The sequence below is a fragment of the Mus caroli genome, unplaced genomic scaffold (genome assembly GCF_978045245.1).
Source record: "Mus caroli unplaced genomic scaffold, Mus_caroli_1 scaffold_5, whole genome shotgun sequence".
NCBI classification, from domain to species: domain Eukaryota; kingdom Metazoa; phylum Chordata; class Mammalia; order Rodentia; family Muridae; genus Mus; species Mus caroli.
The window spans coordinates 18,641,180-18,713,268 of NW_028227260.1; the positions used below are offsets into that span (position 1 = coordinate 18,641,180).

The window sequence follows — 72,089 nt, forward strand, 5'->3', positions numbered from 1 at the left end:
TACCAAGAGAAACTATAGTTATTCATCCTTGGTTCCTCATATCCCTGAAGTAGCAGGGATAAAAGGAAGTAACTAGCCTGGCTAAAGTCAATGATGCACAGGGACTGGATTGGTTGGCCATAATTTGGGAAGAAAAGAATTTGTATGTAATATTGGAAATTCCTTAAGGAAAGTGTTTTGTAATTGAAATCAGTGTAAAAGTACAAGTCAATACAAGCATGACTACTAATGCCTCAGATATTTACAAATGATATTTTAGGTCAGCCTACTATTTAAGAACTATGACCAGGCATTGTGCTTGATGAAGGCAAAGAGCATAGATAGTAGAAGATGGTAATGAACATTATCTGCAAGGTTTTGAGTAGTTAAAGAGAAACACTTAAATCATGAGTATTATCATATGATATGATATAACAAATATACATATAAGTATATGATGTAAATATCTTTGTTTTCTTTCTTCTCTTATTCTTTTACTATGGAAAATAAGATGTGTTAACTTTATATGAGTTTTTATAACAAAATAAAATAAGATAAAGCAAAAATCATCACATCGAAGTTGGACAAGGCAAACCAACAGAAGGAAAAGAATCCCAAGAGAAGGCGAAAAAAATCAGAGATCTACTCATTTTCACAGTCATGGGTCCTATAAAAACACTAAATAGTAAGCTATAATATATATGCAGAGGACCTGGTGCAGACCTGCATGGGCCCTGTGCTTGCTGGATCAGTCTTTGTGAGTTGCTATGAACCTTGCTCCATTGATTCAGAAGGCCTTGCTCTGCTCCATTCCCTCTGGTTCTTATACTCTTTCCACCTCCTATTCTGCGGGGTTCTCTGAGCTCTGAGGGGAAGGGCTTGATAGTGTGTTGTTTTCCTAATTTCTTCCTCAGTCCATTTATCATTTATATAAAGGAGAGCTACTGATTTCTTTGAGTTAATTTTATATCCAGCCACTTTGCTGAAGTTATGTATCAGCTGTAGGAGTCCTCTAGTAGAATCTGGGGGGGAGGGTGTCACCTATGTATACTATTATATCATCTGCAAATAGAGATGCCTTTACTTCTCCCTTTCCTATTTGTAACCCCTTGATCACCTCCAGCTGTCTTATTACTCTAGCTAAGACTTCAAATACTATATTGAATAGACGGAGAGAGAAAGAGAGAGAGAGAGAGAGAGAGAGAGAGAGAGAGAGAGAGAGAGAGAGAGAGAGAGAGAGAGAGAGAGAATAGCCTTGTCTTGTTCCTGATTTTTGTGGACAATTTTTGAGTTTCCTCTACTTAAGTTGTTGCCTATGGTCTTGCTGTAAACTGCCTTTATTTTGTTGAGGTGCATTCCTTGTATTCCTGATCTCTCCAGGACTTTTATCATGAAGGGGTGTTGGATTTTGTCAAAGGCCTTTTCTGCATCTAATGAGAGGATCATGTGAGTTTTGTCATTCCACTTGTTTATACAGCAGATTACATTTATTGACTTACATATGTTAAACTATTACTGTATCTCTGAAATGAAGCATACTTGGTCGTGGTGGATGATCATCCCAATGTGTTCTAGGATTCAGTTTGCAAGTATTTTATCAAGTATTTTCACATATATATTTATAAGGAAAATTTGTCTGAAATTCTCATTCTTTGTTGGGTCTTTATATGGTTTGGATATCAGGGTAATGGAAGTCTCATAAAATGAAGTTGGGAATGTTTCTGTTTCTCTTTTGTGAAATAATACAAGGAGTGTTAACTTTAACAGTTCTTTCAAACCATGGTAGAATTCTGTGCTAAAGTCAACTATCTAGCCATGGGCTTTTTTTGTTTGGAAGAATTATAATGACTGCATCTGTTTCACTAGATGGGGATATAGGTCTGGGCATTGTTTATCTGATCTTGATTTAACTTTGGTAAGTGGTACTTACTCAGAAAATTAGCCATTTCATTTAGATTTTCAAATTTGGTACAGCACAAGTTTTAAAGCATACCCAAATGATTCTCTGGACTTCCTCAATGTCTGATGTTATAACCCCCTTTCATTTCTTGTTTGGTTAATTCAAATATTTTCTGTCTGCCTTTTTGTTAATTTGGATAAGGGTTTGTCACCAACTCTTTGTTGTATTGACTCTTGGTATTGTTCTCTTTGTTTCTATCTTATTGACTTAAGCACTGAATGTGATTACATTTTGCCATGTATCCTTTGAGTGAGGTTTCTTCTTTTTGTTCTCAAGCTTTCACACAGTGCTGTTAAGTTGCTAGTGTGAGATCTTTCCAGTGCTATGAACTTGTCTCTTAGAACTGCTTCTTTGTGTCCCATACGTTTGAGTATGTTGTATATTCATTTTCTTTCAATTCTAGAAAGTCTTCAATTTCTTTATTCCTGACTTGACCTATCTTTCCTTTGGTAGAGAGTTGTTACATTTCCATGAGTTTGTAAGCTTTCTGTTGTTTATTTTGTTGCTCAGGTAGGATGCAGAGAGCTATTTCTTCTATCTGTTGAGTCTTGCTTTGTATCTGAATATGTGGTAAATCTTAAAGAAAGTTTAACAAGGTCCTGAAAAAAAGATACATACATTCATATGTATTTTGATGAAATGTTCTGTAAATTTCTGAGAGTTCCATTTTATTTTCCTGTTAGCACTAGGACTTTTCTGTTTAGTTTTGTCTGGATGACCTATCTATTGATGAGAGTGGGGTATTGAATTTCCCCACTATTAAATTAGTGTGTAAGAGTCAATATGTGATTTAAGCTGTAGTAGTGTTTCTTTTACAAACTTGAGTGGGTGCTTTGTGTTTGGGGTATAGATGTGAAGAACTGAGATGTAATCTTGATGGGTTTTTCCTTTGATAAGTCTGTACTGCCTTTTACCATCTCTTCTGATCAGTTTTGGATTGAAATCTATTCTCTTAGATATTAAAATTGCTATACCAGCTCGCTTCTTAGGTCCATTTTCTTAGAATATCTTTTTCCAATCCTTTACCCTGAGGTAATGTCTATCCTTGGTGTTTATGTGTGTTTCTTGGATGCAGCAGGAGAAATGATCCTGTTTTCACATCCACTCTGTTAGTCTGTGTCTTTTTATTGGGGAATTGAGAGCTATCAATGACCAATGATTGTTAGTTCTAGTTATTTTGTTGATTTTGGTGGTGGTGGTGGTGGTGGTGATGCAGCTGCTGCTGCTGGTGTGTGTGTGTGTGTGTGTGTGTGTGTGTGTTTCCCCTCTTTTATTTTATTCTGTGTTTTCTTCTCTGTAGTTAACTGCTTCAGGTTAGAATTTTTCTTCTAGCACCCTCTGTTGGGATGGTTTGTAGACAAATATTGTTTAAATTTGGCTTTATTAGAAATATCTTATTTTCTCCATCTATGGTGACTGAAAATCTTAATTTGTATAGTAGTCTGAGCTGGCATCTCCGGTTTCTTAGGGTCTGCAGCACATCTGTCCAAGCCCTTCTGGCATTTAGTATCTCCACTGAGAATTTGAGTGTTATTCTTTTTTAAAATTTACATCCCAAATGGTGCCCTTCTCTTGCCCCCCCCCAGAGTCCCTCCCCTCAAGTATAATTTTAACAGGTCTGTCTTTATGTTACTTGTTCTTTTCCCCCTGCAGCTTTTAATGTTCTTTCTTTGCCCTTTTATGTTTAATGTTTTGATTCTTTTGGGCCAAGGTAACATTCTTTGCTGGTCCAGTCTAATTGGTATTTGGTAAGCTTCTTTTACCTTAATAGGCATCTCCTTCTTTAGGTTAGGGAAATCCTTCTCCTATGATTTTGTTGAAAATATTTTCTGGGCCTTTGATCTGGGCTTCTTCTCCTTCATTTATTCCTATTATTCTTAGATTTGGTCTTTTTCATAGTGTCCCAGGTTTCCTGGATGTTTCATACCAGGAGTCTTTAGATTTAACATTTTCTTTGACAGATTTATCCATTTCTTCTATTGTAACTTCAATTCCTGACATTCTCTTTTTCCTTTTCTTCCATTTTGTTAGTGGAATCTGCCTCTGTAGCTCCTGTTTGAATTCCTGAACCTGATCTGATATTGGGTGAGATAAAAGGACAGAAGCCCTGAGGGCAAGCAGAAAGAATGTAAATAGGCAACCTCAGGAAATAGGAGGTTGGGGGGACCCCCAGAATGCACCAGAGACCTGGGAGGTGAAAGACTCCCAGGACTCATAGGGAGGAACCTTTGATGAGGTGCCCGACAGTGGGGAGAGGGAACTTGTGGAGCCCACCTCCAGCAGGAAGACAGGACATTTGTGGGGTTGCCATCCCACAGTCACACCTCTGACCTATAATTTTTTCTGTCTGAAAGAATTACAGGGATGGAAATGGAGAGAAGCCTAGGGAGAAGAATGTCCAGCAACAGGCCCAAAGTGGGATCCAGCTCAGGGGGAGGTCCCAGGGCCTGACACTATTACTGAGGTTATGGAATGCTCACAAAAAGGGATCTATCATAACTGCCCTCTGAAAGACCCAACAAGCAGCTGAAAGAGTCAGATGCAGTTATTTGCATACAACCAATGGACAGAAGCTGTTGACCCCTGTTGTTGATTTAGGGAAGGCTGAAAGAAGCTGAGGAGAAGGACAATTCTGTAGGAGGACTAGCAGTCTCAATTAATCTGGGCCCCCAAGATCTTTCAAACACTGGACCACCAAACAGACAGCATACACCAACTGATATGAGGCCCCCAACACACATACAGTAGAGGACTTCCAGGTCTGTGTTTATTCAGAGATGATGCACCTAACCCTCAAGAGACTGGAGGCCCAAGAGAGTTTAGAGGTCAGGTGGGGTGGGGGTGGGGCATCCACATGGAGATGGAGTGGGGTGGGGAGGAGGTATGGGATGTAGAGCAGTAGGAGGGTAGATGGGAGGGGCGGAGAATGGAATATGGAGTGTAAAAAATGAATTCCAAATAAAATTTAAAAAATAAAACAAAATTTTCATTTTCAAAATTCTCTTAGTTTGGGTTTTCATTATTGATTCTCTTTCTGTTTTCAAGTCTTAGATTTAATTTCTTTCAATTGTTTGTTTATGTTTTCCTTGATTTCTTTAAGGGATTTATTCATTTCCTCTTTAAGGACCTCTACTAGCTTTCATTTACGTTTAGATATTCAGGGAATGCTGTGGTAGGGTTGTTGGGCTTTAGTGAAGACATACTGTCCTGGCTGTTGTTGATTGCTTTTTTATTTTGGCTTATAGGTATCTGGGATTGTAATAATTATAGGTCTAGTTGCTGATATCTGTTTTTGTCTTTGTTGAATGGGTATTTTGTTCCTTGGCTTCTGTTTCCTCTCTTGGTTTTAGTAGTGTCTTGGCTATATGTTGCCTGGTAGGAAATCAGGTCTGTGGACCTAGCAGGTGCAGCCACTGGAGGTTAGGTAAAATATGTTTCTGAGTATTTGGAGTTGACACTTAGAAAAGAGGATACAGCAGGGCTCTGAGGGAGTTCACAGGATGTAGAAAGCAAAGTGCTCTACCAGAATCTGCTTATTTATTCTCCTTCGAATGGGGGTAAATATTACAGAGAGGTCACTCGAGAAAGTCTGCTATATCTCTTGAGAAGAGACTATGGTACTGGATCTGCAGCCAGCCTACATGCTTCTCTGGAAGCTCTTGCTTTTGGGTTAGCAGGAGGTACTAGGTAGGGTTGGGGGCTGGAGAAAAGCATGGAGTAGGATCAGGGAGGTTAGGAGTGAAAAATCTGTATGATCTGCAGGTGATGTGATCAGTGGGTAAAGGGGAGGCTGAACCAGTTGTTCTGTTGCAGAGCTGGGGATTAGACTGGGGGATTAGATCTGAAGGAAAAGGAGAGGGGAAGATGCATGGTCAGCCTACCTGCTTCCCTGACAGAAGTGGCCTGTGGGTTAGCAGAGGATGCCTTATGGTGTTAGGAGCTGTGGTAAAGCAAAAAGTGGAGGGAGCGAGGTAAAGAAGTGAAGGTATATGGGATCCACAGGAGATGTGGGCAGGGGGTGGAAGTAAGGCTTCTTCTGGTGCAGAGTCAGGGATGAGACCAGGGATGGCATTTGGAGGAGTGGAGGGACTGGTAACAGTTTTCAGTTAGCACACCTGATTCCCTGGCCTGCTCATCATCTGGTGTGTTCCCAGGGAATGCCCACTGCTTCTGTTGGGGGATGAGATAATGGAGTAAGTTAGGGGAAGGAAGGCTGGGGGAGAAGATATTTCTTATCTGTTGGTGAGGATGTGATCAGAGAGCAAATGGAGTCCACAGCAGGTATTCTGCTGCGGATCTGGGGATGGAGGGGGTGTGGGCTGGGATCTGGAGGAGCAGAAGGAGAGCTGAAGATGTGCAGTCAGCCTACATGCTTCCATAGCAGGCATAGCCTTTGAGTTTTTCAAAACTATTTTACATCATGGTGTTTAATATTTAGAAGATTAAATATTAAGGAACAAATGAAACTACTCTTGGGAAGGGATTACTATATTTAGATTTTTATATGTTTTTATGTTACTAATTAGGCACTTTTTTCTACAACTTGAAGTACTCCATTTATCACTTATTTTTAAATACTTTTTTTAAAAAATTGAGATATAATTACATCATTTCCTCCTTTCCTTTCCTCATTCCAAACTTTCCCATGTACACTGCTCTCTTTGAAACTCATGGGCTCTTTTTCTTTAATTGTTGTTGGTGTGAGTGTGTGTGTGTGTGTGTGTGTGTGTGTGTGTGTGTGTGTGTGCTCATACACACATAGGACTATGTATTTCTAAATACGTAAATACAACTTGCTCAGACCATGTAATGTAATTTTTATGTATATGCTTACAGGATTGACCATTGGTATTGGAAAAACAATGGGTGTATTCTTCCATATGAAAAATTATTTCTCCCTTTTTCTCTATTATTCCTAGATTTTTTTTTTTTTTGCTCTGAGGCTATTGTAAATGGGGCTGTGTTCATTCTCTTTTCCTCTGTATGTTTGTTGTTGATGTATAGAAAAGTTACTGACTGTGCAAGTTGATACTGTATCCTGGCATGCTGCTGCATTTGTTTATTGTTTCTGGAAGTTTTCTAGCATAAATTTTTGGGAAATCTAATATATAGTATCATATCATCACATATAGAGATACTTTGACTTTCTCTTTTCCTATTTGTATACCTTTAATTTCCCCCTCTTGTCTATTGCTACAGATGGTGTTTTGAGCACATTAAAATAAAATTAATCAGAATAAAGAACACTTTAGTACAGTGAACAGTAAACCAAAAATGTATTGCTGTCTCAAACATATATGTGCCAACTCTGATGCAAAGAAATTCAGAAAATATGCCTTAGTGGATTAAAAGTCACAGGTTAACATCAATCCATCAACAGTCCATGATTTCAGTAGCCTACTTTCTCCAACAGACAAATCATCTGGACAAAAATATTAAACAGAGAAACATCAGAATTAAATGATATCATACATTATCAGAAACCAAAGAACACATATTCTACTCAGCAGTACATGGAAGCTTTTCTAAAAACAGATCATATAAAACGTATCTTTACAAGCATGCATGGGCTAGACCTAGGTCCCCTGCACACATGTAGCTAATATGGAGTTAAATCTTCTTGTGGGTCCTCTAACAACTGGAGGGGCCTCTCTGTTGCCTGCCTGTGGATCCTGTTCCCTTAACTGGGCTGTCTTGTCTGGCCTTCATAGACTAGGATGTGCCTGGTCCTGCAATGACTTGATGTCTCAGGGTGGGTTGGAATTGGTGGGGGTCCCCTCCTTCTGAGAGGAGAAGGGGAGGGGGCGTGGGAGGAGCTTTGGGAGGGGGACTGTGATCAGGATATAAAGTGAATAAATAAATTGATGGAAAAAAGCATATCACATCCAACTTCCTTGCACTCTGAAAAGATTCATTTTTTTTCTTTCTGCAGAATTTGCCTGTCCAAGAAGCATAATTTTGGCACAGGACTTGAAAGCATGGTCCCAGATATCTAGACTGGTAGACTGCCTGGGTTCAAACTGTTTGACATGTATCTACTCTGTGGCCTTATGAAAGTGCTGAACTCACCTGCTTCTAAGTTTTCTTGTTTGTCAAATAAAATGGGTATTATTTAGCTAAAAAAGGATCTTTACAAAAAAATCAGAAAGATTAATATAACTCCATATAAATATATATATACATATACATATATATATATATGTATCCATAATGCAATAGAACTTAAAATTGAGAGCACACAAACTTTAGTGAATACACAAACTAGTGGAATACAACTCATTACTGAATGATGATTAGATCAAAGAAGAAATCAAGAAAGAAATAGAAATATTCCTGGAACTAAATGAAAACACACACACACTATCACCACCAAGAACAACAACAGCAGCAATAACAACAAAACCTCTGTAACAAATTGAAAGCAATCTTATGAGGGAAATTTATAGCTCTAAGTGCCTACATTAAAAACTCAGAAGGATATGGCAGTCTCTAGATGGTCCATAAAAATATTTTAAAAAAAAAACTCAGAAGGAGGGGATTAGAGATGGCAAAGTGGTTAAGAGCATCAACTGCTCCTCCAGAGGTCCTGAGTTTAATTCCCAGCAACTACATGGTGGCTCATAATCATCTGTAATAGGATCTGATGCCCTCTTCTGGCTTGCAGGAATACATCAGGAAAATGTTGTAATAAATCTTTTTTCTTTTAAATGTCAGAAAGAGGATCTGGAGAAATGGCTCAACAGTTAATAGCACTGACTGCTCTTCCAGAGGTTCTGAGTTCAATTTCCAGAAAGCACATGGTGGCTCACAATTGTCTAAAAGGGGATTTGTTGCCCTCTTCTGGCATGCAGGTGTACATGCAGCAGAGCATAAGAAATAATAAAAATCAGAGCAAAACCCAACAAGATAGAAACAACAAAGAAAACAATAAAAAGAATCAATGAATGAGATGAAAAACAAGATTGACAGACCCTTGGCCCCACTAACCAAAAGAAAGAAAGGACCCAAATTAAAAGAATCACAATAAACAAGAAAATATTACAGCAGACCTCCAAGAAATTCAGAATGTTATAGAAGGATATTTTTTAAACTTATACTTCATTAAATTGGAAACCCTAAAGGAAATGGGCAAATTTCTAAGTTAAGGCAAACCACCCAAACTAAAAAAGTCAGCAACCTAAGCAGACCCATAACATAAGAGGAAATTAAACTAGAACTAAAAAGCCTTCCAGCTATAAAAGGTTATGGGCCTTGATGGATTCACAGGAGAATTGTACCAGAAGATCTACAGTCAAGCTTTAAGTTAAAAAGTTAAAAAAAAAAGTAGGAGCAGTCCAAAACTCCTTGTTTGCTGGGAATGACTTTCCTTCTTGCTCTTCACAGGACTGCTTCTAAGTGTATGCTAGGGTTTTCCATTTCTTGGCTAATAAATTTTAAAACAACAAAGAAGGGAGGATTTATTACAGTTTGTTTATTGTGTATTTTGGCTTGTGGTTTCAGAGTTTTTACTGCACAGCTAACTAGCGCTGTTGCTTTTAAGCCTGAGGCATGGCAAAGCACCAAGTTGGAAAGGTGTGGGAGGAGCCAGGTGTTCATCTCATAGTGGCCATAATGGCCAGGAAGCACAAAGACACAGGAAAAGCACCAGGAACAGGACACAAAACTTCAAAAGCACACTGGAGCTACTTCGTGGTAGGCCCAATCTTCTAAAGTCTTCAGCAAACTCCAAAATAGTGCCACTGACTAGGGACTGTCCCTTCAACACATACACTTCTAAGGGACATTTCACATTCAAACTGTAACACCGAATTCAATATTCTTGTTCCATAGAATTTTTCACTTCATTGATTTGATTACACCATACCTCATGCCTTCTTCCTCCATTATTCCACATCTTTCTTTTACTGTAGCTTTTTTCCCCACCCACCTCTCCCACATCATTCCTTAAGTCTTAGGAGAAGGTAGTGTATACAGATGTTCCATTAAGAGACAGCACCCCACAGTCACATATTTCATTTTCTGAGCAGTCAGATACCAGGTTAATTGGGAATCCCTTCCATGCTACTCGTTTCTTTTTCTTCTTGCTCTCAGCATACTTTGTCCTCAATTTTTGACCATTGATGATGTATATGAATGTAGATTGGGAGGTGAATGTGAAGACTTTTCATTTTCCTGTACCTGGATGTGTACATCTTTACCCATATTTGGAAGTTTTTCTGATGTCATTTCTTTCTTCCATTTCACACATGAGCACATTTTACTTTTTCTTTATCAAATCCACTCCATCACTATCCAACTCCAATTTCTCCTGGGTATCCTCTCCTTATATCCTCCCTCATCTTCAAGTATTTTTACAAATTACATATGTATTTATTTATAAAACCTACTGAACTCGATCAGTGTTCCTTGTGCCCCAGCTCTGACCAAAACAGACTTTAACTACCCTAGGAGATACTGACTGCCTGTCACTCCTCAGCCAGGAGTGAAACCTTGTGAACCCTCCCCTATCCATGGTGGAATATTGACTAGACTGATCTTCTGCACTTATTATATAGCAGCTACACACACTGATAGTTCATAAGTGCATGGAGCACATCCACTTTTCATGTCCAGAAAACACTGTTTTGCAGTTTTTCTCCCTGACTTCTGGCTCTTAAAATCTTTCCCCCAACTCTTCTGCAAATTTTCTTGAGCCTTGTGGGAAGTGGGTATGATAAAGTTGTCCCATTGAGGGGTGGGCACTCTACAGTCATTTATTCTCTGCGTGTTGATAATTTGTGGTTCTCTCTGTTAACCTCTGTACACTGTAAAAAGAAGCTTCTCTGGGGACTTGGAGAGATGGCTTAGAGGATAAGAGCACTGGCTGCTTTTCTAGAGGTTCTGAGTTCAATCCTCAGCACCTACACCTACATAGTGTCTCATGACCATCTAGAAGGAGATCTGCTGCCCTCTTCTGGCATGCAGGTGTATCTGGAGCAAAGCACTCATACATTAAATAAATATAAATAAATAGGGTTTTTTAAAGTTTCTCTGATGAGGACTATGAGCTGGACCAATCTCTGTGTACAAGGATAACTGTATAGATGGCAGTTAGATACTTTAACAATCTAGTAAGGATACTAGTACTTTCTCTTCTAAAATCTATAACTTCTCTAGCCAAAAGTTCTTGACCAAGTTTTCAGTATTAGGTATGAATTCCCTCCTACTGATCATGCCTTAAATCTAATGAAACAGCTTCTAACTACCCCTCAACATGTTAATGCCACTATTGCACAAATGTTCATATCTTGTCAGGTCAGTCATATTTTATTTCAAAGGGTTCAGAGCTGAGTAAGGATATTAATACCTCTTCTTTCTTGGCACCCTGCAGTACTATGAAAGCTGGCCACCAGGGAAGTGGCCAATTCAGTACCATCTTGATCTCTTCAAGTCCTGTGACCAAATGTGTGCTGTCTTAATAATGTCTTACTCCTCAAGTTCTGGTTGGTAAGCAAATGGAATAAGCTTATCGTTTGGGGAGAAGCCCTGAGCAAAAACTCAAAGGGAGGTATGTTACACCTCAAACTGGGCTTTTTCTTTTTCTTTTTTTCTGAGAGCGCTTTCTCTCAGTTGACCTTTTTGTTTTTCAAATCTCATTTAAATATCCAATACAGGGGGCTGGAGAGATGGCTCAGCTTTTTTAAAATCTCCAATGCAAATATATGCACTTGGGATGATTGCCTTGTATATCTTGTAAGTTTAATTCATTCCTTTGCATTAATTTTTCTCTTCCTGAAACTCCACTGATGAGTCTTTAAACTAAGCATGGCAGCATATGCTTGTAATCCCTGCACTTGGGAGTCAAAAGCAGAAGGCCAAGAATTTAAGAGCAGCCTCAGCTACCCAGCAAATCTGAAGCCATTCTGAAGTACACGAGACCCTTTTTTAAATTAGCCAAAAATAATTTTAAAACCTGTTCTCTAGATCAGAGATTCTGTTCTTCACTTAATCAGGTCTGATACAATTAGATATTTTTCATCTAATTTTCCCTTTAGAATTTTTCTCTTTTTAAGACTTTGATATCTGTTGTTGCTCATCTTGCTATTGTCTTACTGATTTCACTGAATTATTACCCTGTATTTCCCTACAGCTCACTGAGCTTGGGGTAACTATTCTCCAAAACCTCTAGTTCTTTACATGTGGCCACTAAGTTATTGCTGTTTTGGTGGCTTTGAACTTTGTTGGAGAAATAATAGTAAGTTGGTTTTGCGCTTTTTAAGACTTGTTTTTATTTTTATGTATATGGATGGTTTTGTCTGTATGTATATCTGTGCATCACACTCATGTAGTTGTACCTGCAGCAGCTCGAAGAGGCCATCAGATCCTCTGGAATTGGACTTACAGGTAGCTGTTAGTTGCCATGTAACTTCCAGGAACCGCATGGCAGTCTTCTTCAAGAGCAGCAAGTTCTCTTAACCTCGGATCCATCTCTCCAGTCCCACAACTTGAGGCTTATATTTCCTATGTTCCCATGCTGCAATGTGTGTTTCTGTTAACATGGATACCTCTTAAGGCTTTCTGCGAGGAGCATCTTAATGAGTAGCATTCGGGCCTCAGTGTCACTCAGTGGGGAAGAAAGCATATTACAGTAACAACAGAAGTAAGCAAACAAACTACTGAAAAGACTAAAAGGCAAGTTGGACAAAACAACCACACCCCTAATAAGGATAAAAAAGAAAGAGCAAGGATAATGTAGGGTAAACTAGGAAGTTGATGTGTAATAAGAGTAACAGTATTATTGGGGTTTCTTGTACCTAGTACAGGGATTTTTGTTAGTCTGTGGTTCTTGTGGGGACTCTTGTCAGTATAACTTTAGGTAAACTTTAATAGTATGATTCCTTACAGATTTATCAGACAACTTCACTATTGTTTGTACCTCAACCACTCTTCTCTTTCTCTATTGACTTCTCTCTCTCCTCCCCAGTTAACCCGACTCCCTAGTATTCCATTTCCCACTTACTATTATCTTGCTATTCCTATCTCAAGCAAACCCCTCCCTGTCTATGTTCTCTTTATGGTTTCCTGGCTTCTGTGGTTACTCCATGTTTTATACTCACATCTGAGGATCTGGAGTATAAACAAGATTGAAATAATGGCAACATCAAGGGACGTGTTAGTGTGAAAGAGGGAAAGTTTCACAGGACAAAGAACTAGAGGCAATTAAGAACCACTACTAAGGATAACTGCTAGCCTCTCCCAGGGATGATCCCCTTTATTGGTTGTCCAATACAAAGTGGTCAGCCCTAAAACCATTTACAAACAGCAAGACAGACTGAACAGGTTGCATATATATTTTTTTATATACTTGTGCATGTGTGTGTGTGTGTGTGAGAGAGAGAGAGAGAGAGAGAGAGAGAGAGAGAGAGAGAATAATAAACAAAAAATGATATCAACTTGAGGGTGGGACAACGACATAGAAGGGGGTTGGGGGAGGGTAGCTAGAAAAGGCTAGAGAGAGGAAAGGAGAAATGATAAAATTCTATTCCATTTTAAAAACATGAAAATATTTTTAAAGTATTAGCAACAAAGTCATAAAGGGAAAATGCAGGAAGTAAAGGAGAAAAAAAAATAGAGACAAGAGGGAAAATGTATGGGATGGAGGGGGCTTCTCCTGAATCTGTTGCCTGTCTGTGGATCCTGTTCCCCTAACAGGACTGCATTGTCTGGCCTCAGTGGGAGAGGATGTGCCTAGTCCTGCAGTGACTTGATATGTCAGGGTGGGTGGGAGAAGGAGAGGAAAATGGGGGAAGGGCTGTGTGAGGGGGCTACTGAGAGGAGGAGCGGGGCTGTGATCAGGATGTAATGCAAATAAATAAATGAAAAACACAAATTGAGGGAAAATTAATGATAACAACTATCACATATATGTGTGTTATGTAATTTAAATCAATCACTAGTCCCTCCTTGCTGAGATGTAGGATGAAAATCCGTCACTTCCCACCCTAAGCCTTTTCGTTTTAAAATTACTAGCAGTAGGTGCAGGGCAGTGAACTATTTTCTTTCTCAGTTGCAGAGTTGAAACCGGAGGGCTGCATTTAGGCTGAGCCACATTTCACCTTGCTGGCAGCTCTGTGATCTAAGAATGACTGCAGCTAGAATGAATCTGTGTCCATGATTTCTCTAACAGAGAGTGCTAGAGCCACCCTTGAGCCACTTGCTTTTACAGGCCAAGCCTGTGGTACCATGTTGAGAATCACTGTCAGTGTGCTCCAGGCAATGTAAATTCCCAAGTACTAGCAGTTTCCATGAAAGTCTCCTGAAGATGAGAGACTACAGAAGCCAACAAACCAAAGCAATCTGTGCTGGGGCAGGGGACACAGTATATGAGGCAAGCTGTCTAAGGGATCTCTTCCCACACCATGCTTGCCTTGCATCTTAGCATCTACCTCATATCCTCACAAAGTTGCACCCTTTCCTCTTCCAAGAGCTTCTCTCAGATGTTCCAAAATGGAAGAAATGTCAGTTTTTGTCCTTGTGTATGTGACCTTGCATTTAAGTTACAAGTGACTCAGTTTAGTCTCGGCCACTGAAGAGTTGTTGGGACTTAAAGGTTCATAACTGAAAGCACCTCTGACCCCTAGGTTTCATGATAAGACCCCCAGCTCTTTGTGGTTCTGTGCCACTGTACCAGTGAGCAAGCTGTTAAGTCCAGCAAACTCCTTTAGTGTTTGATTTCATTGTAGGTCCAAAGTGTTCCATTTCTTTCTATTTTTGCAGAATGCCAGGACTGTGGAGCTCCCTGGGCCTCATTTATTTACAACCTCACTGAAGAGCATTTTGCCTTCTTGCCTAGGGTGTCAACAAATGTTAATGCAGGGTTTTTTCCTCCCCTCATACCCTGCCCCTTTTTTTGAGACAAGGTCTCTCTATATAAGGTCCAGGCTGTCCTAGAACTTGCAGAAATCTACCTCTCTGCCTCCTGAGTGCCAGAATTTAAAGCATGAACAACCTCACCCAGCCCTTAGGGTTGTTTCTTTTTACAAACCCGACATCCAATATTTCTGGATTTCACAAGGCCTCTATTGTTGCACCCCAGGAGCTTTCCACACCACCCCCTCACCCTGAAGACACACCCCTTGCTTTAATATAGCAGAAATGTAGAAAATGCTAGAAGTCTCCAACCCACCACTTTCCTCCACTGAGGGTGTTTTTTGAAATCACACTGTAATTTTTTTAGGCTAAATTAACATATGGAGCTGTACTATATAAAAATTACCCACATTCTTTTATCGTCACTTGTTCTAAAATAGCTAATTCATGCTCACAAATACTTATTCCCATTTCTTTCCAAGAATTTCATATGTAACCATCGCATTTATGCCTTTGATATATTTTACGTTAGGTTTTGGATGTTATGTGGAGTGGAGATTTAGCTTCATCCTTTTGCACAAGGATTCCCACTAGTCACAACACCATTTGGTCAAAACACCATTCTTTACTCTTGCTTGGCACCTTTTCAGAAGCTGCCTTTAAATACGAGAGTTTATTTCTAGGCTGCTGGTTAATATCTCACTAATCAATATGTCTATCCCACACCATTGTTCATTGTACTTCTGTAGTACATTTTTCAAATCCGGAAAAAGAATATTCTGCAAATGTCTTGGCCATGCTAGTTCCATTGCTTTCCTACGATTTTCAGATCACTGTGGAACTTCAGAAGGCAACTCAAACTTGGAGACAGGTTACACTGGATATTATAGAGACTGACATCATCTGTAGAATACTAAACCGTTGAACCTATAACATGCCTACCACCAGTTATCATTTGGTTCCAAAGTCCATGACTTCTGTTTGTAATGTTTGTGCTGCTTCAATAGTTTTAAAGTTCCAAAGTGCTATGAAAGACAGTGTCTTTAATGCACTTGCTCGGGATGTATTAACTGAGCATGGTATAAATCTGGAATGGGACATAGGGCCACAAGCCTCTTCCGGTCAGAAAAGCACCTGGGTAACTAGGGCGCAGGGTCGGCTGACACTCGCCAGCTACCCACAACACCCACCACAGGATCTTAAGACTTCTGGTGAGGGGAACACAGCTTCTGTTCCAATCCAATTGCACGCGGGACCTGAGACTGCATTAGTTAGGGAAGCAGAAACCGGCCTGAGTAGGGCCACAGGCCTCATCGGGCCGAATCAGCACCGGGATAGCTAGAGCTCAGGGTCGGCTGACACCCGCCAGCTACCCACGACCCCCGCCACAGGATTTTGAGACTGCTAGTGAGTGGAACACAGCTTCTGCTCCAGTCCAATCACATGGGACCTGAGACTGCTTTGGTTGGGGAAGCAGAAATCCGGCCTACATAGGGCCACAAGCCTCTTCCGGTCAGAAAAGCACATGGGTAGCTAGGGCGCAGGGTCGGCTGACACTTGCCAGCTACCCACAACACCCGCCACAGGATCTTAAGACTTCTGGTGAGTAGAACACAGCTTCTGCTCCAATCTTTAAACAGTGACAACGACAACAACTAACCCCAGAGATTACCAGATGGCGAAAGGTAAACGTAATAATCTTACTAACAGAAACCAAGACCACTCACCATCATCAGAACCCAGCACTCCCACTTCGCCCAGTCCAGGGAACCCAAACACACCGGAAAAGCTAGACACGAATCTAAAAGCATATCTCCTGATGATGGTAGAGGACTTCAAGAAGGACTTGAAGAAATACAAAGGAACACTGGTAAACAGGTAGAAGACAGTAAAGAGGAAGCACAAAAATCCCTTAAAGAATTGCAGAAGAACACTGCTAAAGAGTTACAAATCCTTAAAGAAAAACAGGATAACATAATCAAACAGGTAGAAGTCCTTAATGAAAAACAGGAAAAAATATCCAAACAGATGATGGAAATGAACAAAACCATACTAGACCTAAAAAGGGAGGTAGACACAATAAAGAAAACCCAAAATGAGGCAACACTGGAGATAGAAACCCTAGGAAAGAAATCTGGAACCATAGATACCAGCATCAGCAACAGAATACAAGAGATGGAAGAGAGAATCTCAGGTGCAGAAGATTCCATAGAGAACATCGGCACAACAATCAAGGAAAATGTAAAATGCAAAAAGATCCTAACTCAAAACATCCAAGAAATACAGGACACAATGAAAAGACCAAACCTACGGATAATAGGAGTGGATGAGAATGAAGATTTTCAACTCAAAGGACCAGCAAACATCTTCAACAAAATTATAGAAGAAAACTTCCCAAATCTAAAGAAAGAGATGCCCATAAACATACAAGAAGCCTACAGAAGTCCAAATAGACTGGACCAGAAAAGAAATACCTCCCGACACATTATAATCAGAACAACAAATGCTCTAAATAAAGATAGAATACTAAAAGCAGTAAGAGAAAAAGGCCAAGTAACATATAAAGGCAAGCCTATCAGAATTACACCAGATTTTTCACCAGAGACTATGAAAGCCAGAAGATCCTGGACGGATGTTATACAGACACTAAAAGAACACAAATTCCAGCCCAGGCTACTATACCCAGCCAAACTCTCAATTAACATAGATGGAGAAACCAAAGTATTCCACGACAAAACCAAATTCACACATTATCTCTCCACGAATCCAGCCCTTCAAAGGATAATAACAGAAAAAAACCAATACAAGGACAGGAACCACGCCCTAGAAACAACAAGAAGGTAATCCCTCAACAAACCTAAAAGAAGACAGCCACAAGAACAAAATGCCAACTTTAACAACAAAAATAACAGGAAACAACAATTACTTTTCCTTAATATCTCTTAATATCAATGGACTCAACTCCCCGATAAAAAGACATAGACTAACAAACTGGCTACACAAACAAGACCCAACATTTTGCTGCTTACAGGAAACTCATCTCAGAGAAAAGGATAGACACTACCTCAGAATGAAAGGCTGGAAAACAATTTTCCAAGCAAATGGCATGAAGAAACAAGCTGGAGTAGCCATTCTAATATCTGATAAGATGGACTTCCAACCCAAAGTCATTAAAAAAGACAGGGAGGGACACTTCATACTCATCAAAGGTAAAATCCTCCAAGAGGAACTACCAATCCTGAATATCTACGCTCCAAATACAAAGGCAGCCACATTCATTAAAGAAACTTTAGTAAATCTCAAAGCACACATTGCACCTCATACAATAATAGTGGGAGACTTCAACACACCACTTTCACCAATGGACAGATCATGGAAACAGAAACTAAACAGGGACACAGAGAAACTAAGAGAAATTATGAATCAAATGGATCTGGCAGATATCTACAGAACATTCTATCCTAAAACAAAAGGATATACCTTCTTCTCAGCACCTCATGGTACCTTCTCCAAAATTGACCACATAATTGGTCACAAAACAGGCCTCAACAGATACAAAAATATTGAAATTGTCCCATGCATCCTATCAGATCACCATGGACTAAGGCTGATCTTCAATAACAAAATAAATAATAGAAAGCCAACCTTCACGTGGAAACTGAACAACACTCTTCTCAATGATACCTTGGTCAAGGAAGGAATAAAGAAAGAAATTAAGGACTTTTTAGAGTTCAATGAAAATGAAGCCACAACATGCCCAAACTTATGGGACGCAATGAAAGCATTTCTAAGAGGAAAACTCATAGCTCTGAGTGCCTCCAAAAGGAAACTAGAGAGAGCACACATTAGCAGCTTGACAACGTACCTAAAAGCACTAGAACAAAAGGAAGCAAATTCACCCAAGAGGAGTAGACAGCAGGAAATAATCAAACTCAGGGGCGAAATCAACCAAGTGGAAACAAGAAAAACTATTCAAAGAATCAACCAATCAAGGAGCTGGTTCTTTGAGAAAATCAACAAGATAGATAAACCCTTAGCCAGACTCACTAGAGGGCACAGGGAAAGCATCCTAATTAACAAAATCAGAAATCAAAAAGGAGACATAACAACAGATCCTGAAGACATCCAAAACACCATCAGATCCTTCTACCAAAGGCTATACTCAGCAAAACTGGAGAACCTGGATGAAATGGAGAAGTTCCTAGACAGATACCAGGTACCAAAATTGAATCAAGATCAGGTTAATGATCTAAACAGCCCTATATTCCCCAAAGAAATAGAAGCAGTCTCCCAACTAAAAAAAGCCCAGGACCAGATGGGTTTAGTGCAGAGTTCTATCAGACCTTCAAAGAAGATCTAATCCCAGTTCTTCACAAACTATTCCACAAAATAGAAACAGAAGGTACTCTACCCAACTCATTCTATGAAGCCACAATTACTCTGATACCTAAACCGCAAAAAGACCCAACAAAGATAGAAAACTTCAGACCAATATCCCTTATGAATATTGATGCAAAAATCCTCAATAAAGTTCTTGCTAACCGAATCCAAGAACACATCAAAACAATCATCCATCCTGACCAAGTAGGTTTCATGCCAGGGATGCAGGGATGGTTAAATATATGGAAATCCATCAACGTAATCCAGTATATAAACAAACTCAAAGACAAAAACCACATGGTCATCTCCTTAGATGCGGAAAAAGCATTTGACAAGATCCAACACCCATTCATGATAAAAGTCTTGGAAAGATCAGGAATTCAAGGCCCATACCTAAACATGATAAAAGCAATCTACAGCAAACCAGTAGCCAACATCAAAGTAAATGGTGAGAAGCTTGAAGCAATCCCTCTAAAATCAGGGACTAGACAAGGCTGTCCACTTTCTCCATACCTATTCAACATTGTACTTGAAGTCCTAGCCAGAGCAATTCGACAACAAAAGGAGATCAAAGGGATACAAATTGGAAAAGATGAAGTCAAAATATCACTTTTTGCAGATGATATGATAGTATATATAAGTGACCCTAAAAATTCCACCAGAGAACTCCTAAGCCTGATAAACAGCTTTGGTGAAGTAGCTGGATATAAAATTAAATCAAACAAGTTAATGGCCTTTCTCTACACAAAGAATAAACAGGCTGAGAAAGAAATTAGGGAAACAACACCCTTCTCAATAGTCATAAATAATATGAAATATCTTGGCGTGATTCTAACTAAGGAAGTGAAACATCTGTATGATAAAAACTTCAAGTCTCTGAAGGAAGAAATTAAAGAAGATTTCAGAAGATGGTAAGATCTCCCATGCTCATGGATTGGCAGGATCAGCATTGTAAAAATGGCTATATTGCCAAAAGCAATCTACAGATTCAATGCAATCCCCATCAAAATTCCAAATCAATTCTTCAACGAATTAGAAAGTGCAATCTGTAAATTCATCTGGAATAACAAAAAACCTAGGATAGCAAAAACTCTTCTCAAGGATAAAAGAACCTCTGGTGGAATCACCATGCTGGACCTAAAGCTCTACTACAGAGCAATTGTGATAAAAACTGCATGGTACTGGTATAGTGACAGACAAATAGACCAATGGAATAGAATTGAAGACCCAGAAATGAACCCACACACCTATGGTCACTTGATCTTCGACAAGGGAGCTAAAAACATCCAGTGGAAGAAAGACAGCATTTTCAACAAATGGTGCTGGCACAACTGGTTGTTAACATGTAGAAGAATGCGAATCGATCCATTCCTATCTCCTTGTACTAAGGTCAAGTCTAAGTGGATCAAGGAACTTCACATAAAACCAGAGACACTGAAACTTATAGAGGAGAAAGTGGGGAAAAGCCTTGAAGATATGGGCACAGGGGAAAAATTCCTGAATAGAACAGTAATGGCTTGTGCTGTAAAATCGAGAATTGACAAGTGGGACCTCATGAAACTGCAAAGCTTCTGCAAGGCTAAAGACACCATCAATAAGACAAAAAAACCACCAACAGATTGGGAAAGGATCTTCACCTATCCTAAATCAGATAAGGGACTAATATCCAATATATATAAAGAACTCAAGAAGGTGGACTCCAGAAAGTCAAATAACCCCATTAAAAAATGGGGCTCAGAACTGAACAAAGAATTCTCACCTGAGGAATATCGAATGGCAGAGAAGCACCTGAAAAAATGTTCAACATCCTTAATCATCAGGGAAATGCAAATCAAAACAACCCTGAGATTCAACCTCACACCAGTCAGAATGGCTAAGATCAAAAATTCAGGTGACAGCAGATGCTGGTGAGGATGTGGAGAAAGAGGAACACTCCTCCATTGTTGGTGGGATTGCAAGCTTGTACAACCACTCTGGAAATCAGTCTGGTGGTTCCTCAGAAAATTGGACATAGTACTACCGGAGGATCCAGCAATACCTCTCCTGGGCATATATCCAGAAGTTGTCCCAACCGGTAAAAAGGACACATGCTCCACTATGTTCATCGCAGCCCTATTTATAATAGCCAGAAGCTGGAAAGAACCCAGATGTCCCTCAACAGAGGAATGGATACAGAAATTATGGTACATTTACACAATGGAGTACTACTCAGCTATTAAAAAGAATGAATTTATGAAATTCCTAGCCAAATGGATGGACCTGGTGGGCATCATCTTGAGTGAAGTAACACAATCACAAAAGAACTCACACAATATGTATTCACTGATAAGTGGATATTAGCCCAAAACTTAGGATACCCAAGATATAAGATACAATTTACTAAACGCATGAAACTCAAGAAGAATGAAGACCAAAGTGTGGACACTGTGCACCTTCTTAGAATTGGGAACAAAACACCCAGGGAAGGAGTTACAGAGACAAAGTTCGTAGCTGTGATGAAAGGATGGACCATTTAGAGACTGCCTTATCCAGGGATCCATCCCATAATCAGCTTCTAAACGCTGACACCATTGCATACACTAGCAAGATTTTGCTGAAAGGACCCAAACATAGCTGTCTCTTGTGAGACGATGCCGGGGCCTAGCAAACACAGGAGTGGATGTTCACAGACAGCTATTGCATGTATCACAGGGCTCCCAATGGAGAAGCTAGAGAAAGTACCCAAGGAGTTAAAGGGATCTGCAACCCTATTGTTGGAACAACATGATGTACTAACCAGAACCCCGGAGCTCTTGTCTCTAGCTGCATATGTATCGAAAGATGGCCTAGTCGGCCATCAATGGAAAGAGAGGCCCATTGGACTTGCAAACTTTATATGCCCCAATATAGGGGAAGGCCAGGGCCAAAAGAATGGGAATGGGTGGGTAGGGAAGTGGGGGGCGCTATGGGGGACTTTTGGGATAGCATTGGAAATGTAATTGAGGAAAATATGTAATAAAAATATAAAAAATAAAAAAAAATCTGGAATGGAAGTAATTATAACTGTATATTTGGGATTTTGTTTTTTAGATTTCTTGTTTCTGAGGCCAGGCACTAATTTCAGTTTTCTGAATCAAAGAGTCACCTTTCACACTTTTCCCAAAATATATGTCAGCTTCAATTACTTATCTGAACAAATTACATGACTGTTTTATAGACTCTATAGGATTGTTTCTATGTTGCTTTCAGATCAACTGTGTACTCAGAACACTGTGCTTTTCCTTTATTAATATTCAAAAGACAGAATTCTCCTTATACTTCTGGCTGACAGTTGTTACAGGGCATATACAATTTTCCTGTATATCTCTAATCACTCCTCCCAAACACTATTTCTGGCTTAGGTCCTGGAAATTTGAAGAATTAAATCCAGGGACTTGCATATGTTAGGCAAAGGCTTTACCATTCCGCTACATCCTTAACCCTTAACCCCCCAATTCATGAATAATTAATACTCAATTTGTTCACTCTGTGAAGTGTAAGAATGCTCTCAATGGAAGTTTTTCCATACTATGTGTGTTTTGCTTCATAATACTTATATAATATTTTATGTTGAGAATTTTTATGGAACATTCACATTTCAAACTTCAAAATGTAGTAGATAATAATCATATAGTTCTAACACTGCCATAAGACAAATTTTATTTGGACATTAATGGGTTTATGCAACTTTAATGTAATACAGCAAAGACTGGGTGTCAACAAAAGAGTGCAATGACAAGCTTCTGCAGGATCATCTCAAGGGCATTACTTGCTTTGGTGAGTTTACCATGATCCACGCACACCATGGCCTTCAGTCCTAGAAGTCTACCACCTGATCTTGCCCATGTCCTAGAGCCATCCAAATTCTGGAGGTGAAATCACAGTCATTACATCATAATACTGAAAGATATAAAAAGAGAAGGATATTCATTTACAATGAAAAATGCAAGTATACAGGTCAAATACATGTGTTCAGAAGACAATATGTAGAAATTCCCTTCTAAGCAGGTCATGGGAGAAATAAGTCATAGGATACTGGTCATCTAAAACTGCTTAGTACCTAATGCATTTGGATGCAAGTTAAAAAAAAAAAGTCTTTTGCATCAGCTAGATCAGACGTTTCTGCTACCCTAAGCACAATATTCTCCCAGGAGATGGCTGGGATGCATACTTCAGTGGCCCCTGCATTTCTGTATATCCATCATTGATCACCTGGGCCCAGCGTTGTTTCATTGCCCTTGACTAACTCTTACATTCTTTAGAAAATTTCTATTGAAACAACACAGCTAACAATCATCTTGTTACATGCTTTTCCCCTCCATCTCCTGATGAAAACACCAGTATCAATTACTTCTTTGCCATTTTCTAAGCCTTTAAATATACATATATATATATATATATATACATAGTGGTTACAATAAAAACATTTCACATTTGAAGCTTAAAATATACATGAGATCATCCATTTATACACCTCTTTACTAATTTTTAAATTCTAGATGTTTCTCTCTTTCTGTGATGGCCTCTCACTATCACTGTACAACTCATTGCTAGACTCAAACTCATAATTGCCCTCCTGCCTCTGTTTCTTAAGTGCAGAGATAATTATAGGTGTGTACCACCATGCCCAGCTCCCTCAATGAGATTTCTTTATAAAAATCAGCTCACCTCACTATTTCAGTTGTCTCATAATGCTTTATTATATGACAATATTTTTTAAAGATTTACTTATTATTATAAATAAATACACTGTACTTATTTATAATAACTTCAGGCACACCAGAAGAGGGTGTCAGATCTCATTACAGGTGGTTGTGAGTCACCATGTGGTTGCTGGGATTTGAACTCAGGACCTTCGGAAGAGCAGTCAGTGCTCTTATCCGCTGAGCCATCTCACCAGCCCCATATGACAATATTATCTACTAAATTATTCCTCTGCTGAATGGCATTAAATGTGATTACAACTTTTACTTATAAAAAACAAATAAGTCAATGTATTCATATGCAGGACCCCTTTCATAAACTCCACGAATGAAACACATGTCCGAATACATACATGAAAAGATGTTGATACTGTTAAAATGCTTCAAATCTTTTTGTGTTTATATAGGGTATATATGTGTGTGCATATATATATATATATATATATATATATATATGCATGTATATGCATGTGCATTCCTGTGAATATACATGCTTCATGGCATACATGTCGGTGTCAGAAGATAATCTCTGACTGATGGTTCTCACCTTCCCCCTTGTCTGACACAGGGTCTTCTGTTGTTCACAGCAGCGGATGCCAGGCTAGCTGACCCCCAAGCTTCCAAGGAATCTCCCGCTTCACCTCCCATCGTGCCGTAGGAGTGCTGGGACTACAGATGTGTGCTTCCACACCCAGTTTTACCTGGTTTATGGGGATTTGAACTCAGGGTGTCACACTCATGCAGCAAGCACTTTACCCAGCTTTAACCACTGAGCCATCTCTCACAAATTTTTACTACTACATACAGAATGAACAAAGAGTGAATTTGCAAACTTGAGATTTCCCTCCTGTCTCTATCATGGGTGTGAACCATGCCCTGCTCACTTAATGAGCTTTCTTTATAAAAATGGACATACCTCAATATTTAATTGGTCTCATAAGTATTACTTTATATGACAATGTTGTTTTATTTAGTGATCCCATTGCTGAATGTCATTGAAAATGATATGGTTAGTACAGATTAGGAAAAGTTCCACAGTAGTTGATTTATGACAGAAATGAGCAGCTCCTCTTTCTATGTTTAGTTTGACCTCAACAGATTTAATCACTGTTTAACTTCCAGTAAAGAATGCACAGTCATTCTTTGTGGTTGACCACATACAATCTGTCTTCTATGACCTGCCTATTCTTTGACTACTTGTTTAAGCCATGTTTTTGTACTAAAAGACTGTTGGATATGTTGTTAGAAATAGTTAATAAATTAGCCACTATATATTTTGCATATGTATTAGTATAACCAGAGTGCATATTAACTGTCTCCAAGTTTGTTTATGATTTTTCTTTATATAGAAGTTTGAAAGTTTTATAAAAATTATCTTAACATAAGTATAGTAATAAAAGATAAAGTATAAAATATATAAGGACAATATTGGGAGCTGAGTGTGATGGTGTAATCTCATCATTTGGAAAGTAGAGAGAGTTCAAAGTCAGCCTGAGCTAAATGAGACAGTTTGTCTAAAAAAACAAAATAAAACAATAAAAACAAAACCAAAAAAGTTTAGTAATTTTTTCCAATAAGCCCCATTCCCAGTCTCTGCATATTGACAGATGTAGTCTAGAACATATGCTCCACATTTTTGTAACTATCATAAACAGATATATTGACAAATGTGTAGGATTTTCCACTTGCTATTAAAAATGAGTTTACATATTATACACTATTAAGCAATATTTTCATTACTTAGTATCTCATATGTAGTACACATAGATTTCATATGATCTTTTGGGTATGTGTATAATAATATACCACAAGATTCTATAATTTAATCAATAATTCTCCAATTAAAGGGTATTAAGTGTCTTTCCAATTGTTTTCAAAAATATCCAAATATATTCTCAGCCTATTGGATCATGATGCAAACCAAATTTCAAGTATCTGCAGGAAATGGATCCCAAACTCTGTTAATACTTAATTCCCTTATATAAAATGCCATTGTGTTTCCATATAAATGACATGTATACTTACATTCTCATATATACATATAACAGATTACTTATAATGCCTAAAACAATATTAATGATATGTAAATAGTTGTTATATTGCTTAAGTTGTCATATAAAAGAAAAGTCTACAAGCAAACCAATCACAGATTTACTAATATAGTATAGAAAAACCACAGTGACAAAGAACAATGTGGATCTGGGATTGGAACTAACTGAATCCACTGACTCAGAGCCTTTAATAGAGGGCCAACTGTGCTCTCTTAAAATAGGTATGATAATTCATTGTCTGCATGTTCTAGACAGCCCTCAAACAGACCTCTTAGCTTATACTTTAAATTTATAAAACTTAAAATGAACATATTTGATAGTTATGTATCAGCACAATTATGAGGATATATAAACAATTTTAAAATAATTTACCTTTAGCTCTTTAAAAATCTAGTATTTCACATTCAAAAATGAATTATAAGCAGGGTGTTGTGACATATGACTGGAATCCTAGCACTTGGGAGTTAAATGTAGGAGGATCAGGAGTCTAAAATCAACCTGGATACTGTAGTGAGTTCCAGGTGTGCCTGGATTCCAAGGCAAGATGCTATTTAAAAGAAATTAGACTTAAAATCCCATAGGAAGCCTCAGTAAAATTGGCTGAATAGATTTAAATTTTCTTCCCAAATAGACTATTTTGCAATATGACACAGCGGGACTTGTATTTATGTTTTAGGAGGCTTTGTGGCACAATGAAGCCAGCCCAAGGATTCATCCAAGCTAGGCATGTTTTCTCTTTTTTTTTATTTATTCTTATTTTTTATTTTTATTATTTTCTTTATTTACATTTCAAGTTTATCCCCTTTCCTGGTTTCCCCTCCGAAAGCCCCCTTTACCATCCCTCCTCTCCCTGCTTTTTTTTTTATTACATCTTTTCCTCAATTACATTTCCAATGCTATCCCAAAAGTCCCCCATACCCTCCCCCCTACTTCCCTATCCACCCATTCCCATTTTTTTTTGGCCCTGGCGTTCCCCTGTACTGGGGCATATAAAGTTTGCATGTCCAATGGACTAGGCATGTTTTCTATCAACGAACTATATGCTTACCCTATGGTGCACTATTTTATGCACTAATATTTAAATATTTTATTTTGTTTTTCAAAAAGTCTATACACTTGCAAACCAATAATGCCCAGAGAAACAACAGAGAAACCAAGCAAAGAAAAAAAAAAAGAGTTAAGAAACATATTGTGGACGATATACTAGTGGAAAACTTCCTGGCATACCAAATAAATGCCAATGTACACAGGCAATATGGACAAAGCAGACAAAAGTAATTTATTCAAGTAGAAAAAGTATCAATGTACACGAAAAATTCTGGAGTGAAAGAAATAGAAAAGGATACAAGGTACACTTTAGTGTGCCTTTCAAAAGTTGGGCAAAACCCACAAAAGCATGCAGAGATTACATTAAATGATTTTTCAAAAGGAACATGTAGCATTGAAAGGAGGTATTTCATTACTTGCTTGTCCAGATCCCTGTACTACTTTCTGTCCTCTTATCTCCCAGAGTTCAAACAGGAGTGACTCCTGTCTGTGTGTTTGGTTTTGGTCTCATCAGATTGAGCTGTTGCCCTCCTCTCAGTTTAAAAAAAAAAATTGAACCAAATGTGTCTTTCTCAATTCAAACAGTATAGTGTGTAAAAGCGCTGGGAGGGCAACTTTCAAATTTGTCCTGAAGCTCTATGCATTCCCAGTGTGGCCTACACTTCCAAGGAGGTACAAATGAAGACCAAGTGTTGGGCATATTGAAGAAATACCAGCATTGTCCTTAAAACACTTAGTGTTATAGAGAAACCCAACACCTCCAAAGGCACTGCCCTACAGCTTTCATCTCAGCAAGCAGAACAGAGGTGCATAACCTTGGTATGCATAGAGAAAGGAGTGACTGACATTCATCTGGAGGAAATAGTGTCTAAAAGGCCTAGGCAGCAATATTTGTCTTCTGCTAAATGCCAGACATCAGGCATAATAGTGAACAAGGACAGTTAGGCTCAGCAAACTCAGACCAAATCAGATCTCTCATCATGAGTCAGAGGCACCACCCAGAAAGAAGCCTGCATACCAGAATGGCCCACAGGACCAGTAGACACTCTAGAAGCTCTACAGCAACATAGGTAGCAGCATGTCGGCCAAGCAATGGGGCTTAGCCAAGGGCCAGTGACATAGGCACTGAGGCCATTGACCCTGACATCTTTTGTGAAGATCTGCAACTCATCCAATCCTGAGACCTACAGGCATGATGGAACAGGTGGTTCCTTTCCTCAAAGGAACACATGAGAGGTGATGGTGGTGAGGCATTTGTGCTTGGCAGTTCCTGCCAGTGGGAGCCTACCACCAAGACTTCCTCTTCTTTCTCACAGAGCCCCCAAGCAGTGGCACCAAGGTGTCTTCCCTTTTCTTGTGATAAGCACAGGCAATGTGCCAGCCAGGAGACATATGCTGGCACTTACTCTTGGCTTTCTACTGATGGATTCACCCCAGCTCTTGTGCTTGATTGGCTCCACCTACACTTTCCTCTGGGTTGACATAGATTACAATTCACAGCTAAAAACTCTTTTCCTGTCTGTCTATTGATGTAGCCCTGGAACCTTTCCAACCTCTAGAAAAGGCCAAGAAAGTACTTACTGAGCAAGGGGCTAAGAAACTAGTAACTAAAGGGCTAGAGGCCTTAGAGGAATCCTGTTCAGGCAGCCGGCTGACTTTCCCCTCCCTCTGGTCCTCTATTTTCCTTGACTCCTGCTCTTACAAGAACAAAAAATATAAGGTTAAAACATACAATGCATATACACGCAGTTCACACACACAGTTCATTCATTCGTGTTTTCTCTCTCTCTCTCTCTCTCTCTCTCTCTCTCTCTCTCTCTCTCTCTCTCTCTCTCTCTCTCTCTCTCTCTCTCTCTCTCTCTCTCTCTCTCTCTCTCTCCAAATACACACACAGTGACCATATAGGAAGATTCAAGTCATAGTCCTGCTCTCTACAGCATAAACTGCTGGACCCAGGACTAGATTGACTGTATTTTGTTATAGGATTACTTTCTAATAGTTCTGTAAATTCAGCTGGAGGCTATACCACCTTGGGCTGAGCCAGGAAAGGCATCTAGATGGTAGAAGAAAGGAGTGCCTCATCTATGAGTGAGCACCAGAAAAGGTCACCAAATACCTCAAAGCCTATGATCTCTTTTTAGAGCATTTCCTCTGTCCTGCACTGTCCTCTGACCAGCTGAGAGTTCTGAATCATAGGAAAGGCAGAGGGGGGTTAAGTATGGGCCACAAGGGAAAGAATGGGATATGGAAGAGGGGTAAGACTTATTAAGTCCAGCTAAGTGGATGTTTCCTGGATCCAGTCCTTTTTAATGGGCAGTAACTCACACATGCAGTGAAAAGACAATGCAAACTCTCTCCTTCGTGGTAAGGGTCATAATACCAAAAGGCCTCTTGCTGACGTGATGCCTCTTTAATAAGTACAAGGCCATTGATCCAGTCATAGACTTGAAAAATCTAAAAATGGCAAAAGATGAGACTAAATTTTGCCTTTTTTATGTCATCAGCACACTTTATGGGCTGAAGATGGCTATGTCCTCAAGTCCAACTTTGAATTTCAGTGTACTTAAACAAATGAAAAACAGTATTGTCTGGTTTGACCCTAGGTCCTGGAGCTATCTAGTCACTGTTTCTTGGTCACCTAAGCAGTACTGGGTAAGGGTTCCATCTCATAGAGTGGTTCTTCAGTCAAACCAGACCTTGACTAGTTATTCCCACAAGCTTGGTGCCATGATTGCCCTACTGTAGCTTGAAGCTAAAATAGACTGTAGATCAAAGATTTGAGGGCTGGGTTGCTGTATACATTTCTCCTTTGGTAGCCTGAAGAGTCCTTCCCATAAAAAAGACACCAGAACACAGGGCCTTTTCTTTTCTAATTAGAAACAAAAAAAAGGGGTGGATCCAGGGAGTAGGGGAGGAACTGAGAGAGGTAGACGGGGGGGGGGGGGGGGGAGGTACGACACAGGACGAGGACTATAGTCAGGATATATTGTATGAGAAAAGAATCTCTTTTCTATAAAGGGGTGGTGGTAGTAAGAACAGCAAAGTTCTTTGTTACTGCTACTGGTTTTCCTAATCAACCAGGTGGAATCTAGCAATACTGAGATTTAGGAGTATGTCTACTATTTTGATACCTGACCTATCCAAGCAAATAAATATACTGGGATCCAAAATAAAGATAATTACGACGGTGGAACAAATATTGGCTTCTTCATGCTGAAGTTGGGGGATTAGGGTATACATGTAAACATAGCACTCTCCTTAAAGGTTTGCTTTGTTGTTGTTGTGTTTTGTTCTGTTTTGTTTTTGGCTTCTGGGGTTTTTTTGAGCAGGATTTCACTATGTAGCCCTGGCTAGCCTGGACCTCACTATGTAGACTAGTTTGGTCTTGAAGTCACAGCAGCCTACCTGCCTCTTCCTCCCAAGGAATTAAAGGAATGTGCCACCAAACTTGGCTTTCCTTAAAAGTGTGTATGACTTTCTATTTCTTGTTCATTTATCTGGAAATTATTTAGTAAAGAACACAAGTCTTCATATTTATGTTTCACATTACTCAATAGGTTCATCTATATTCCAGGAAGTTATATGACTTGCAGATTTAGCTCCTATTAGCTGTACCCTCTAAAAGAACATGCTATCTTGAGCTCTATACTTTTGGCCACTGCAGTCTCACTACTTGAAGTATTCTCCTTTTTTTTTTTTTTCTGGGAGGGCGATGGTTCAAATGAGAAATGTACCCTACATTTGAATACTTGGTCCCCAGTTGGTTGGTACTATTAGGAAATATTATGGACATGGTGGCACATGTCTGTATTCATAGCAATTTGGGGGCCTGGGGCAGGATTGGTGCTTGAGAGTTCAGGGCCAGCCTCTGGAATTTCAGGAAATGTTATGAAGCCTTTAAGAGGTAGAGCATTTCTGGAGAAAGCAACTAACTAGGGGTGAGCATTGAGGGTTGTTAATAGTCTTGCCCCACTTCCTTCTAGCTCTCTCTCTCTCTCTGCTTCCTACCTATCTGGATAAAATGTTACCAGCCAGCCTCCTGCTCCAGTTGCCTTCCTCACCATTATGGACTCTATCCTTTTGGAACTCTAAACCAAAATAAACCCTTCCATCCTTATGATGCTTTTTGGTCATGGTATTTTATCACGGAAACAGAAAACTAATACATTTTTACCGTTTCCCACCTTAATATTGAGACTACTTGTTAAGACCCAGCACAGACATTGATCCACAGAAAAGAATACTGGTACTTCTAATCTAGGCCTCTTGCATTCTCGTACAGCATTATGTGCCAATTCCTACAGAACTTACCAAACCAGTTCATGGCATCTTACTTCTTGGAGTATTGGCACCTGGTACAATATCTATAATATAACATATGTTTACTTTAATATATGTTTTTAAAACTATTTATGTTGGTTGAATGAAAGAATGGATGAGCACACATTGGGTTATAGTTAGCGCTGCTATAATGGAATGTGTGGAAAGCAGAATAACAGCTACCTTAATGAGTTCACATCATAATTCCCAGAACTGGTGACTGTATGTATCAATTTACAAGATAAAAAAAAAAAAACCCTGCAGATGTAATTTGGTTATAGATTTCAAGACAGAAGAATTTCCTCTGGATTAACTGACTGGCATACTCTGACTGGATGTATATTTAAACACAGAAGCCCTTTCTCTCTCTGAGTCAGAGAGAGGATGGATGAGAATAGGAAATGGAGGGGTTCAACCTGCAACTGGCTTTGAAGACAGTGAAAGAATCAGGAATGAAGGGATTCTAAGTGCTGGGAACACCCATAGCAGACATCCACCATGAAAACGGGGATCTTACTCTTACCTTTGTAAGGAACTCGATTGTGCCAACAACTTAAGGAGCAGAAAAAAATTTCTCTTCTAGAGCCCCTGGAAATGAATACAGCTGGCCAGCACTTTGATTAATTAGATGAAACTTACACCAGACTTCTGATCTACAGCAGTATAATATAATTCAGTTGTTTCGAGCCCTAAATTCATAATAAATTAAGGAATGCAAGAAAATATAATATATAGCAAAAAGGAGTGGGCAGGGCATAGTGGGTGGCACATGCCTGTAATGTCACAACTCAAGAGGTAGAGGCAGGTAGATAGCTATGAGTTTCAGATTAGCCTTGTATACATAAGGAGTTTCAAGCCAGTCAAGGCTATGTAGCAAGAAATTGGTACATCGACACACATGCAAGCCAAATACTCATACACACAAAATAAAATAAAAAGAAATGTTTAGGAGTGCAGACAGGCCCATGAGTGCAGGTAGGACCACCAATGCTACTCAGAGGAACCCGTCCAGAACCCTCAGTACACAGGAACCCAGGGGCGGCATGGAACCGGAGCCTTCCAGTTTCCATCTCAGACTATAGCAGATCCTCTGCCACAGGGCTCCATACCCAAATAGCACCAGGAGGGAGTGAGCCTCCCAGGAGTGTGGATAGGCCATTGAGTGCAGTTAGGATCACCACTGCTGCTCAGAAGAACCTGCCAGGAACCCTCAGGACACAGGAACCCAGGGGCTGCCTGGGACAGGAGTCTTCTGGTCTCCTTCTGCACCCAGAGCTGATCCTATGCTAAAGAGCTACATAAACAAATACTACCAGGAGAGAGCTAGTCTCCCAGGAGAGCCTACACACCTGAGAGCACAGGTAAGACCACCACTTACTTCTCTTCAAATTCCTGGCCCAAGAGGGACCCTCACAGAGCCATCAGAACACAGGAACCAAGGATTAGCTGGGGACAGGATCCTTCTGATCTCTGTCTACACCCAGAACTGACCCTGTACCACAGCTCTCCATACCCAAATTCCTCCCAGAGAGAACTGGTCTCCCAGGAGTACTGGCACACAGGTTGGCAGGAAGGACAAGCCACAGTCAGAGACAGCAAGACCAGCTAACACCAGAGATGACCAGATGGCAAAAGGCAAGCACAGATCATAAGCAATAGAAACCAAGAATACTTGGCATCATCAGAATTCAGTTCTCCTACCACAGTGAGCCCTGGATACCCCAACACACCAGAAAAGCAAGACTGTGATTTAAAATTCCATCTCATGATGATGATAGAGGAATTTAGGAAGTACATAAATAACCCCCTTAAAGAAATACAAGAGAACACAGGTAAACAGGTAGACCTTAAAGAGGAAACACAAAAATCCCTTAAAGAATTACAGGAAACACAACCAAACAGGCAAAGGAACTGAACAAAACCATCCAGGATCTAATAATGGAAATAGAAACAATAAAGAAATCACAAAGGGAGACAACCCTGGAGATAGAAAACCTAGGAAAGAGATCTGGAGTCACAGATGCAAGCATCACCAATAGAATACAAGAGATAGAAAAGAGAATCTCAGGTGGAGAAGATTCCATAGAAAACATTGCTACAACAGTGAAAGAATATGCAAAATGCAAAAAGCTCCTACTCAAAACATCCAGGAAATCCAGGACATATTGAGAAGAGCAAACCTAAGGATAATAGGTATAGAAAATAGTGAAGATTCCCAAATTAAAGGGCCAGTAAATACCTTCAACAAAATTATAGAAGAAAACTTCCATAACCTAATGAAAATAGATGCCCATGAACATACAAGAAGCCTACAGAACTCCAAATAGACTGAACCAGAAAAGAAATTCCTCTCATCACATAAAAATCAAAACACCAAACACACTGAACAAAGAAAGAATATAAAAAAACAGTAAGGGGAAAAGGTCAAGTAACATATAAGGGCAGACCTATCAGAATTACACTAGATTTCTCACCAGAGACTATGAAAGCTAGAAGATCCTGGGCAGATGTTATACAGACCCTAAGAGAACACAAATGCCAGCCCAGGCTACTATACCCAATAGAACTCTCAATTACCATAGATGGAGAAATCAAGACAAAACAAAATTTACACAATATCTTTCCACAAATCCAGCCCTACAAAGGATAATAGATGGAAAACACCAACACAAGGAGGGAAACTACACCCTAGAAAAAGCAAGAAAGTAATCTTTCAACAAGCCCAATAGATCCAAATCAAGACAACCCTGAGATTCCACCTCACACCAGTCAGAATGGTTAAGATCAAAATCTCAGATGACAGCAGATGTTGAAGAGGATGTGGAGAAAGAAGAACACTCCTCCATTGCTGGTGGGATTGCAAGCTGGTACAATCACTCTGGAAATCAGTTTGGCGGTTCCTCAGAAAATTGGACATAGTACTATCTGAGAACCCAGCAATACCACTCCTGCGCATATACCCAGAAGATGTTCCAACATGTAATAAGGACATATGCCCCACTATGTTCATAGCAGTCTTATTTATAATAGCCAAAAGCTGGAAAGAACCCAGATGTCCCTGAATAGAGGAATGGATATGAAAAATGTGGTACATTTACACAATGGAGTACTACTCAGCTATTATTAACAATTAATTTATGAAATTCTTTGGCAAATGGATGGAACTAGAAAATATCATCCTGAAGGAGGTAACCCAATCACAAAAGAACACACATGGTATGCACTCACTGATAAGTGGATATTAGCTTGGAATACCCAAGATACAATTCACAGACCACATGAAGCTCAAGAAGGAGAAAGAGCAAAGTGTGGATACTCCAGTCCTTCCTAAAAGGAGGAACAAAATATCCATGGGAGACATTACAGAGACAAAGTGTGGCACAGGGACTGAAGGAAAGGCCATCCAGAGACTGTTCCACCTGACGATCCATCCCATATACAGTTACCAATTCCAGACACTATTGTGGATGCCAACAAGTGCTTGCTGACAGGAGCCTGATATAGCTGTCTCCTGAGGGGCTCTACCAGTGCCTGACAAATACAGAAGTGGATTCTCACAGCCATCCATTGGACTGAGCACAGGGTCCCCAATGAAGGAACTAGAGAAAGGACTGAAGGAGCTGAATGGGTTTGCAGCCACATAGGAGGAATAACAGTATGAACTAACCAGCATCCCCCAGGCTCCCAGGGTCTAAACCACCAACCAAATAGTACACATGGAGGGACCCATGGCTCCAGCCACATATGTCCTTGTTGGTCATCAATGGCAAGAGAGGGCCTTGGTCCTGTGAAGGCTCTATGTACCTGTATAGGGGAATGCCAGGGCCAGGAAGTGGGAATGGGTGGATTGGTGAGCAGGGGGAGGGGAATAGGAGTTTTCAGAGGGGAAAAATGTTTATTCAAAAAGTGAAAAAATGACTAACCTCCTTGAAAAGTGTGTTTAAGAAACTGTGCATGGGGCTGCTTAAAAAACAGACAAACGAGAACAAAAAGCAACTCCTGACAGCCAGTCAATCTAAGTATACAATTTGAAGGAGGAAAACATGAAGGCAGAATAAATATGAGAACCCCTTTTAACGTTAAAAGCTTCTGCAAAGAGACAACCAAGAGGAAGGATATGACATTAAATATAAGCTATAATTCTACGTGTGTCCTAAAGGCTAAAACTACACGTGAAAAAATAAGAAAAAAAAGTGCCTGCCTAGTTATCCATGAAATTACCAAAAGCATCAAGATCCTTGTGATAAAACTACCATCTGGCAAGGCCTCATGCAATGTGTTAGGAAAGACAGAGCATCAACCCTGTGGTCTTCTGGCTAAAACAGCCAAAATTATTCATGGTAGAATGAACCAATCAGACAAGACCAGACTGTGGACATACACAGGACAACTATCTGGATACAAGAGTGCCCATGTCATGAAAAATTAAAATCAGAATACAGACAAGTGTTATTTTAGAGTTTAGAGGACCAAAGATTTATGATAAGTAAATGTAACACATGATGATATAAACAAATGAAGGTAACACAGGGCATTGTGAGAAAAACTTAATATGTAAAATATTTTACATAGCAATACTGCAGCAATACCAATGCCCTTGTTCTTCATATATTTGAAGAAGTACTTAAAGATGAAATATGGTTAGGTCTGAATGTTCTTCTAAATGATTTAGCAAAAATATATATGTATGTATGAATAAATGTACGTATGTATATATTATATATTCAGTAAATACAGACTTTATAGGTAAACTACAAACAATAGATTGCATATGAAAGATTTTAAACATGTAAAAAGGAAAAAAGAATTTAGACAGTTTATCCTTACTGCTAAATATAAACTTTATTGGTAAATTCAGAAATAAATCACTGCATTCATATTTTTGGCAGAATGTTTTCTAAAAAAAAAAATTACAATAAACAAAATAGACTATAGGTAGGATGGGCTAGACGGATCAGGAGGTAAAGGCTCTAACCACCAAACCTCACAAAGAGGTGAGTTTGATTCTCAGGACCCATCAGGTAGAAAACATGTTCCTTAACACTGTACAGCAGTCACTACAAATAAGCAATAGCACACATGCCCACACACATATGCATGCACCCCTACCACACACACGGACACAAAGAATTAAAAAATAAAATGTCATCTAAAATATTGAATGGGGCCAGGCATGGTGGTATATACCTTTACTCTTAGCACTCAGGAGGCAGAGGCAGGTGGATCTCTGTGAGTTCAAGGCCAACCTGGTCTACATAGTGAGTTCCAGGCTACCCAGGGCTACATAGAGAGACCCTGTCTCAATAAAAAGGTAACAAGATTAAAGAACTGAAAAAGAAATTCCATTTCCACAAATGTGGACCTGCTGTATCTGTATTAATAGCAAATAAAAGAGTTTTTTAAGAAAAGATTTAAGAAAGGGGTCACAAATGATAAAAGGTATATCCTATACTTTACTGTGGATATAGAAGATTTATACAACAAGGTAATACATTTAACAGATATTTATAGACCCTTATATAAAACAGTTGGAATATACAAACCCTTTACAAACACACAAGACACAATAGTGATTATGTTCTCTAAGACTTAAAGCAAATTTCAACAAATATGAAACAATGTTTGTACTCTGAAATTAAATGTGAAATAACGAAAGATTTTTAAAAAATCCATAGTTCCACACCTCAGTTTGTAAATACGGTCTCCAAGTGGCACAGTCAAATAGAGAAATGGTCAATGGGGTAGAAAATATAAGATGAGCCTGAAAGTAAGGAAGAAAAGAAATGTTAAAAATAAGTCTAAATATCTGTCAAAGAATGGTGAGCATGCCAAAGGATCAAGAAGACACACTGAATAAAATAATTATGACAGCCAAAGGCTATTAATGAAATAACACAAAAACTTAGGTGTCTAAATATAAGAAATAGAGAAAAGCGTTTTCTTCCAGTAGAATATAAACTAGTGAATTCAAGTAGAATATAAACTAGTGAATTCAGAAAAAAAAAGATGGGGTTTGAAGCATTCTTTTGTAGTCACAGTAAAAACATTTAGTCCAGAATAATGAACAGATGAAAAAATACTAAAAGATAGCATGACAAGAAACACAAAAGTTACAGTCTCCCAGTATTCACGGCAAAATGATTGACTACAAAGAGAAAACGGTGAGTTAATCTAACAGAACCCCAACAACTTAACCAAGAAATCAATGTTGACAGGACATCTGTATCATGAGCAAGCTCTGAATATGATTCAGAGAGAAACACTTAACATGACTTCCGTGGTCTTCCTGCCAACGTACATCATTAAAATATCACAATGGGGAAATGATACACACACCTAAACTGAGGAGCCCCATACAAAATATTTGTCTTTTATTTTGAAAAATTGTCAATGTCAACAAAGACAAAGAAGATTGAAGAAATTGAATAAACTTCCTGATCAAGGACAAGAAAGACACAAACATAACAAAACCTAAGTGTAATTAATACTTCATCCTGGATTGCACCTGCAACCAAGAAAACAGGTAATGTATGAGAAAGTATTTAGGCCAAGTAAACACAGTGAAGAAGTAAGCAAAGCAGAAATACAGGTGCAAATTCCTTTCAGGTGGCAAAATGAAAGAGAATGGTAGAACACATATGGCAAGACATGTTAATCAATGTGGATAAAGGGTAAAGCAGTGATCTATACTATCCTCATTGTTTAACCAAGGACTTAATTGATCAATGAACATCCTAACCATGATTTTTGCATTTAAGGAAAGAAAAAAACTTTTGGCAGTTGTTTTTTTTGTAGACAAGTTGTGTTTATGTAGCCCAGGGTGGCCTGACTCATTATGCAAACTAGACTTTATCAAACTCATGAGAGTCACCTGTCTCTGCCTCCTGGATTCTGGAATTAAAGGTATGCACCACCCTACCCGGCAAGAAAAGTTTTGTATTCCAATCTCCATTGAGATTCACAGCAACTATACACATTTCTTTTTTGTTGCAAGAAGGATTAAAAAGCCGGGTAGTAGTGATGCACACCTTGATTCCTAGTACTCAGGAGGCACAGGTAGGCAATCTCTGTGAGTTCAAGACTAGCCTGGTCTACAGAGCAAATTCTAGGACAGCCAGGGCTACACAAAGAAACACTGTCTTGAAAAACCAAAATAAAATAATAATAAAGGACTAAAAATACTTTAAAGTAGAGAAAAAAATTATAATTTGGCTAATGATTTCATGTTTAAAAGAATGCATAGATAACTGTAAACTTAAAAAGCAAAAATAAAATGTCATAGGCTGGGGCTAGAGAGATGATTCCGTGGTTAACAGTGCTTGTTGCCCTTGCAGAGCATGGGGTACAATTCCCAGCACCCACATAGCAACTCAGAGCCACCTGTAACTCCAGTTCCAGGGAATCTGATGCTCTCTTCTGACATCCATAGGTACCAGGCATACACATGGTACATACATACGTGCAGACAGAACTTCCACACATATGAGATGCCCAAATTTAAAAAATCATTAGACACAGTATAAAACAGTAATTATTGGAATATAATAACAAAATAATATATACAAACCTGTGAAATTCTTACCAACTGTAGAGAATAATTTGTAGTTTTAACTTTTCATTTTGGAAAAGAAATATTAATCAGCAAGAGCCCAATTCACTAAATTAGAAAAAGAACAAACAAAAGGAAACTAGAAGAAAATGAAATAGAGATAAATGCCTAAGAGAGAAAACAGGCCTGGAGAGATGGCTCAGTAAGCAAAAAGTAAACTGCTTGCTATGCAAGCCCATAGACCTAAGTTCTGTCTCTAGCACCTAAATAAAAGCTGGACATGGCTTCCAGGCTTCTCATCACGGTGCTGGGGAAGGCTGATCACTTGGGCTGATCAACAACAAAAACCCCAACCAAACAAAAGACAGAAAGTGCATGAGTCCTAAAGACCAATTTTTGCACTGTCCCCCAACCCCCAAAGAATGTGGAAGCCTCATTAAAAATCAAAATAAGGAAATTTGTTAAAAATTATTGTAATTTATCATCACATTGTCATAGGAATGAGGAAAATATACTTATGCACTAGATAAGACAAATTATTTCGAGAAAACAAAACAAAAAACTCCATACTCATTCACAATAAATCCCCTCAGCAAACTAGGAATACACAGTAATTTCTAGCATTTAATCTAGGCTTTAATCCCAGCACTCAGGAAGCAGAGGCAGTCGATGTCTGAGTTCAAGGCCAGCCTGGTCTATAGAGTGAGTTCTAGGACAGCCAGGGCTACATAGAGAAACCCTGTCTTGAAAAACAAAAAACAAAAATAAAAATAAAAATAAAAAACCAACTAATTTTCTTGGACAAACTAAAAAAATACACATTAGAAAAGAAGTCAGAGCCATTACAATATAATTAAAAAGCACCTTATTACTAGAAAAAATAAAATAATTCAGAAAGGATACCTGTTATGAAATTGGTATAAAAGTACTCATTATTTTCCCCTTAACTAGCAACAATTAGAAAATGGAGTTAAAAAGACTCACTTTCCAGTAAGACCAGAAACTAAAGTAAGAAGTCAGCAGTACATTCCCTAAACTGCTTTACAGATTTACATGGTTATTTTTAGTGCATATGGTTTCATAAACTATAGAAAATGTTTCAATTTATCATTACTGCTAGCATTTGGGGATTTGTCTGATTATTTTTGAACATGCCATTATCAACTCCTTTTTCCTCCTTTTCGTGCATTTTTATTTAGAAAAAAAAAAAATTACCTTTAGCATCACAACTTCCAGGAGCAAGACACCAGCAAAAGCAGGGCAGCATTGGAAAGAATCTTCATGGTCTTCAATGGGTGAACTATTTTACAAACGCACCAAGGAAATGAAGCCATACTGCAATCCCTCACAAACTGGAAAACAGGAAAAGAAGGTGAAGCCCTTTCTTCTTCTGTCACTTATAGTCTGTCTCATTTTCTTCTGGCCTTTTCAGTTCCTTATACTCCTTTCAGCTCCCAATTCAATGGTGCATTCCTATTAAATAACTGGGTCCACAGAATTAGGGAGTATGTTCTGCACAGCAGCTGACAGCATCAATTCTGGAACCAAGCATTTTCTTTCTTAATCAAATCTCAACAAGGCCACTTAAGTGTCTCACAACTTGTGGCAACTTATAGGCCTGTACAAACATCCTTTAGTGGAGTTGTGATTAAACGCAAGCATTCAAAATCCTTTAGAAAAAGATGGCACACACACACACCAACCACACAAATTCAACAAGTATCTGCCATTATAATTATGTATGCTTTAAATCACTGGGTAGAAATTACGTAGCTCTTAAACACTTCTTGCCCTGAATAGCCCCCTTTGTTTCCTAGGTGAGCATTTCTTTCCCTATTGCCTGTTAAATTACCATTTTCACTCTGAATAGAGGTTAAAAAAAAAAAAAAAAAAAAGAGGGAAGGACCAGCCTATTGGAATGACAATCAACTGCTTTTAGGTGAAATGAGACTCCATTTTTTTTATGCTTTAGCAACAAACCTGATACCCAGAATGTTCACTCAATAATATTCATTGATTAGCTCAAATATCTATTTTACTCCTGCTAAGTTTTGGTCATCTGTCTCCCACACCTCCCTGTACAAGGCCTAACCACAGCAAGGGCTCCATAAAGATTTATGGTATGAGATGAAGAAGAACTGTGAGCCTGAGTCAAACTTGTTCATTTGTTTTCTTTTTAACATAAGCCTCATTCAAATAAGCTATTAGTTCTGTGAAAATAAGAGTTAGAGTCTTAAAACACAAATAGTCCTTATTTGGAAATTTCCAATGCTACTCGTTCATCAAGAATAAACTGCGTACTCCTTAGCAAAACACTCAAGGCCTACAGCCCTGTATCACACTTCTCTCACAGACTTAGAATTACAGCCACGCTGCCCCCAGAACAATCATGCTCTCTGGCTTTCATTCTAGAAACACTAGGCCTAAAAAGCATCCTAACCCATATGGTAGATGTCACTCACCCTTTAAGGCCCACCCACAAATTCCCCCCTCCTCTTTGATGGCTCTTGAAGACTAACAGGCTCCATCAAGAGCCATCTCCATCCTCCATGATTCCTGAATACCTTGAACAAGCACATTTTTATGGTACTTGGGTTTGACCATCACATTATAACTTGTTTTCACTTACTCAATACTATCTTACACAGAAAAAAACCCAGTTCTCAAAGCTCACTTCACAATCTCCTCTGGGCACAGGCATTAGGCCTTGAGTACATCCTTACACTTGGTCTTGGGCTAAGCATTTTTAAATGGAAAAAATTTCAATATACACAAAAACAGGAGAATATAGTAAATCCCCACCCAGTTTTAATTTATTAGCCAGTGAACATTCTGTTAGTATTTCACTATACCCTGGCCTGTCATGAAAATCAAAACACTGCAGTTTTTAAAATTACAATTAACTCATGTAAAATATCTTAATTACTCACTGCAGTCAAATACCCATTTCATCCAAGCATACTTTTTTTTTAAGAAAGGCTTTTCAATGCCTCTACTTGTTTCTTTTCTTTTTGAATTTGTGGAAAGAACAGGAAAACAGGGAAGAGCTGGGGAAAGGCATAATTAAGTTTCAGAGAGCCTGGATGTCCCAGACGAGAAAGAAAGAATCTGACCTGATTTTGGCTGGGAAAAAAATCTATTTCACTACTTCTCCGGAGGAGGAGGGTGCGACTTGAGTCCAGCAGATGCAGGAGGAGGCGCCGAGGGGAGAGTGGTACTACCTCCACTGGGAGTCCCTTCAGGATAATCCCACCGCGGAGCCAGGACACAGCGCTTTTTTGGAGGCTTGGGTTCCCGCGTATTTCCTGGTGGGAGCGTGGATCTCCCGGAGGCACAAGGTTGGTCCCCCATAGGTATGACAGGACCAGAGCGTTAGTTTTCTCTGGTGGGCCCTGGCAAGGCCGAGATCTGAGATGGCGGATCCCCTCCAGGCTCGGGGCTGGCTTCCTCCTGGTTTCGCTGTTACCGTATTTCCTGTATCCTGAGACGTATATCCCTTCTCCGCCTCCTCAGCGCTCCGTTCCCCAGCCCACTTTAACCTTTCTACGAGAATGGAATGCAAAGAGAAAAAAAAAAAAGGAGCGCATTTAATAAAGTGCTTTTCCACAGCACATCTCTCCCACAGTTTAATTAGCTGTATGGAGAGTTTTGTACAATTTAATTTAAAAAATACTAATTTGCCTGTAACTTGCCAACGGGGCAGGTGTTAATCAATGAGTGTGTGGCACGGTCGCGGGAGTGCTGTAACCAAAGAAATCAAGCGTTTTACACTGCAGTCGCTTATGCACGTCACAGAGCCATGAAAGGGGTACAACCATCTAGGAAGCTGTGTACAAATACGTTGACTTATTGATTACAGTGTTAAAATTGAAAGCCGGTTGTGGAAAATGGACGCACAATAAATTCATTATAAACCAAGACCTCTGTTTACTTTATAATTTTAAAATTTTGTCATCTTTGAAAATTCACTGTATTTTTTTTTCTCATTCCAACAGCCAAGATCTCTTTGAAAACAGACAACGGGTGACACTCCATGTTTAATTGGCAAGATTTTATTTCTTTTTTAGGGTTATGGAAAACAATGACTCATCTTACTATTGTGGTATGTTATATTCTATGTTATATGGTAAGGAACTAGAAACAGTTACCAGAAGGTCCACAAAACAGAAAAAGCTTCTGAATTTCTTTGACTGGCATCACTCCATAACCTTAATGTCTCTGCCACTTGCCTGTGCATAATGAAACCCCACTTTTCCACTACCACCCTCATTGTTTTATAATGGAGGAATCTCAATCTATAATGTCACACAAACTCTGCACCGCCTCCAAGCTCTGTTGTATTTTATTAATTGAATTATTGGAATTTGGGTTTCCACCTATGATAATTTATGTGCAAAATGATACCACATTAAGGATAATCCATTCAAACCAGTTACTGCCATAGCTATCTCACACCTTCAAGATGGCTGCCTTCCCTCAAGCACCCAGCACAGTCTCTTACATAATAAGGTACCAATAGATATTTGGTAAGATTCAACAGCCCTACGGTTTTTTTTTAACTAAAAAAAAAAAAAATCTAATAACATCACTTCTATTTTTGCCTTTCCTAACTCCAATATGTGCCCCCAGTCAAGCCCTTATAGATCAGGGTATCAACTGCTACTACTAGAACCAGAAAATCCTAAGGAAAAAAAAGTGAGGAATATTAGAGAGAATGCTTTAGAACCAGAAGAACATTTGTACTTAAACATGATAGCAGTCAACATCCTAGGAGTAATAGCTGAAATTATGGGTGTGGGTACTATGCCAAGAAAAAAATAGAGACAGAAATAGAACTGACTACAAATGGAATTCTGGTAGGTCATGGCAGATGGAAGAAAAGCTGTGACAAAGTTAAAGGAAACAGTAAGCAAAAAATCAGAAGGCTGTAGCCTAGAATTTCTAAAACTCGTGCTGATGAGCTCTGAAGGTAGATCGTTGTGTGTGTGTGTGTGTGTGTGTGTGTATGTGTGTGTGTGTGTGTGTGTGATGGTGACCTGTCAGTACACTGCAGGGTGTTTAATAATATTCTAAGCTGTGACTCTACCAATAGTACTTCTTGCACCTCAGTTATAATAACCAAAAATACCACAAAATATTGCCAAATGCCTTTCTGGGTAGCTGATCGTCCTTAGTGAAAATAATTAATCTATGCCTTATCTTCTACGGTTGCATCTCATCGAATGTTAGTCCTTCACTCCAATGAACACTGCAGCTGTTATATTGTTCAAATTAAAGACCATACCAGTTCTCAAAATAATTAGCCTTGTTGTGATCTTTTCATGCACGTTCCAACTAAAAATATGCAAGACCACATATATCAGAGCAAAGATTGAGGTCCAATTGTTTCATTGCTATAGTTTTAACAAGTTTAGAGAGATGAATGATAGCTTTGATAAAATGACAAGAATTAAAATGTCTAGCAAAATCAGGAAGGTTTGATGTATGATAAATTTGACTTGATGTGACACAGTTTCAACTTAGACTGCTATAGTCACTCTGTACTATTTATAACATGACTAGATTTGTTTTGAGTTTTGCCTTTTTTTTTTTTCAGACAGTGGTGGTTTGTATATGCTTGGCCCAAGGAGTGGCACTATTAGAAGGTGTGGCCCTGTTGAAGTAGGTGTGTCACTGTGGGTGTGAGCTTTAATACCCTCATCCTAGCTGCCTGGAAGTCAGTCTTCCACTAGCAGCCTTCAGATGAAGATGTAGAACTCTCAGCTCCTCCTGCACCATGCCTGTCTGGATGCTGCTCTGATCCAACCTTGGTGATAATGGACTGAACCTCTGAACCTGTAAGCCAGCCCCAATTAAATGTTGTCCTTATAAGAGTTGCCTTGTTCACGGTGTCTGTTCATAGCAGTTAAACCCCTCTCTAAGACAGATAGGGTCTCAGTAAGTCTTGGAAGATTACCTTGAACTCTTAGCCTCCTCCCTCCACCTCTCAAGTGCTGATATTACAGATAGTTGTCACTAATCCTGGTTTATGCATTGCTTGAGATGGAACCCTGGACCAACTGAACTACACTCCCAGGCCATTTGTTTGTTTCTGATTGCAGTAAAATACACATTCCATATTTTTTCATTATCTTAGTCTTTTCTAAACATACAGGCCAGTAGTGTTAAGTTTGTTTACCTGATTCTACAGCCAATCTCTCAACATTTTATTCTCATTAAACACATATCCCATCTTCACTTTTACCTAGCAACCACCATCACATTTAGAACCATTTTTCTATTTTTTGTTTTTGTTAGGGATCAGGCTCCTTTTTCCTCAGATGTTTCAAAATAACCCCTACCCCCAATTATTCAAGTTAATCTTTTTTCCAGCTCATAAAACTAGCACAGTATGAACCACAGAACCATTAGTGGGTGCCTGCTGGGTTGATGGCCTATTATGCCAGTTGTTTTTTTTTTTTAAAGGACCTTAAAAATACTTAGCAGTTCTCAGAGAAAGTGAGCTAACCTTTGGGTGATATTTGCTTATTTACATAAGGGATTTCTGTCTTTATTAATTGTATTTAAGGACAAAACAAGTAGAATTTATGTATCATACAATAAAAACTAAAAACGGCCAGGCAGTGGTGGCACATGTCTTTAATCCCAGGACTTAGGAGACAGAGGCAGGTGGATCTCTGTGAGTTTGAGGCCAGCCTGGTCTACAGAGTGATTTCCAGGACAACCATGGCTGTACAGAGAAGCCCTGTCTCAGGAAAAAAAAAAAAAAAACTAAAATCGATTTAGAGAGACACTACACAATTTTTCCTTTGCTTTATTTTGTTGAACAAGTATGACTAAAAATGTTTATAAAACTAAAAGATACAAAGGAAGAAGACAGAAAGTCAACTATTTATCAGCTTAAAAAACCTCTAAAACCATTTGTTTTATTTTATTTTTGCTGCTTGTTTTTGCATCAGGGCCAACTGTAATCCAGGCTGGCCTAGAACTCATTGTGTGGATCAGGATGGCCTCAAACACAGTTCTGCCTGCCTCTACCTCTTAAGTACTGGAATTAATGTGTACCACCACGACCAATGTCTAAACCTTTTTAATAGTCTAAATAAATATGATATAAATATTACAAAGCTAGGAAAACTTTAATTGAATTCACCTGTATGTGTATTTTGCCTGAATGTCTGTGTACCATGTACATTGCTTACAGAGGCCAGAAGAGGGCACTGGATCCCCAGGAACTGGAGTTGTGAGCATCATTGTTAGCCACCATATTGGGCCTGGAAATGACCTAATTGCAAGAGCAGTAAGTGCTGTTAATCGCTTTTTTCTCCAGCACAGAAAACCATAGGCTACCAAAAGCTTATGAAATGAAAAATCTAAAGTCAGTAATTATGATGACATTTTTACTTTTTTTTTTTCCTTTTGGAGAGTGAGGATATATACATGCACATACTTGTATGTGAAAATCTCCTACCAGGATATTTGTATGTGAAAATCTTCTACTAGAATATGTATTACTTTCACTAATCATAGCAAGTGTTTTTAACAATGAAATACTTTAGCACTTTTTCATATGACATATCCTGTCTCCTCACTGTTCTTTAGTGGCTACATATGTAAACCTACCATAATGTTTCATTTAACTAATTTTTATGAAAGGGTATTCATGGACAAGTGTTGTGGATAGCCCTGGGGCTAATTATATTTTATGTTAATTCTGTTCTCCTGTGAGTGGTTGTGAACAAGGAATGAGTCAGCACTCAGGTAATTTCCTGTAAACCTGCTTCCCACCTTAATTTGTAAAATAAAGGAGAGCTGATGATTGGGCAGATAAAAGGAAAGGTGGAGCAGAAGGTGGGTGAGAGAAGAAAATGGAAGAGGGAGAGGATGCAGAGGAGGAAGTGGAGCAGAAGCACATGACCAGGAAAAACAGCAAGTTCTAAGGGGTCTCATAACCTGTGGAAGATGGCAGTATAGCAGTAGATCTGCCCAATCTAGGCGCACAGCATGCATTCATATTAACTGTGTCGTGTTTTCATTGCCGGGGCATATTTGAGAGGAGATTTACTGCAACAGACAAGTAAATTGTTTTTAGGCTTTTAAATTGAAGATTAATCTAACAATTCATTTTTATAATACACATTGAGATTTTAAAAGTATATTCAGCTAGCTATATGTCCTCAACATTATTTAATCTAAGAATATTTTTATGATTTCAAAATACATTATGTACTTGAAAGCAATCACTTATAATATTCCATGGCACCTAGACTCTGGTAAAACTAGTGTTTTCTTTTATATATACATTTTTTTTCTTCATTTACATTTCAAATGCTATCCCAAAAGTCCCCTATACCCTCCCCCCCCCCCCCGCTCCCCTACCCACTCACTCCCAATTCTTGGCCCTGACTTTCCCCTACACTGGGGCATATAAAGTTTGCTAGACCAAAGGGCCTCTCTTCCCAATGATGGCTGACTAGGCCATCTTCTTCTACATATGCAGCTAGAGAAACGAGCTCTGGAGGTACTGATTAGTTCATATTGTTGTTCCACCTATAGGGTTGCAGACCCCTTCAGCTCCTTGGGTACTTTCTCTAGCTCCTCCATTGGGGGCCCTGTGTTCCATCCTATAAATGACTGTGAGCATCCACTTTTGTATTTGCCAGGCACTGGCAAAGCCTCACATGAGACAGCTATATCAGGGTCCTTTCAGCAAAATCATTCTGGCATATGCAATAGTATCTGTTTTGGTGGCTGATTATGGGATAGACCCTCGGGTGGGGCAGTCTCTGGATGGTCCATCCTTGCATCTTAGCTCCAAACTTTGTCTCTGCAACTCCTTCCATGGATATTTTATTCCCTATTCTAGGGAGGAATGAAGTATCCACGTGTTGGTCTTCCTTCTTGATTTTCTTGTGTTTTGGAAGTTGTATCTTGGGTATTCTAGGTTTCTGGGCTAATATCCACTTATCAGTCAGTGCATATCAAGTGACTTCTTTTGTGATTGGGTTACCTCACTCAAGATGATCTCCTCCAGATATATCCATTTGCCTAAGAATTTCATAAATTCATCGTTTTTAATAGCTGAGTTGTACTCCATTGTGTAAATGTACCACATTTTCTGTATCCATTCCTCTGTTGAGGGACATCTGGGTTCTTTCCAGCTTCTGGCTATTATAAATAAGGCTGCTATGAACATAGTGGAGCATGTGTCCTTCTTACCGGTTGGGACATCTTCTAGATATATGCCCAGGAGAGGTGTTGCTGGATCCTGCGGTAGTACTATGTCCAATTTTCTGAGGAACCGCCAGACTGATTTCCAGAGTGGTTGTACAAGTTTGCAATTCCACCAACAATGGAGGGGTGTTCCTCTTTCTCCACATCCTCGCCAGCATCTGCTGTCACCTGAATTTTTGATCCTAGTCATTCTGACTGGCATGAGGTGGAATCTCAGGGTTAAAACTAGTGTTTTCTATTCGCATGGGTTTAACCATTTTGTCCATTTCACATAATATCATATACTATATGGTCTGAATTTTTTTTATTGTTTTACACAAAACACAGTCAAATGTCATGATATTATCATGTATAGTAATACTTCATTTTTTATTTTAATCGTGATAAACTTCACATGAGAAAATATATCATGTTAATATTTTTGCTTAAAACACTTATTTATGAATTTTTGTGCAATATATTTTGATAATATTTTTCTCTCCCTCCACTCTTCTCTGATCTTTCCCCAACTTCTCTACCTACCCAATTTCATGTTCTTCTCTCTCTCTCTGTCTCTCTCTCTCTCCTATCCCTCTCTCAAAAAGAAAAAAATGAAAATCAAAGCAAACAAACAAACAAACAAAAAACCCAAGAAGGCAAAAGTCCCCCCACCCCACCCCCAAAAAGTAATAAAAACTAGAAACAAGCACTGGAGGGATGGCTCAGTAGTTAAGAGCACTGACTGTTTTTCCAGAGGCCCTGAGTTCAATTCTCAACATCAACTTGGTGACTCACAACCATCTGTAATGGGATATGACGCCCTCTACTGGCACGCACCACATATGCACATAGAACACTAATGCGTAAATAAATAGAAATTATAAAAAAAAAAAAAAAAAAAAAAAAAAAAGAACAGGAACTGAAAGTAGCAACAACTCTAGTATGTTGGCATTCCCTGGAGTGGTGTGGTTGATATATATACCCAGCAATAGTATATCAGAGGAAACTAATTTTTCATTTCCCAGTAGGTGTCAACTGGAAATCATTTCTTAGCTAAGAATGCTGACTAAGAGTGGGGCTTGTGTCCACGTCCCCTTCTCAGTACTGGAACTGTATCTGGTTTGGACCTGTGCATACTGTCATAGTCCCTGTAAGTTCATATGTACATCATCCCTGTCATGTCTGGAAGACTCTGTTTCCTTGGAGTTGTCCCCTGCCTTTGACTCTTACAGGGGAAGGGTTTGGTGAAGACATCTCATTTAGGACTGAGTGTTCCATATTCTCTCACTGTTTGTTCATTGTTCAGTTGTGGGCCTCTATGTTAACTACCATCAACTGAAAGAAGCTTCTCCAACGATAGTTGAGAGATATACTGCTTTATAGGTATAGCCATATGTGTTTAGGAGCTGTTTCATAACTATGTTCCTTTAACAGAATAATAGTAGTAGGTTTACCTCTAGTCTCATAACCTAGCTAGTCTCAGGTTCTTGGCCACTTCAGCACTCTCAAGTATGAATGGCTCCCATCTCATGGAGTGGAATAGTACTGTGGACTGGCATCTATGGTCCTTTGGCGCTTATAAAAACGTCTGCCAGGTCCTTCTCTTGTTCAGAGTCTCCACTGAGAAGCCAGGTGTCATTTGAATGGGTCTGTCTTTATATGCAACTTGTCTTTTTCCCTTGCAGCTTTTAATATTCATTCTTTGTTATGTACATTTAGTGTTTTGATTATTGGCTAAAGTGAATGTCTTTTCTGGTCCAATGTTCTGGTGTTCTGTGTGCCTCTTGTATGTTAGGAAAATTTTATGATTTATTTTATATAAAAATACATATTTCAGTTTCTTCCTTGTCTATTCCTATTGTTTATAAGGTTAGTCCTTTCATAGTGTTCCAGATTTTCTGGACTATTTTTTAGGTTTAACATTTTCCTTGACTGTTCTACCTTGCCTTCAAGACCTGAAAATTTCTCTTCCATATCTGTAGGTAAGCCTTACCTATAAGCTTTTTGTTTAACTTCCTGAGTTTTTTCCTTTCCAGTTTGATTTCAGTTTGGCTTTTCTTTTGTGACTCCATTCTTTGTTAACGTCTTCTTTGTCCTGAATTCTTTTCATTATTTTGTTCCACTGCTTCTTAGTATTTTCATGTTCTTCTTTGAAGCATCCTCTGTAAGGTCATTGAACATATTTAATTTATAATTATTATTTTGAAGTCCTTGTCTCATGATTTAGCAACTGTATTGTGTTTCTCTGAGCCTATTGCAATAGAGTTGCTGGCTTCTGGAGGTGGTATACTGTTCTTAGCTGTTCATGTTTGTGTTTTTTGCTCTGCAATCAGGACACCTGGAGTCATGACATTTGAAGTGTTTCTTACTATCGCTATCTCATCTCATCTTTGTTGGTTGTATGATCTGTCCTTGGTTACTATTGCCTACTCTGGTTCCTACCCAAGAATGATTGCTGTAGGATCCTTGATAGGGAGTAGTTCTGTGGGTTGGCAATAGTCACAGAAGAATGTGGATGAGACAAAAGGTAAGACTAAAAGGGGCAGTAGGAAAGAACTAGGGGGACTCTTGGTATGTAACCAGAAGCTGAGTCCCTAGGGGGTAGAGACAGGATGGGAGCAGGGGGTCCTATGGACAGACTGCAATAGCCACTAAGCTAAGTGTAGAGACAAGAATGGAGGACAGGAAGGATGATAAATGTCACTACTTCCTTGAGTCTCTGTCTAGTGTGGCTGTTGTGGCTCTGTACTAAAGAGTGGTTCTGTGAGCCAGCAGGAGCAATAAAAGAATGGACACAATCTAGAAGAAAGGGGTGAAAAGGGCAATGGGAAAGAACTGCAGGGAACTTAGTCTGTACCAAGAGGCTGAGTCCCTAGGAGATGGAGGTAGCTGGGAGGAGGAGTTCCTGAGGACACACTGTAACAGGACTAAGAGTAAGTCTGAAGAGATCAGAAGGGAGGACACAAAGAATGATAAAGATCACTTATCTCATCATAACATTTTTCTAAAATTTTATTACTTTGATTTATTTGTGTACGTGTGTATATGCATGTGTTTATGAATAAGCACATGCCATTGCACAGGATGTCACAGAACAACTGATAAGACTCAATTTGGCTCTTTCTTTTGACTCTCTGGTTCTAGGGCTCAAGCTTAGGTTTTCAGACTAGTCAGCGAGTACTTTTGCCACTGAGCCACATTGCTTATCTTCATCTTAGTGGAATTTTAATGTACACCAAAAGTATTGTATATCATACTAAAATGATAACACTCCATTATCCTCTCCACTCACACTCTCTGGTAACAGGGCCTAAAACCTTGGTAGATCATTAGATCTTAGCACAACTGACTCTATGACGGAAGTACCATTTAGGCTGTAAAACTCACCACAGAGACAACAGCACTTGCCAAAACTAAAACAAAGACCTAATCCATCAAAATCCATAGTTCTAGAAAAGTCTCTAAATTTACTAAACTTGCTTTTTAGCTTCTGAAGTTCTGCTTCTGGTTAACTATTCTTATTAACTGAAGCATCTAAACTCAGAACATGAATTTTTGTGCTTAAAAGCTCATCTTGAGAAAGGCTCCAGTCTACACCAGGACTCCAAACACCAGTGTAGTCACCAGCCAGTTAATAAAAACTTTAGTCACCAGCCATCTAATAAAAACTTTCTACTGGCTTAAACCCATGTCTTATCAGCCTTCAATGATGAATACCCCACAACATTCTGTAGGTCCTACCAATATCCCAAACACCAGACCTTGAGACACTTGAGTGTGTTGGTCAAGGGGTCTTCTAGGGAGTATGCAACCTGGGTGGGAAAGGAGACAGGGAGGGGAAGATGGAAACATGGTCAGGTATTGGGTGGGTGGGTGGAAGAGGGAACAGGACTGAAGCCCTGTGGGCCAGCAGGAAGAATGTAAAGAGGCAACCTCAGGAGGTAGGAGGTGGGGAACGCTCTAGAATATACCAGAGACTGAGGAGGTGAGAGACTCTTGGCACTCAAAGGGAGAAACCTTAGATAAAATGTCCTACAGTGGGGAGAGGGAATTTGTGGAGCCCACTTCCAGTAGAAAAACAGGGCATCAAGGGGAGGAATCGGGTTGCCATCCTACAGTCAAAACTCTGATCCAGAATTGTTCCTGTCTGAAAGAACTGCAGGAACAAAAATAGAGACGAGCCTGAGGAAAAGGAGGTCCAACAACTGGCCCAAAGTTGGATCCAGCTCAAGGGGAGGCCCCAAGGTCTGAAACAATTATTGAGGCTATGGAGCTCTTTACACCCAGCCAATGGACAGAAGCTGATGACCCCTGTGATTGAATTAGGGAAAAGCTGGAAGAAGCTGAGGAGGAGAGCGACCCTATAAGAAGAGCAGCAGTCTCAACTAACCTGGACCTGATCCCCACCACTAGATCTCTTAAACAGTGAGCCACTAACCAGGCAGCTTACACCAACTGATATGAGGCCCCTGACACATATACAGCAGAGGACTCCTGGATCTGGCTCAGTCACAGAAGATGCACCTAACCCTCTGAGGCCCAGGGAGTGGGGAGGTCTGGTGGGGTGGAGGAAGGACATCCTTTTGGAGACGAGGGTTGGGGTGGGGAGAGAAGGTATGGGATGTAGAACAGTCAGAGGGTACACCAGGAGGGGGATAAAGTCTGGACTGTTAAAAAAAAAAAGTAGAAAAAGAAAGTTGCCTGGTCTGTCACCCCTGGAAGTAACTCTGGTTAAATCGCCTTCTTCTCTTTGAATTAGTGAGGTCAAATGCAGCTGCTAATCCCGTATCCAGGACCTATGTCCAGGTGCATGAATGTCTGGTGGCCCCCTCTCCCTCTCCCTCTCCCTCTCCCTCTCCCTCTCCCTCTCCCTCTCCCTCTCCCTCTCCCTCTCCCTCTCCCCCTCCCCCTCCCCCTCCCCCTCCCCCTCCCCCTCCCCCTCCCCCTCCCCCTCCCCCTCCCCCTCCCCCTCCCCCTCCCCCTCCCCCTCCCCCTCCCCCTCCCCCTCCCCCTCCCCCTCCCCCTCCCCCTCCCCCTCCCCCTCCCCCTCCCCCTCTCCCTCTCCCTCTCCCTCTCTCTCTCTCTCTCTCTCTCTCTCTCTCTCTCTGTGTGTGTGTGTGTTTCGGATGGTTCTGGTTCCTGGAATTGACCAGTAGCTTTCCCTGGTATGAGAACCCCCTGGCTTAAGATCCGTGTACCCCCCTGTTGAGGATCTGAAAGCAAAATCCTTTCTGTTCTGCTAGGTCACAATGGTAGGGACAGGACGTGGACACAGGAAGACCTTCTACTTGTTCCCCTTCAAGAGCCAGAGCACTTGCATGTTTTCTTACTTGTCTGCTGCTCACAGTCAGGGTTGGTCCCTGTGTGCAGGTGGGGAAGGTTCAGGCCTCTCATGCAGGGCCTCCTGCCATCTAAGTGCAATGCATACAAGGAGGGGGAAATATTCCACCACCACCCCAGGTGAGCATTGCCGCTGCTCTACTCCCTGCTCGCTCCAAGTAGCCCTGGGCTAAGCCCAAAGGAAAAGGGTATTTCAATTCCATGTTGTTCATGATTTCTGTCTCCTTATTAACCTGTGATCTGTATAATTGGGGAAAAAAATCCAAACCCACCGTTCTCTGAAAAAAAAAAAAAGTGAAAAATTGTCCCTTGACGAGGCACAGGGATTGCTGACAGTTCACACAGACTCAACAGAATGAATTTTCCCTTCTGTCTAGCACTGACCAAGGAGACATTAAATAACTTTTGATAGGTTCTTTTTAAGGGACAAAAGACAGCTACTACAAAGATTTCCTTTGTCACCCAGTTGGCTCCAAGTATTTAAAGAAGTTATAAGTTAAAGGTATAAGTAGATCCCAGTTCTGGACGTAGCTCCAAAGATTTTTTTAACAACAGAGAGCTAACTGGGAAAAGTACTTTTGTTTAAATTGAAAGCCAAATCACCTTCTCTGAGACCTGTGTTTTGCACTATGGGTAAAAATACAGGGTCAGGCTGGAGAGATGATTCAGTGATTAAGAGCACTGACTGCTCTTCCAGAGGTCCTGAGTTCAAATCCCAGCAACTACATGGTGGCTCACAACAATCTGTAATGAGAACTGATGCCCTCTTCTGGAGTGTCTGAAGACAGCTACAGTGTACTTATAATAAATAAATAAATAAATAAATAAATAAATAAATAAATAAATAAATCTTTAAAATAAAATACAGGGTCATAGTTCAAACTCCCACTGCTGTCAGGACTGGAATGGAAACTGAGGAAGACAGATACAGGGAAGGTATTAGCTAGCATGACTACAGACCAACAACCCATATTTCATATTGACTTTTACTTACAGATGTCCACTATAAATGTCAAGTCATACAGAGAAAAGGAAAGATGTGGGACTTTATCTTATAAGATAAGAGTTTACAATTCTATGCATACCTTCCAGCTGGGACCAGAAACAATGGAGTTTCCATTATAAAAATTGGGGTTGTAAAACTGAGGCTTCCTGAAAAATTCGTTAAAAAAATTCTGGCCTTTGGAAAACAGGAAAAGCCTGGGGAATGAGACTCAATGCCACAGGAAGGGACCCTGGGGATAAAGTTCATCATTCCAAGCCAGAAATCAGCCAGCATTCCTGGCTGTACTTAGACACCTGATCCACATACTGCATAGGGATTGGAACAAACCAAACCATCAGCCCATTGACTAACCTAACTCACTGTGACTGGGGCCAACTTAAATTAACATTAGAGGACGTATAAGGGACTAAAACTTACCTAATATCCATAATCTTTAGGCATTTCCACTCATTCTGATGCTGGCTATTCTGATTTACAGGTTAATTCATATGGATAACAAAAATAAATCTGAGTCTCTGAGACTACTTGGAGGGCATGTACCATTGGTTTGACTAAAAGCACCTCTTCTGATGATTTCCAAACTAAGTAGACAAGTTGATCAGGACCTAGAGGTATTAAAACAACAGTCAGTTCCCTTGTAGAAATGACCCTACAAAATTACAGAGACTTAGACTTACTTCTCACGAGATTGAAAAAACAGTGTATGGCTTCGGGAGAAATCTGTTGTTGTATAGTAATTGACCATAAGTAATTAGAGAAAATCTTGCCATAGTTGGGGAAATATTCAGTACAGTCTCTGTTCTCTTGGTCCCTGTGACTAACAACTCTGCTCCCAGCACTGTCTGAGCTTTTGATTCTAATTTTGATTGGATTAGCAGCTGGGCTCTGTATATTAAACTGAAACAGGATGAGTCCATGATCTTGCTCACTCATTCACTAAGACCAATGGAGAATGTAACAGGGCCCTAGACCTTAGCACAACTGGCTCCATGATGGATTCAGGCTATAAAACATAGCACATAAAAAGGACCTCCTGCCAAAAATAAAATTAAAGACCTAAACTATCAAAGTCTATAGTTCTGGGAGTCTCTCAATGTACTAACCTCAGTTTTGGTTTCTGCCGTTCTGCTTCTGGCTAATTGTTTCTGTTAACCGAAGTATGTCAGCTCGGAACATGGTTTTTGTGCTTAAAAGCTTACCTGAGAAAAGCTCAGGGCTTCTCTAGGAACCGGAATACCTTGTGTGGTCACCAGACAACTAATAAAGACTTTTTATTGGCTTAAACCCACATTTGAGCTGTCGTCTATGGTGAATACCCTACAACTTTCTAGGTTTTAACAATCACCATTCAACTTTCTGTATTTACAAACTTTGCTTGCTGTTCATCCAGAGATTCCAAGTTCAGTTCCTAGCACCCATGTCTGGTGGCTTACAACTGCCTGTACCTCTGGCTCCAGGGGATAGAAAGCCTCTTCTCTCTTCCTCTATCACCTATATTTATGTGTCATACATTCACATAGGCTCTCATATACACATTTTTCTGCTAACTTTGTTATTCATTTTACATCCAAATCACAGCCCCCTCCTCCCAGTCCTACCTCCCATGGCTTCTCCCCCACCCCCTCTGAGAGGTTGGAAGCCCCCTTGGGTATCCCCCCACCCTGGTATATCAAGTCTCTATAGAGTTAGGCACTTCCTCTCCCACTGAGTTCAGTCAAGACAGCCCAGTTAGGGGAAAGGGATCCATATACAGATATCAGAGTCAGGGCAAGCCCCTGCTCTAGTTGTTGGGAGACCTGTATGAAGACCAAGCTGCATATCTGCTACATATCACACATACACATTTAAAAGATGAAATCAAATCTGAAGAAATTTGACTACTGTGGGTACTTTATACCGGTGGAATTGAAGCAGTATTTTTCTTTTCATGACTCATTTATTTTGTCCATTTAATGTCCTCACAACCTGTCCATTGTTGAGAATTTCCTTCTTTTGCATGTTCTCTCTCTCTCTCTCTCTCTCTCTCTCTCTCTCTCTCTCTCTCTCTCTCTCTGTGTGTGTGTGTGTGTGTGTGTGTGTGTGTGTCACACACACACAAATATAATTAAAATTTTAGAAACTTAGCATATTGCATATATATTATATTATACACACAGCACATTTTGTTTGGCCATTCATCCACTAAAAAACGCTTGTGTTGATGCTACATTGTGAATAATGATGCAGTGAACCTGAGTATACAAACACTTCTTGAAGACTTTGCTTTCAAATCTTTCAGATGCATACTCAAAAACAGAATTTCTGAGTCCTTTGGTAACATTTGTTTTAACTTTACTTTTTTCCCTATCCTAGCCAGTATCTCCCCCCTCCACCTATTCTTCCTAGTATTCTTTTTTTCCTTATACTGTTTGATTGTGTATGTATGTGCACATGTATACTTGACAGCTTTGTAAAGTTGGTTCTCTCCTTCTCCCATGTGGGTTTTGGTGATCCAAATCAGGCTTTCAGTTTGAGTGGCAGCTAACACTTTCCAAGCTGACCATCCTCACTGAGTTCTTGTCTTGTCTTTAAGCAGCCACTCCAATGTGTAAGAAGTAATAGCTTCTTGGTTATCATTTATAATAATAAATGAATATAATATAAATGAATATAATAATAAAGAATAATAGCTTCTTGGTTATCATAATAGCATCATGGTTATCATTTGTATTTCCTTAACGAATAGTGATGCTGAGTGCTGGTTAACCATTTATGCATTTTAGAGGAAGATCTATGGAGTGGGGGATTTAGCTCAGTGGTAGAGCACTTGCCTAGGTTTGGTCCTCAGCTCTGGAACAAAAACAACAAAAAAGATAAAATAGATGAAGATCTACTTTAAAATCCTTTATCCAGTTTAAAAATTCTCATTCCTGATGTCTTGTGCTGTAAAAATTCAGATAGACAAGGAAAATTAAGGAAGCATGAGAAGAGAAAAGTACCTTCTCACATTGGAGTTTGTTTAATCCTCTTACTAGAAGAAAGGAGTCCATCACAGTTAACATGTGCCAGGAAGGTGGCTGACACAGAGACAGTATTCCTTTCCCATAGCTTTATAGAGAGATATTTCAAACGAAGATGCTAAAGCACCAGCAATTTGTGCTTAAGTTCTAAGAGGAAATAGCCTTTTCCCTTTCTCCTCTGCAAGCCTGTTGTTTTCCAGGAATCAGGAAATACAATTACAGTAGAGGATAGCCCCTTCGTAAAACCTTTGTGGCTCATGGTTTATCATATCAGATTACACTCTTACCCAAGGTATCCCCAAACCCACCTTAGAATCTCCTTTATTAAAATATAAGAAAAAAAGGAAAAAAGTTTCTTAGCTACTCATTGAGTTCTAACTTGAGAGCTACTAAAATTTGATATAAGGCTTCAGCCAAGACAGTTAAATGTGATTGTTCCTTTAGGAAGCCACACTCATCCTTGGGTGTAACTTTTTATTTCCACGAGGGCCTCTCCTATTTACCCCATATCTAAGGTTATGTTAATTGATCTTCTTAATAAACCCCACCTCTCCTTAACTCTGACTCATCCTGACATTCTTTTCTGTGGCAACAAGGTGAAAAATCCAAGCTTTGCTGGAGAGGAGGGCTCTGAAAAGTACTGTTCAGGATGCTGCGGCAGGTGGCAGTATGGAGCTATGTCTCAGACTCCTCATCCGCTGCCACTGCCAGGAAGAATTCTTTTCTTCCTATACGACCCCCACCAGACATAGGACTTCCTTATGCAGTTTGGTATTTCATAGCTTGCCTTTCATTCTGTCATGTCGTGCACTTAAGATTTTAATATAATTTAATTCACTACTTCTTATTAACTGTCATTTTGATCTTGTAGCCAGAAAATTATTCCCACTTCTCCCTTCCTCCTTGGCCTCCAATAATTTTCTCTGAATTTTCTGTAAGTTTTAGCTCATATATTTTTTGTCTTTGATCCATTATGTGTAATTTTTTCTATGTGATTTAATGTAAGGGACTAAATTCTATTTTTCTTTTCTTTCTTTTTCTTTTGCTCCTTTTTCCCCAATACATAGCTAGTTTCGCCAACACAGTTGATGGAAAATATGCTTCTTTTCCTATTGAATCCTCATAACACACTTGTCAGAATAATTTTGTTAACAGGATTATTAATGGTCACAGCCTTTGGCCTGGACAACCCAATAAACTAGGTTCAGCCATTCATCCTTAATAACCCAATTAAACAAACAAGTAATAGAGAAAAAATGAGATTTATCCAATGTGGCTACATTGAGAAAAGGAACAAAAATCCAGTGCCATCCCTCATTCCAAGTCTGTATATAGTAACAGAACAAAGAGAGTCATAAATCAAGGTACTTTCAAAGTCCTTTGATGGAAATGTTGTGTAGGCTGGTTATAGCAAAGTAGATAAATCTCTCTTATAGGCCTCACATATCAACCAATGACTTTCTTAGCCTTTAGCCTGTCACCTGATCGTCATAAACTAAGGAGGAAAATAGTGATTATTTCAGAGACTAAAGATGGTACTTTGGCTCCTCACTTGTAATGTTAAAGCCTTTTACCGAAGTTTTAATCAGTCAGTTGGCTTTGTGTAAACTTTAACATAGGTATGAGGATCTTTTCCCTAGGAACTTCAGTTCATAGTATGTAATGAAGCAGAATTGGAGATTTTGCTAAATATTTTTTTTAATATAAGCGTAGCTATGCGAGTTAAGAAAGTCTCTTAGAGGATGCCCTAGTCGGCCATCAATAGGAGGAGAGGCCCTTGGTCTTGCAAAGATCATATGTCACATTATAGGGGAATGCCAGGGCCAGAAAGCAGGAGTGGGTGGGTTGGGGAGCAGGGTGGAGGGAGGGTATAGGGGATTTTCAGGATAGCATTTGAAATGTAAATGAAGAAACTATCTAATAAAAAAATAAAATGAAAAAAAAAAGAAAGTCTCTTAGAAAGACACACCAGAAAATATAGACTTCTCATAAACTATCTTAGGAAGTAAGATGTACCCAAGTGTGGGTATAGGCTCCTGGAGGGACAGACACAGCTATCTTAGCAAAAGCCATTTTTGTGGGTCTCAAATTAAATCATACAAAGTTGCTGTGAATAATTCTCTCTTTTGATAAGGGAGATAAGGAAGGTGGCTCTGAAGACGGAGTTATAATCTGGTAAAAGGAAGACAGGAGCCACAAGGGTTACACAAGGAATTTAGTTCATGCCCTTTAAACTGGAAATGCGGCTTCTGGGCAAGATTCCTAGAAAATTGGAGGTTTACAGCTGAGAAGGAAGGAAGACTCTTAAGTAGTTAGTAATTGTGTTGGAATTCTTGCTATTTGTGCCTTTCTACTGGCAGGAGGCCAAAGTGGTTTCTCCTTTAACTTCTCGTGTCCCCCAAAGTTTTCCTGCCCTTTAATCCAGCCTTCATCTTACTCCTCATCTCTCACTTGATTTAAAGATTTTCAGAAAATCTTTATTTTTCCTTTCAATTGACTATTCCACAATCTTAACTGGAATTCACATCCCCTAGCAGTGCACGTGCTGTCCCCATTAAATCTCAGGTCATCAATCACAGTGCAGATATTATTTTTGTAAGACTAAGATAAAGAGTCAGGCAGTTTCTAGGCAAGGGACTAGAAAATGGGCAATACTCCTTCTTTCCATTAACAACCAGTTCTGTCTTGACTGGAGGTGGAAACATCTTTAGTTCTACAGAGGCCAGAAATGCTTAGAGGCACTAAATCATTTTCTAGTTTCCTACCGGTTTCTTTCTTCTTTTACATATCAATAGCTACCTGAAGCCATGGGTGACTAGATACTTTCATGTCCCCTTAAGTTGTGACCAAAACTCCAGTCCAGCTACCAGGACATAAAAGGATATGAGCACTTGATAGGTAAGAAAACTAGACTTACCAGTTGCCCTCCATTTTTTAATCCAATAAAGTCTTATTGACCTTGGTGGGACATTGAGTGGCAACCCATTCTTAGGACCCACTCTTGCTATACAGGACCTCTGCTTATCTCCCTTCTCTCAATCTCTCACCTATAATAAGACTCCATTCTGCTACTCATGTGTCCACTGTCCATGAAATACATTCTTTGAGTTCCAGAGACAAAAGATCTGGAAGTCACAGGTCTAGGTAGTTTATCGGCCTGTTGGTGGTCCTGCACCCTAAGCTGCACAAGTTATTGTTCACCTGTGTTGAGAAAGACTTCTGTTACAGTCAAACATTCCAAACTTTTTTTCCCATGTTGTCATAGAAATAATGTAACTTCCCAATGAGAATTCACTCCACACACTTCAAGGTCCAGTTTTTCACTGAAAATGTGCATGACCTGCTGTCAGTACTACCTAAGGAAGAGCTGGCCCCATATAGAAGATTTCACCAGTTAAAATACACCTTATCCCCTTATCCCCATATACTGTTATCCTTAAATTTCCTTCAGGTCCTGGCTCCTGGTTACACTTTTGAGCAATTTGAACAGAGACAGGAGACTCAAGTCTGACTAATTGGGCAGATGGGAGATTCACACAGCAAAGATACTGCCAGAATTATGTCTTAAATATGCCTTTCCAATAGTTGTTACCCAGGTTCATCTTGCCCACCTGGCAGAATTATAGGGTTTTGTTTGTTTGTTTGTTTGTTTTTGATAAGGGCATAGGGGACTTAACGGCAGATCTGGACTTACTAGTGGTTGTGACTCTGCACTGCCTTTTGTTCTGTTCTGTGAAGATGGGCCTAATGGCTGGTTAGTCCTGGTAAACAAGCATTGCAGCCTCCCACTGTTAATTTCACTTATCTCTAACAGTCCTGCTTCACATATCACTGATCTTTGGGGTACTTTGGAGACAGCATTTCTTTAGATTAAATTCTACTTCATGTGACTTAATACCACCTAAGCTATCTATCAGCTAATCCTTTATAACATCAATTGTTTTACTTCAACTTTCTCTTACATTATTTGTAATTACATTTTACATTATTACATTTTCTCAATTCCAACAAAATTCCATTTTCACCAGATATTTCTTGATTCGTGTTTTCTTTATTAAACATTTCAAAAGACACAGGAATATCTTAATTAGCTCTCTGTGCTCATTCAGCTTCTTTTTGTCTCTTTGCTTCTGAGCTTTCTCCTCCTACTATCCACCCATGGCTCAGAATTCTTTCTAGGATGCCTGTATACTACATACAGACACTGAGAGGATTTCTCTTAAAAAGGTCCATCTCCCAAAGGTATTCTTTTTCTAGTTGTTAATAAAATAACATTTTAGACACCTAAAAGTCCCCATTGAGGAGCAATGCGGGTAAATAATCAATCCTAATTTCAATATGTCACCTTTAATGCATTAGAGAACCTTTTGCAACTATCTTATTCCCTATGATCCTGCAATTTGGTGCTTCATAACAATAATAATCTCAAAACATAGGACATTTGTAGAAGTAGAGAGTGTTTAACATAACAGTGAGAACTGATCACACATGTCTTACTTTTCTTCAGAAGCCATTGAATTTTGCTTAAATGACCAATACAATATAAAAAACAGGAATGATCAGTCAAAGTATAACAGTTAGAAAATTTAGAGCACATGTTTTTACTATATAGAATAAACACAAGTATCAAATTCATCCAAGTTACTAGTGAGGGAACTGGCAGAATAATGAATTATTTCAATATCATCTGGGAAACTAGGTATTTTCATATATCAAATGTAAAATGTTATTTTAAAAAGTATGCAAAGCTAGATACAACACTGTTTAATATTATAGTACCATACATATAAATAAATCATACTTTTGGGGGTTATAATTTTTTTATCAGAAAGAAAAATCATTTGTATCTCTATAAGATAAAAAACATACAAGTTAACATACAACTTTAAAGTCAGGGCTCTAATTAACATCAGAAACAAAATCAAATACAGGCACATTTTCTGAGAGATCTGGATACTTACTGGGTGTGCCTGTTCAATAATGTCCATTAAAATATAAAGTTCCCTGAAGAAGGCACGGTTGTGTTGACATTCCTGCAGACTGATGAATTAACAGAACTGTGAAGTTGTGAAGAGATAGGATACTACACATGGAGAATGAAACTCACCTTAGGCTACCTTTGGTTTCCTTAACTTTGTGGTAGATGTTGCAGGGGTCCTTGGTTCTTGTTTCCTTGAAGGCATGTTTTGTCACTCTTTTTATAAAGACTCTCCTGTCCCCTGCCATGTGGCTGCTTGTCTGCCACATGGCTGACCTCCATACCTAAATCAAAAGGTGTGGCTCTCTCTCTCTCTCTCCCCATAGGACTCTCTCACTTATGTGTCTATAATAATTTTTTTCTCTAAAACTCACCTTCCATGGTTTTTGAATTTTATATTTTGAGTTCATGGAACAATAACCCAAAAGCTACTAGCTCAGAGCAGATTTTGAGGAGTTTTTCAGGACCCTAGTAAAGGCCCCATCATTTTCTCGTTTTTTTTTTTTTTTTAAGTATTTATTTTATGTATGTGAGTACACTGTAGCTGTCTTCAGACACACCAGAAGAGGGCACCAGATCTCATTATAGATGGTTGTGAGCCACCATGTAGTTGCTGGGAATTGAACTCAGGACCTCTGGAAGAGCAGTCAGTGCTCCTAACCTCTGAGACATCTCTCCAGCCTACCCATCATTCTCATAATTTTGACAGAGACATTTATATAGCAAAGCAACAGAAACAAAGTTAAACAAAGCAAACATACCAAGAGAAACTGGGAAGTGCTGCAAAGTCAGGGCTTGAGAGAGGGGTTAGAGTATATGCCTTCAACATGAGGAACAGGATAGTAGGTTCTACACTGTGGATTATAAAGACATTTTAATGAATATTTATGAGGTAATTGGCATATTTATGAGGTAAGGTGCTCCTTTTTCTATTCCAAATGATGACTGACCAGATTGTCCTCTTAAGGTATTCCATGATCTCCACAAAAGGAGAGGGTGTCAAAACCACAATGCAAGTGATAGTATAATGGCATTGGGTCTTTTGAGGATGTTAGAATACATGTTTGGTTGCATGCCTGACTCCTTAGTTTCTGACACAGTGAAAATAATCTAATAACAGCATTAGCAGTGTTTAACTGCAAAGGGCCAGTCGGGTCATCAGCAAGCACAGCTACCAATATTCAACTAGTTATCCTTGATTATTTCATACCTAACTTGTTGTCTATGAGGAGGTCTGGGGAGGTATGCTCCATGGAGTAGGTAAAGGCTTTTTCTTACGATGTCATCTTTACCCACAGCTTACTCGGTTAGGATTAGATTCATTAGAAGAACATGTCAACTGGCAACAGTACCTTGCATGTGTTCTTCAGGATGGATGGGATGTGTCTGTAAATGCCACTCAGACCCTGCCCAGAAAAACATAGGCCAACTTTGTTTTTATTTTTGTTTTTGTTTTTTGTTTTCTAGAGCCCTGTCTTCCCTCTTTATCTTGGCAAGCTCTCTTATTTACTTTCCTCTATATTCATGACCTTGCCATTTTAGCCCTAACATTTTAACATTTATTTTAACCCTAACATTTTATTCTACCATAACAATAACATTCATTGCCAACTTCTCTATATTTGACATAACATCATTATGATTATTGCATATAGCTTGTGGAATGCATTACTTAGCAGACCACTAGCTTTCACCAACTCTAAAGCTAAAATTGCTGTTAGAAAGCATCAGAAACATATAGAAGAAAAATTCCAGTCTACTGTAATCCCTGGTTTGATGTGCCAATCAATGCCTTTGGTAACTGCACTGTCTTATGATTTTCCTCTGTTATGTAATTAGAGAAGTTCATATTAACTCATTCATATCATTTGGGGAAACCTGAATGTGTACTCCTGGTCCATGAGCATTCATATTTAATTGGCCCAGAATAAACTATTTTATACTTCCTTGTATTAAGAGCTGGCTTCTGTCTGAACAGAGAGGCATGATATGATCCTTTGACCCTATATATAGTTGGAATATATATATATATATACATATATATATGTTTTCTATATATGTGTATATGTATATAAACATAGAATAAATATACATATACATATATTCTATCAGTTTTGTTTCTCTAGAGATCTCTGACGAGTACACTAGTCTTAAAGAAAGGGGTCTGACTAGTACACTAGTCTTAAAGAAAGGGGGTCTCTGTTCATGCACAAACCATATCTTTGTATAGTTACTGCTATAATCTCTTTTACGGCCCTTTTCAACATTGGCATTACCAAAATTTCATTCTTGGTTTCATGTTCTCAAAATATGTCATGTATTCTATATATCCATGTGTTATATCTGATGTATGACTCAAACATTTCTGGAGCATGGTGGTAGAATCTTTTAAAATAAAACTAGAAAACACTATAGTTTTTTTATATATATATTAAAGAAGTTCTAAGACTGGTTTTAGAGGTACATATGTACAAAACAAATGCCACTACAGTAACCCAATCCAGGCAGGATGACAAAGGGTCCAGATCCTTTGATAATAAATGTTTTGGTAGCTAGCTCCTCTAGGAGAAGAACCAAAAGCTGCTGAGGTATTTTCTGGAGGTAGAGGAAGTGCAGAAATGGCAGTAGAAGACAGTATTATAAATACCAGCCAAGGCCAAACAAGAATTGTAATTGACGTGAATATTTCTGCCCTACTTTGTTAAGAACATGTTTGTGCATAAATATATGCATGTTTAGCAGATATTCATGTTCAGGATGTAGGTGTCAAGATGTGAACCACCCCCCCCTTACCAAGAATGACACAGTTTTGATAGCCACACATTACCTATTATGAACAAGAAATCATTTTGTCAAGTGACTTAGAGTTTAATGACTGTACTCGATTAATTTTAAATTCAGATGAGCACTATGGGAATTTTGTAAATCCCTTTTCCCCTGTAATTTTTTTTTTCATGCGACAATCTGCTCAGATCTCCCCCTCCTCCAAAAGTAACAGCAATTCTAAGAGATATTCTCCAGATTCGATCAAAACACAAGTCAAACTTGGAAGCAGTTAAAGCAGTGCCAGCCAAGAAAGGATTTTTGAAAGCATCTGAGATGCTGATGTTGTTTGAGAGACTTTTCTGGGGGGGGGAGGAGATGTGATACATATACACATATGCATGTGTATACACACACATTCAGAGAGGGGGGCAGGGAGGGAGGGATGGAAGGAGGGAAAGAAAGAAGGGGGAAGTTAAAGGGGGGAAAGCAATGACTTACAGTCAACACTACTGTCTACTTAGCTGCCACTTGGAAATTTGGCCCCAGATCACTTTTACAGATTTTACCCATCATACTCATCAGAAGAACCTGCATCTTTCCCTAGCCCAGCGAATGCATTAAAATAGATTTAGTTAATGGTATTTTATTTTCCTTGCATATATCATAATCAAGGTGAATATGATCTATAAGAATGTCTGAGAATACAGGTAAATTTTCTGGAGAGGATTTTACTACTTTAAAAAAGAAATGTCTAGCCGGGCATGGTGGCGCAGACCTTTAAATCCCAACACCCAGGAGGCAGAGGCAGGCAGATTTCTGAGTTTGAGGCCAGTCTGGTCTACAGAGTGAGTTCCAGGACAGCTGGGGCTATACAGAGAAACCCTGTCTCGAAAAACCAAAAAGAAAGAAAGAAAAAAAAAAGAAATGTTTAACTAAAAATAGATCATTTAGTCTCAGAATTAAAGACCACACTGCTTTAAAATTTGTTGCATACACATTCAATATGTGAAGTAGCCAAAGCTATTTCTTGAGCATGAAGGGCATTGTTTACATGTAAAAGTAGTGTCTTAGTTAGGCTTCTATTGTTTTGATAAAGACCATGACCTGGGGAACAAAACTATTTATTTCATCCTCCACTTCCAAATAGCAGTTCATCAATGAAGAAAGTTAGGGGAGGAACCTGGAGGCAGGACCGAAGCACAGTCCATGAAAAAAAAACACTTTTCTTTCTAGTTTCCTCTCCATGGCTTGCTCAGCCTTCTTTCTTATACAACTCAGGACTAACCTGCATAGGGGTGCCACTACTGACAATGGGCTGAACCCTTCCACATCAGTTACTAATCAAGAAAATGCCCCCAACACACCCAGCTGCCGACTTGCCTACAGGGCAATCTGAAGTAGGCAAATTCCACGTACTTCTAGGTCTGTGTCAAGTTGACAACCAGGACATACAGTTAAACATATTAATGAGAGAATATAGAATTAATTCATTTATTTATTAGAATCACCAGTGATAAAAGTGAACTGAGATTTGTTTATATGACAAAAAAAAAAATTGTCCCCATATCACTCAGTCTAGTTTCCTGCTTTCTACATGCAAGTAAATCCTCACTCCAAACTGAACCATTTTAAAACTCAGCTCTCCAAAATGTCCATTTGACTGAGAAAGAACTTTTAAGATTTAGAGAAGCTGGGTCCACAAGCAATACTATGTTCAATTTTCTGAGGAACCGCCAAACTGATTTCCAGAGTGGTTGTACCAGCTTGCAATCCCGCCAGCATTGAAGGAGTGCTCCTCTTTCTCTACAACCTCGCCAGCATCTGCTGACACCTGAGATTTTGATCTTAGCCATTCTGACTGGTGTGAGGTAGAATCTCAGGGTTGTTTTGATTTGCATTTCCCTGATGACTATGGATGTTGAACATTTCTTTAGGTGATTCTCAGTCATTCCGTATTCCTCAGTAGAGAATTCTTGGTTTAGCTCTGTACCCCATTTTTAATAGGATTATTTGTTTCTCTGGAGTCTAACTTCTTGAGTTCTTTGTATATATTGGATATTAGCCCTCTATCAGATGTAGGATTGGTAAAGATCTTTTCCCAATGTGTTGGTTGTCATTTTGTCCTATTGACAGTATCCCTTGCCTTACAGAAGCTTTGCAATTTTATGAGGTCCCATTTGTCAATTCTTGATCTTAGAGTATAAGCTATTGGTGTTCTGTTCAGGAAATATTCCCATGTGCCCATGTTCTTGAGGCTCTTCGCCACTTTCTTTTCTATTAGTTTCAGTGTATCTGGTTTTATGTGGAGGTCCTTGATCTACTTGGACTTGAGCTTTGTACAAGGAGATAAGAATGGATTGATTTGCATTCTTCTACATGCTAACCATGGTACATTTACACAATGAAATACAACTCAGCTATTAAAAACAATGAATTAATAAATTTCTTAGGCAAATGAATGGAACTAGAAAATACCATCCAGAGTAAGGTAACCCAATCACAAAAGAAGACACATGGTATGCACTCACTGATAAGTGGATATTAGCCCAGAAGCTTGGAATACCCAAGATACAATTCACAGACCACATGAAGCTCAAGAAGAAGGAAGACTGACAAATATAGAAGTGGATGCTCACAGCCATGCATTGGATGGAGCACAAGGTCCCCAACGAAGGAGCTAGAGAAAGTACCCAAGGAGCTGAGGGGGTTTGCAGCCCCATAGGAAGAACAACAATATGAGCTAACCAGTACCCCCCCCCAGAGCTCTCTGGGACTAAACCACCAATTAAAAAAAGCACATGGTGGGACTCATGGTCCTACCTGCATATGTAGCAGAGGATGGCCTAGTCATCAATAGGAGGAGAGGCCCTTGATCTTGTGACGGTTCTATTCCCCAGTATAGGGGAATACCAAGGTCAGGAAGCAGGAGTGGGTGGGTTGGTGAGCAGGGGGAGAGGGGAGGGGATGGGGGATTTTCGGAGGGGAAACTAGGAAAGAGGATAGCATTTTAAATGTAAATAAAGAAAATATCTAATAAAAAAGGAGAAGGAGAAAGACAAGGAGGAGGAGGAGGAAAAAGAAGATCAAAGTTTGAATACTTCAGTCCTTAGAAGAGAGATCAAAATACCCATGGGCAGAGATACAGAGACAAAGAGTAGAAACAGAGACTGACAGGACATTTAGAATCTGCTCCACCTGGGGATCCATTCCATAAACAGTTACCAAACCCAGACACTATTGCAAATACCAAGTGCTTGCTGACAGGAGTGTGATATAGCTCTCTTCTGAGAGGCTTTGCCAGTTCCTGAAAAACATAAAAGTGGATGCTCACAGCCATCCATTGGACTGAGCACAGGGTCCCCAGTGAAGGAGCTAGAGAAAGGACCAAAGGAGCTGAAGGGGTTTTCAGCCCCATAGGAGGAACAACAATATCAACCAGCCAGTACACCCAGAGCTCCCAGGGACTAAAGCACCAACCAAAGAGGGACCCATGGCTCCAGGTGCATATATAGCAGAGGATGGCCTTGTTGGTTATCAATGGCCTCCCATCAATGGCCCTGTGAAGGCTCAAGGCCCCAGTGTAGGGGAATGCCAGGACAGGGAAGTAGGAGTGGGTATGTTGGTGAGCAGGGGGATGGGAGATGGGATACGGGGTTTTCAGAGGGGAAACCAGGAAAAGGAATGACATTTGAAATGTAAATAAAGAAAATATCTAATAATAAAGATTTAGAGAGATGTAGCCCAATTTTGAAGAAATCCACATTTAAATCCAATGATTTCAGTGATGCTTAGAGAGGGAGAAATGCATACACAACAAAATAATTTAGATAAGGGGTTCACTTTTTTAGTTGGGTTTATACCACAACTGGAGAACATTAACGTGGAAGTTTTGGAGTGAGGTAGCCTAACATCTTGACTCTAGCATTTAAAAAACAGTTGAGTACAGTATCTAATACATGGTATGTGTGTATCCCCACCCTCCCAACTCCCCACCCCACCCCTGCTCTTTGTTGATTCTGTCCTTTCTGCCTGCAATGCTAATCCTATCTTGTGGTTAATTCCTATGCATCTGGTAAAACTCCATTTAGTTAATCCCCACAGGAAGCCTTCAGATTTCCCTAGATAGCCCTGGAATGCTTCTTTTTTGTTCTTACAATACTGTGCTTTTTCTCGTCCATAATAGTGAAACACAGTACGTTTAATTCTTCTCAAGAAAGAAAAATGTGTCTAGTATTTCTTTATTCTCAGCTCTTAGCATACAATCTGACTTTTAGGATTTTGGGCATTAAAGTAAATATACCTAATATTAAGTTCAGAATCCAACAAATTCTTCATTGAAAAATTCATTCAGTGTGATTGTGGTTGCCCATAGCAAAACCAGGTACTCCAGGCTGACACTGAAGGATATAAATTTCAAGGCTAGCCTGAGGTATGTAAGAAGGCCCTGTTTCAGAAGCAAACAAACAAACAACAAGCCCCTTACAAATCATTCATGTACTTGTGACTGCAAAATATTTACTTGCTCTGCTGTAACCAAGATGAACCAAATTTCTCCTCTCCCCATCACCACTACCTTTGTTTCTCGCCCCCTCCCCCTTCCCTGCCTTCTCTCTGCTTTGCTTTGCTTTGCTTTGCTTTGCTTTGCTTTGCTTTGCTTTGCTTTGCTTTGCTTTGCTTTGCTTTGCTTTGCTTTGCTTTGCTTTGCTTTGCTTTGTTTTGCTTCTTGTCTGGCTGCAGAATAGAGCGGGAGGCTGGCTGAGCTGGAGAGGAAGTCAAGTATGTCATAGCAGGGGAGGAGGGTCTAGAGGACTGCTAGTTTTAAAGAGGAAAACTCAAATCAAGCACCAAAACACACAGCAAGGGAGAAGAAGGAGAACAGAAAGCCATTCCTCTGTGGAGCTGAGCCCTCACAGCACTAAGCCAGACAGGCACTGAAGCTCGATTTGGCAGTACCTGAGTGCCTCGAGACTCAAGGTAACTATTTTATCACCCTCCTTGTCTTTTCTTTCCAGTCCATTGCTTCTGGAATTCCGGAGCTTCTGAATTTGAGCTGGGGATAGGCACGTCTGCTGCTTCTCTATTGAGAGAGCTACTGTGAAGCCTGTGACTGGAAAGCAGTTTAGAGTTCCAAAAGCAACCGAAGCTCTTTCCGAGGGGCGGAATCAGAAAATTCAGATTGCTTTCTAGCATCCGTTGAATTTTTAAAGTATTTTGATTGGGTTTAATGCTTCTGGGTGCTAACCTTTTCTTTTATGAGCAGACAAAAAGTCACAGATACAAGCTAGTTAGAAGCACAAGGGAATATTGCTGAGGCAAAGAATTGTTTCTTAATTCTTCCTTGAAGTTGTTTTCTCCCTTTGCTTGCACTTCCAGTTTAGCTGTTAACTACTTTGATTTCTTGGATCTCTGGCTTGGAGCAGCATACAAGGTGGGGATCACTTTCCTAATTTGAATGTGTGGCTTTATTCTTACAAACAAGTAAATATTTAAAACACATTGGTTTAAAAGAGGAGAGAGACAGAAACCAAGAGACAGAAAAAGTAAAAGATTCCAGAAGAAAATGGAGGGCAGTAGGTAGGAAAGGGGGATTAAGACAGGGATTTCAGGCTTAATAAAATAGAAAACTGGCTGGTTACAAAGTGTCTTGTTTTCTCAGAAATATCTTCCTGCACATTTTTCTGTCAGTCACATATCATTTTGACGAGCTTACAGTATAGTGTACTTTGCTACAGCTGACTTTTGTCTTTGGAAAACATGGATCTTGGTTACAAGTAGAATTATTCAGAGCCAGAAAGGGAGTGATACATTGGTTAGTTTCCTTACTGCCTTTGAAACGCTAGAATAAATAACTCAGTTCTTCTGGGCTTGGTATACAGCTGCTTTTATTTGTCTTCTCTGCAGCTTGATTTAAGCCCTTTATTAAATGTCACCCTATTTACTTCCTCCTACAGGGACTCTTATTTCTTTGATTAACTGAGGGCACTACCAACACACCCTCATCAGCCTCCTGTTTCTTCATGAAAGAGAATAAATGAGACATTTTAGGGTTTCTTAAAAGGCTGCCCTCTGCCAGTCCCCAGACCCCCCCACAAAGGGGGAAGCAGCATTTCCAAAACTGACTTCTGGTTAGGTTAAGAGAACTCTTTGTGTTCGTTGCTTCTCTGTTTCCCCATAAGCAAAACCAGCTTGACTGAGAACATTGGGCTGGAGAAGGGAAGAAAGAAGTTATGCAGGAAGCTTTGTAAGTAGAAAAGAATTTTTACATTGCAAAAACATACAAACAGATAAACATCTTCCTGCCTGTCCTTTACTTCGTGCAATAATGTGTGCACAAGGGGCTGTTTTGAACTAGATATGTTCATTATTAGAGAAACCACTTCCATTTTCTTTCTAACAGAAAGAAAAAAGTAAATCAAATCAAAACAAAACAAAAACCAACCAACCGAAAACCGCTCACGTATTATATCTATGTTTAAAAATGTTTGAGAAAGGCAGCAGCGGAAGTTCCAGTGCAGTTCCGTCCTGACTTTTGTTCTGATTTCTTCTCCCAGAATAACGGCTCTGTCCTTTTGAAAGTAGCTAACATTGTTTTGTTAACACAAGTGGCAAACTGGCTACTCAGCCTGACTCCCTAAAACAGTGGTTCTCAACTTTCCTGATGCTGCAACCCTTTAATACAGTTCCTCATGTTGTGTTGACCCCAACCATCAAATTATTTTCGTTGCCTACTTCATAACTAATTTTGCTACTGTTATGAATCATAAAATAAGTATCTGATATACAGGGCATCTGATATGTGACCCCCAAGAGGGTCGCAACCCACAGGTTGAAAACCACTGCCCTAGATTGATTGTAACTCTAATTCATAGGATTATAAATCATTGGCTTATAACTGAAGTTTTTAGGTCAAAAGTCTGGCTTCTGGCAGCCT

At 39.4% G+C, this 72,089-nt stretch overlaps 2 protein-coding genes and 1 long non-coding RNA gene across 5 annotated transcripts in view; 2 read left to right on the top strand and 1 right to left on the bottom strand.

Annotated features, from left to right (window-relative positions):
* Positions 1-22,461: 22,461 nt before the first annotated feature.
* On the bottom strand, positions 22,462-42,328 carry Nbdy (negative regulator of P-body association). 2 transcript variants are annotated; one of them, XM_085837943.1, is made up of 4 exons: positions 41,970-42,328; positions 40,072-40,208; positions 36,991-37,068; positions 22,465-23,086 (listed from the first exon to the last, which is right to left on the bottom strand). In XM_085837943.1, exon 1 carries the CDS (start codon positions 42,205-42,207, stop codon positions 42,001-42,003), a length of 207 nt encoding a protein of 68 aa, XP_085694069.1. In that variant the 5' UTR covers positions 42,208-42,328; the 3' UTR covers positions 22,465-23,086; positions 36,991-37,068; positions 40,072-40,208; positions 41,970-42,000. The 2 variants fall into 2 exon arrangements, with proteins under 2 accessions (XP_021009605.1, XP_085694069.1); XM_021153946.3 differs by lacking the exon at positions 36,991-37,068 and having other exon boundaries at positions 22,462-23,086.
* A 537-nt stretch (positions 42,329-42,865) lies between these two features.
* LOC147004491 (uncharacterized) lies at positions 42,866-46,146 on the top strand. The gene is made up of 3 exons (XR_015047070.1): positions 42,866-42,958; positions 44,453-44,693; positions 46,061-46,146. It is a non-coding gene; the product is annotated as an uncharacterized LOC147004491 (long non-coding RNA).
* Positions 46,147-69,884: 23,738 nt separating this feature from the next.
* The window catches only part of LOC110287332 (BTB/POZ domain-containing protein KCTD12-like), an 11,052-nt gene continuing 8,847 nt past the window's right edge, over positions 69,885-72,089 (top strand). The window contains exons 1-2 of one of the 2 annotated variants that reach the window (XM_021153983.3): positions 69,885-70,132; positions 70,532-70,586. The gene's annotated coding sequence lies outside the window, so the exon portion shown is untranslated. The remainder of the gene's footprint in view (positions 70,133-70,531; positions 70,587-72,089) is intronic. The other variant, XM_021153984.3, reaches the window with a different exon arrangement.

What these genes read in the sequence shown, in the direction of transcription:
- Nbdy (XM_021153946.3), bottom strand. Translation starts at nt 42,207, where the DNA reads ATGGGGGACCAACCTTGTGCCTCCGGGAGATCCACGCTCCCACCAGGA.